This window comes from Hydra viridissima, unplaced genomic scaffold, assembly GCF_058129835.1.
Source record: "Hydra viridissima isolate aposymbiotic clone 2 unplaced genomic scaffold, HvirCarnegie_v1 scaffold_10, whole genome shotgun sequence".
NCBI lineage: Eukaryota > Metazoa > Cnidaria > Hydrozoa > Anthoathecata > Hydridae > Hydra > Hydra viridissima.
This window is the reverse complement of record NW_028324309.1, coordinates 3,180,809-3,233,293: the sequence shown is the minus strand read 5'-3', so window position 1 is coordinate 3,233,293 and position 52,485 is coordinate 3,180,809. Positions and strand designations below refer to the sequence as shown.

At 30.2% G+C, this 52,485-nt stretch overlaps 4 protein-coding genes and 1 long non-coding RNA gene across 8 annotated transcripts; 2 read left to right on the top strand and 3 right to left on the bottom strand.

Annotated features, from left to right (window-relative positions):
* Positions 1–1,345: 1,345 nt before the first annotated feature.
* LOC149882645 (sodium/potassium-transporting ATPase subunit alpha-like) lies at positions 1,346–4,882 on the bottom strand. The gene is made up of 8 exons (XM_090101224.1): positions 4,383–4,882; positions 3,603–3,989; positions 3,047–3,220; positions 2,776–2,964; positions 2,297–2,688; positions 1,877–2,136; positions 1,564–1,757; positions 1,346–1,486 (listed from the first exon to the last, which is right to left on the bottom strand). Exons 2-8 carry the CDS (start codon positions 3,658–3,660, stop codon positions 1,458–1,460), a joined length of 1,296 nt encoding a protein of 431 aa, XP_089957350.1. The 5' UTR covers positions 3,661–3,989; positions 4,383–4,882; the 3' UTR covers positions 1,346–1,457.
* A 629-nt stretch (positions 4,883–5,511) lies between these two features.
* Positions 5,512–7,368, top strand: LOC149882644 (uncharacterized). Its single transcript, XR_016456641.1, has 2 exons — positions 5,512–6,352; positions 6,727–7,368. It is a non-coding gene; the product is annotated as an uncharacterized LOC149882644 (long non-coding RNA).
* A 3,825-nt stretch (positions 7,369–11,193) lies between these two features.
* On the top strand, positions 11,194–17,447 carry LOC145202366 (uncharacterized). 4 transcript variants are annotated; one of them, XM_090100864.1, is made up of 3 exons: positions 11,194–11,329; positions 14,848–14,934; positions 15,174–17,447. In XM_090100864.1, the coding sequence occupies exon 3, from the start codon at positions 15,423–15,425 to the stop codon at positions 16,533–16,535; it is 1,113 nt and encodes a 370-aa protein (XP_089956990.1). In that variant the 5' UTR covers positions 11,194–11,329; positions 14,848–14,934; positions 15,174–15,422; the 3' UTR covers positions 16,536–17,447. The 4 variants fall into 4 exon arrangements, with proteins under 4 accessions (XP_089956990.1, XP_089956988.1, XP_089956991.1 ...); XM_090100862.1 differs by lacking the exon at positions 11,194–11,329 and adding an exon at positions 14,381–14,649; XM_090100865.1 differs by lacking the exon at positions 11,194–11,329 and adding an exon at positions 14,440–14,649 and having other exon boundaries at positions 15,174–15,411.
* LOC149882643 (uncharacterized) lies at positions 13,470–14,482 on the bottom strand. The gene is made up of 3 exons (XM_090100935.1): positions 14,464–14,482; positions 14,212–14,266; positions 13,470–14,168 (listed from the first exon to the last, which is right to left on the bottom strand). The coding sequence occupies exons 1-3, from the start codon at positions 14,480–14,482 to the stop codon at positions 13,646–13,648; spliced, it is 597 nt and encodes a 198-aa protein (XP_089957061.1). The 3' UTR covers positions 13,470–13,645.
* A 2,155-nt stretch (positions 17,448–19,602) lies between the features above and the next one.
* Positions 19,603–20,763, bottom strand: LOC145190642 (zinc finger BED domain-containing protein 4-like). Its single transcript, XM_080067526.2, has one exon. The coding sequence runs from the start codon at positions 20,761–20,763 to the stop codon at positions 19,603–19,605; it is 1,161 nt and encodes a 386-aa protein (XP_079923652.2).
* Between the last annotated feature and the right edge of the window lie 31,722 nt (positions 20,764–52,485).

Sequence of the window (52,485 nt, the reverse complement as noted above, 5' to 3'; positions counted from 1 at the left end):
GTGTTATTTAAAATCAAACAAGTCATCATACCGTATAAAACGAAAAAAGTAACGGTGCTTTTCAGCTATAGATATGTACAAAATGGCCTTTTCATATCTGCAATGAAGGCAATTAGCTTTGAACGAAAACGTAATAACACTCCAAATAATGAAGCTGAAACAGACGTTGCAGAAAATAAGCACTCATCTGGAAATATATTTAGCATCCAACAGAATAAAAGTTCTGGATAATCAAAACTCTTATAAACTTTATTTCAAATAAACTCCGTGGGCTCCATGTTTAACGAATTTTTATTATAAACAGTTGAGTGCGAGTAAAAATGACCGCTCTTGATCAAAGTGCGAATAGTAAAATTTATAAAACAAAGTCAGTTACAAAGATTGTATGCTTTCGCCTCCTTATAAAACAAGAAGCGGTTGCAAGAAACGCATCCTTCAAAAACATTAAAAATAGCTCCTTGAATTTATAAGTAATACAACAGGTTGAAAAGCAGTGAGTGAAGCAAAAAAGTGGCAGATAATAGGCATGAAGGCTGGTTTTAGAATCAGCAACAGAGAAATAGCAGGTTGCATCAAACATCATTCCGGATTCGGAAAGTCAAAAGTGAAACAACGAGACGCAAGAACCATAAATAAAAATTATGAACAACTCGCTTTTAAAAATATGTTGGTATTTATGCAGCCATTGGTAAACCAATAATTATGGCCATAGATAAGATAATGAAATTTAGGTATCAAAACGCAATTATTTCGGCTACTAAAAAAATAAAAAATCTTTAGTTTTTTCTAGTGCTGAAATAGCTCCATAGATTTCTTTACAACTATTAGTTTGCTTTATTTGAAACGGAAAAATTTTTGATTTTGCCGTATGTGAGCACAAAAACGTTGATGGGTATCTGTTGTAGACTCAATAAAATATACTGCAAATAAAGTTAGAGACTATATTTTCAAATAAAAATTGAGTGAAAAGTATATTAAAGTCACTTTTGATGTCAAAAACGTACAGGAGTATTTTTCAGTCGGATAGTTTACTCATTTCATTGCAATAAAATTAGGTTTCCATAAGCAAAATTAAAATGGTTGGGTCAACCTTGTCCTAAAGGTCTATTCGCGAATCCCTTCAAACCTTTTGGATTATTAATCAAAAAAAGATAATTTTTACATGCATCTTATTTATTTTTTTCTATTTTATCATTTAACAAACAACTCCTAGAAGTTGGTCACGCAAAATTCAAATCTATTTACTATTAGGTGTTTACATAGGGCAAGTTTAAGTATCACAATATTGATCGGCTGCGCATGTTTTAAACAAAAAAAAAAGAAGGGTAAAACCATGATGTAGAACTAAGAGTTGACAAAAGCTTTTCGAAAAAAAAAATACAAATTACAGAATAAAAGCAGCACGAAAAACTTCTTTTTACGTCTTCACCAGTCGTTACACAACGATGTTTAGGCGCCTAATAAAAAGTTTCTTTCTCCACCCAACCTGTAACAGAATTAGTATTACTTACTAGACTGCAACTTTTAAACACAAGCTTACTTGCAGATTAAAAAATGACAAACCTCGTGGGTTTCTCCTTAAAATGTATCTTCTGATTTCATCCAGAACAAGAATCAACAAACTGAATGGAAGCCCAGGTAGCCACCATGTAAAGTTCATTGGACGTAGACGAAGTCCTATATTTACTCCAGGAGTATACTGGAGAAAAGCTGCAAGAGCAGTCTCAAAGAATAATCCAAAATTTAGAAACCAATTGCTAAATAGAATGTTACATAAATTGATAAAATAACCTGTTAAGACAGAAAGCTCATTTTCATTAAAACACTAATAGAAATAACCTACAGGATTTTTGCTTTTAAAAATTGTTTAGCATACCTCATCCCTTGATGAAAAAGAGAGAGCCTTCTAGTTTTACTGATAATAAGATCTGCCCATTGCACAACCACAATGGTTACAAAGAAAGCTGTTTGGCATGTTAGCTCTTTACGCTGTGAATAAGTCCATTCACTTCCATAGGAGTCAGCAAGGTTGTTAAGTTTCGGATCATCCCATCTAGTTCGAATTCCAAACAAGTATGACGGCAAAAAGCCGTTTTCACCCATGATTACAAAGTATGTAAAGAAACCAGCAGTGGCCTGTAATATACGAAAACGTAAAAAAACTGATGTTAGAAAGTGAGTTCTATATTCATCATGCTAATAAGTAGCCATAAATAAAAAAAAACCTGTGCAAAAACAGTGAACAATACAAGTTCTTAAAAACAAGATATTCCAGTACACTATAAAAAAAACTAACCTGCAGCATGCCAACCATGCCATATGCGAAACTGATAAGGCGCTCGTTGACAAGTTTATCTTGCAAGGGATCCCGTGGTTTACGCTTCATAATGTCACTTTCAGCCTTTTCATAAGCCAACGAGATGGCAGGAACCATATCAGTACCAAGATCGATGCAAAGTATAGTCACAGTTCCCAATGGCAATGGAATCCCAAATAAAATATACAAGAGAAAAGGGGATATTTGAGGAATATTACTAGTCAAAGTGTAGGCGATTGACTTTTTTAAGTTATCAAATATAAGGCGCCCTTCTTCAACACCAGTTACAATCGAAGCAAAATTATCATCTAACAAGATCATATCAGCAGCTTGTTTAGAAACATCTGATCCTGCGATTCCCATAGCAACACCTACAAGAAGTACAAGTAAATTAAGCTTTTCAAGCTAAACTAAAAATACATAAGAAAAGAGCATCATATGCATCACAGAAAACTTACCAATATCAGTTTTTTTTAATGCAGGTGAGTCATTAACACCATCACCAGTGACAGCAACAATAGCACCAAGGCGTTGACAACCTTCAACAATGATCAACTTTTGTTGTGGTGAAGTCCGTGCAAACACTATTTCAGTGTGGTGTCTTAAAATATCATCCAAATCGTTTTGGGATATGTCTTTTAATTGAGCTTCGGATAAAGAAAGTTTTTGATTTTAAAAACTGCAGTAAAAAATAATTTTAGATCATTTTAAATACATTTAGTTACATACATCCATGAACAACACAGGCTCTAGCTTCACGTTTATTGACTTCATCTATTGGTATGTTCAGACGCTGTGCTATATCTTCTACAGTTTCATTCCCATCTGAGATGATTCCAACGCCTTTTGCAATTGCTTTAGCTGTAATTGGATAATCACCAGTCACCATGATAACTTTAATACCTATAACAAAATAAAATAGAGGTTGCACAAATAAAATAGAGCTTGCAGAAATTAAATTTTCTGTAATCTAATACTTTAAATTTTTTTCTATTTAATTTTATAAATTAAAAAATACTAAAATAAAGAAAAGTTGATGGTTCTAGAAAAAATGATCAGCCATTTTATGCTTTTTTGAACACCTCTCTTTTACATAGAAGTATGATTTAAATATATACCAGATACTGGTACAGTGTGTGAGGATACTGATATTTCAGCATCCTAATTGCCTTCAGTGTTATGCACTAATTACACTAAACCTAAATGAAACTTAGTGGTTAAATAAAAGCATAGAAAAAATCTAAAAACAGATCACTAATAATAGAATATTTATTTGAAAATATACCAGCACTCCTGCACTTGCTAACTGCATCAGACACAGCAGCTTGAGGAGGGTCAATCATACTTAGTAGACCAACAAAACTAATTCATCATAAGCGTGGTTGTAAGGTTTCTTAAAATCATCACCCAAAGCATGTTCAGCACCATTAATAAGAATTGTTGAACATCTTTCCAATATTCTTTTAGGTGCACCTTACATTACAAGAAGATATCTTGAATCATCAGGTTGCTAATGAATAGAGATTTGATATTTATTTGTTGAATTCAATGGAATTTCTGCTACTTTTTTGTATTTGGCTCTTATATCCACATCATTACCTACTGAAAGTTGGTAATGTTATGGATATAAGAGCAAAACAAACTTTAAGATGTATCACCATTGCACTCTTTTCTGTAAAACAAAAAGACAGCTAATAAAAAACTATTACTATTATAAATTTGTAAATTCTTAAAAATAAACTTTTTAAAAATTGACAAATTTATAACAGTAAGTCTTAAGTAACCATAATACTTAAGGAATAATTTTTATGTTAAATTTAAATACTTTTACAAAACACACCATTTTAATTTAATGAATGTTAAGTGAGCATATAATGATTTTTAGAGAAATTTATTTGGTATTTCAATGAAATTAAACACAAATTAATGATCTTTGTATAACATCTATATCTATCTTTTTCTTTTTTTTTAATTCAAACTTAGCTTGGAAGATAACCTAACTTCTATTCAAAAAAACTTTGTTAATGTTCAACAAAAAAGTAACACTAATTTTAAAAAGACTCACCGTTTTTCTTTCTAAATCAACAGGGTCAGCCATTTAGACAAATGGCTAAGTGTTTAGTATTAATCCTGAATATGTATGAACGAAATAGTAAATGATACGAGAGTGCTACCCAACTCAACAAAATATAACTTGATATCTGAAGCAAATAGGCGTGACTAAGTAATATTGTCATTGGAACAGCATTCTTGAAGAAAACTGTGGTAACAAGATGAACAAGTTACAAAACTTGTTAAACACTTCCAGTTCAGTAAAAACGTGCCAACATAATTCGTTTAAACACGTGCAAAATGTATGATAAACCTCCATGATGGTTTAACATGAAAATCCAAAAGAAACCAGTTACTTTTGAGAAACAGGAAATTATTTTGTCGAATGTTTAATTTTTATAAAATAACGCCTTTTTTTTCGGAAGAATTAAGTTGATGCGTTCCATAAAAACGTTCTTTTAAAGAATTATTTTAAGGTTCATTTGAGTTTGGTTGTTTTTCGTTTCGCCTTTTCTAGAAGTGGGTGATAAATAAAAAAAAAAACATAATTTATCAATTAATAATTAATAAACATTTTATTTCATTCTACATTTAATGCATGTAAAAACTTTGTGAGAAGATAAATTGAAATGTGATAATTTGCCTTCAAATGTTCATGATAAATAAGCGATTTCATATCTTCTGAGTATTCCCTTTAAATTTTTCCTTTAAGGGTTGTATGTCATTGTAACACTGAATATATATATATATATATATATATATATATATATATATATATATATATATATATATATATATATATATATATATATATATATATATATATATATATATATATATTCAGTGTTACAAGTTAATGGTGGCAAATTAGTGGTGAAACGCAAGAACCGAACTTCAAATTAGAAGATGAGCTTCAAAATTGAAGTACGATTTGAGCTGCTTAAGGCGAACTTAAGTCCCAAGAAGCGGACTTGAACTGAAGTCAAACTGGAAAAACGAGAGTTTTTGGAAGTTCAAGTCATTTTTTTTTAGTCTGGTTCAGACCAGACTTAAAATTCATCTTGAGAAAAAGAAAAAAAAAAAAGCAAGCAAACAAACCGCCATGATCGTTTTATAGATGCGTTCAAAACTTTACTATAACCAGTTCTTACCGAGTAAAAGAAGTTACTAATGAATACCTACGTAATTAGTTTAGAAGGTTATATTGTGAAAACATATTTTTAGATGAATTCATTACAGAACACTGGTTATTATCAGTTTCAAAACGTGTGTTTTTTAAAACATCTTGTAGGTCGTTCGTTATGATCCAATGTGTCATATTTATTATGCCGTTATCATTGCTTATTTCCATTTTGAAATGTCGAACATCTAAGTATTTTAAGTTGCTAACAACAAATTAAGATCTTTCACTTTTAAGATAATAAACAGCCTTTTTGCTTAATTGTATTCAAATGTCCCATTTCCACAAGGCTTTTGATTTAGTCACGTTTATTAAAAATAGCATTAATAAAAATTCTATTTACTAATAAAATGTTCCCTTTATGCAAAGAAGTGATACGTGTTAAAGGTAGTAAAAGAGAGTTCATAAGAAGAGTTAGTTTAATTATAACAATTATAAAAAAAATGACATTTATTTTAAAACATTCAAAAATGAATTGGTATAAGCTGCATTTTAGAGGTAGAAGAAGAAGATGATGATGGTGATGGTAAAGAAGAATAAGAAATATGCCAAATCACATAACAACCTTTATTGACAGAGCCAATCCTTTAGAAGTCTTTAACAATACTGAATTTAAAGGTGATACACATTTTCAAAAGAAATCTTGTAAATGTTAGCTAATGACATTATTAAAAAAATTGTAAACAATCAAGTGTGCCTTCTTTTATCTGTACAACAACTGGCTATTGCATTTTGGTTTTATGCTACTGATTCAAGGGAGTAGATATTCAAGAAATGGAATCAGACAAATGGACCTTGTAATGGTAGGTTTTATATTATGTTTTTAAATAAAATTATTTTACAACAACAAGTAACAATATAATCAAGTAACAATAAACAGTACTTTATATTTAAAATTGTATGGTTTGATTCAATTCAGTAAACTCTTTTAGAGAGTAAAAGGAGATTGGGAGGAGTTGAAAGTTAACCATTCAACTGTTTGTTGAGCAGATAAAAAAATTTCCATTGAAATTGCTAACAATAGATATCAGCACATAGTTTCCTGCAGAAGCTGATACTTTGATAATTCAGCAAAGGCGATCATAAGTTTTCATGGATATTTGCATTTTGCTATTTCTTAAAAATATTAAATTTTCTTTAAGAAAGAAAGTATTTATACTTATCAACTATTATTTAGGTTTTTCCAAATTTAAGGGTTCCTATGATGAATTGGAGGGAATAACGGAATAAATTATCAAAATAGCAATGAAGAAGATGTCGCTGAAGCATTCACAAGAGATATTTTAGGAGAAACAAAGAGAAATTTGTAGACTACTTTTCTTTTTTAAATTTTTGTTTGTGTGTCTATTTATTGATAAAAGTTTAATAACAAAAACAATATTTGCAAATGTTTATACCGCTGTTTACTTCAAAAGAATCACATTTTATATTTCAGATTATTATTATATATCAAAAACTAATTTCTCTTTAAAACAAAGTATGAATAAGAACATTCCAAAAAAAAATTTGATCTGATGTTGTGTAAAAATAGTTATCCTCAAATACAGTAAGTTTGTTGTGTTGTTATTTCAAAAACATAACTGACATTTTTTTGGGCAGTTTTCCATTTTTACTTCATGATCTTTTTGTTTGTATTTTTGCTATTGCTGGAGTGAGTTTATTTTTATACTGGTTGATTCTATTTGTTTTTGCTTTAGTTCTTTATCAAGATCATGAATTTTATTTTGTTTTTTTGCATTTTTAGAGGTATTTTGTTTAACTTAAAAGTTTGCTCTTTTTCATGTGTTAAGGATCAAGGTGCTATCAATGGCTTCGTTAATGTTTTCTTTTCTGTTTCTATTAGTGGACCAATAGTTATAGAATCGTTCTCCCAATATATTGCGCATATACATAAGTGGGTGTATATATATATATATATATATATATATATATATATATATATATATATATATATATATATATATATATATATATATATATATATATATATATATATATATACCTACAAATGTATATACCTACATATATATATACCTACATATATATATACCTATATATGACACTATATATTGTCACGTTTTTCCAGTAATAAAACTACTTCCTGAATTAAGTTTGTGAGTTTGTAATAATTTATTAAAGATATCACTATTTTTTTTATTTCATGAATAGTAAAACTACTAAGATATTTAAATATACAAAAGTACATATGAAACAGTATAATCGTGCTCATATCATGCAAATGCTCTCTTTTGATCCAAAGATTTTTCTTTAAAAAAAATTATACGACCCTTTATCTAGAAATTTGTTTATATCTTTTGTTTTTTTAATCGATATTATTTTGAATAAATTAGTTTTTACTTTAATGTATTTCAGAAGTTCTGCAAACGCTGAATGGACTTCATAATAATAGACTTGATAAAAATTCAATGTCTTTAAATATCTGATTCAACATTTTAAATTTATTTAGATAATATTTAAAATGTAAAATTTTTTGATGTTATGAAATGATGACGTTTAAGATGATCATTGAATGTTTTAAGGATGAGTAGAAGTAGAAAAAGAGAGTTGTTTAAACAAAAATTAACTAAGGATGTCCTCTAATTAAATCTCTTTGCTTCAAAAATATTGTGCTCATTTTAGCCTAGTGGTTGGCGTTATTAGTGGTGTAGGTCATATGACTTAGAAGTTCTGTAGTCTGTTTGAAACACCACGGTAACTCGGTCATACCCCGGAAGATAGTGTCACCTAAAACAAAACCTGATATTTGTGTTGCAATCTTCGATTCTAGTGTATATTTATTAATTGCGCAAAAACTTTTTCATCTGCGTGAGACATTAACTTTCTTAGGACATTTTCCCTAAAACATTTTTACTACTCCAAAACTTAAAGCTACTGCTATATCTTCCTTGAAACATCAAGATTGTAAACAAAAACGTAATAAATGACAATTTTGGTATTCTGAATTGATAATGAGAATTAGATAATGACAACGAGAAGAAGAGGAGAAAGAAAACGATTTTCTACAAAAATGATAAAACTGTAAATAAAATTTTTCAAGGAGAGTTTTCTCAAAACTACGGTTTTGTTAATAAAGAAAAAGTATGGAATTACCTTTAGCATATAAATTTGCAACCTGTATTTTTATAACACAAAAACAATTTTATAAACCACAAATCATACTGTTTTAGAAGGTAATATGGTATGATATATGTTTTCTAAAGATAATGGTATAAATCTGATATATGGTTTAAAACTTTAACACGTTGACGGCCAATAGGATTTTCGTAAAACGTCTAAAAATTATTTTCACGTTTTAGGTTTAATTTAAATAGAATAGGTCAAAATAAAAGTATTTCATTTGTTTTGAGATATTTTTGAAGTGATTTTTGTGTTTTTTTATGTCCCCCACCGGTGGGCAGAATGACAAGCTAAAGTTAATATGTTGTGTCGGCCACCGGTGGCGGACGCGGCTCAATTGGAATACCCCGGTGTCGGCCACCGGTGACTGACACGGCGGTCAACGTGTTAAATAACGTTTTCCAAATTTGATCAAGTCACGGAAGATCACCAAGTGACGGAATAAGAGCTACTATCAAAAGGTTAATAGAGAGAATTTTCCGCAATAGAATGAGAGCAGAATTCCCTTCTTTTTTTTTAAAGTTTTTTTGAAACGTGAAGAAAACTAATTACTTTCCCAAATCCATTGAAGAAAAAGATTAGAATCTTTTTGCAAATCATTATTTTTACATAACAAAATCATTTTGCATATTTATAAGGGTATGTAACTCTTAATTTAGTAAATACTTCAAAGAGATGATAGAAATATTTTTTTTTATAAATAAGTAACTTAAAAAGTCTGAAATCTTGGAACTTAGAAGCTAAATGTAAAAGGCAAAGGTGGGCAATTTTCGATAAAGTTCTGATTTTCCGATAATCCGCTAGTATCGGACTAAGAAAAAGTATCGGACTATCGGACTAACATTTGTATCGGACTTAGACTATTGGACTGGTGGAATAAAATTTCCGGTACTTTTTATATTAAAAAAATCAATTCAATTTATGGCTAATTTTTTTTTGTACTGTATTTGTTAAACAATGTACGTAAGTTAGTGCACTCATTACAAATCTAAATCTATTTTTTCAATTTTGAAAAACTTAGCAAAAAGTGTACTTTTATTAAAATGAGTAAAAAAAAAAATAAAAAAAAGCTTTTACATTTTTAGAGCTATCGGGCTATCGGACTGTCGATAATCGGACCGACAAATCAAAAAAATATCGGTCTATTGATATCGGATTAGAAACTCGAGTGTCGGACAATTGGATATCGACTTCAAAAAAAATGAGCGGCTCCCAGCTCTGGTAAAAAGTAAAAAAGTTATAATTAAGCAGAGCACCTAATTCCACCAAAACAAATTTTAATAACTAATTTTCTTATTACAACAGGCTTTGCTAAGCTAGCACAGAATAAAAAAATTTTAGTAGCGAGTCTAACGTTTGAATGTCTGTTAAAAAAGAAAAAAATACTAGTTAAAAGTAGCACTTTTTTAAGAGTATGTTGACTTAAGTTGCACTTTTATAATTTTTCTTCCTATTTGATGCTTTTATTGGAAGTGTTGTTTTCCTTCCAAACTCCGTCTTATTATTTCTATTTTAGTCGCTTTTTTCTGTTTTTCCTCTTAAATCTGTGAGACCTCTTAAATGGCTCTTACCGACAAACTTACTTACGTAAAACTAGCAGAGCCATTTTCTATTACAAAATGAGCTAACCGTCGTTTTGTAATAGAAAAAAAATTAAATTTTATTGAAAAATTAATAGCAAACAAAATTTTAAAACTATTTGTTTAAAATTAAGTAAAAAAATTTAATTTCAAACCGGTAAATTATGAAAGTAAATTTCAAAGAGAACTGGAAATCAAGTATTAAAGTTGAAAATGCGATAATACTAATATAACTATAATACTAACAATAATTAAAAATTGATAATAATTAAAAAATAGTAATAATAATAATAATGAAAAAACATAAATGGGTATAATCAATATACTTATAATATTAATAATAGTAATAATATTTATTATTACATTATAATGATAATAATTAAGAAAATGATTATAGCACTAATATTAATAAAAGCAATAACAACAATATTATTAAGGGGTAAAACGCCATAATCTATAGAGTTTTTTCCAAAAATATTCTATTGATTTAGAATGTGATTGGAATATTATTTAAAATATCTTTTTTGAAATCGGGAAGAGACAATTGAAGATATTTAAAGAGCTTTCGTCCTCCTATTCACATCATAATGTTGAATTAAAAATAAATTTAAATACTAATATTAAACTTTTTACAGCTTCAAATGAAATAAAATTCTTTGCTAAACACATCTTAATGTTCGGTGATTTTATATGATTTTTAATTTGTTGCTTTGCAAAACTTTGCGATAATTTGCAAAGTAGAGAATATAATTCTCGGTTTCCTCAATGGTTTTTCAACCTTCATTCCTTATCTTGATTTCCTTATGCATTTGTTTAAAATTTTTTCACAAACTTTGACCAATAAAAGACTGCCAGGTTCAACATTAGCAGCAGTTTTTTTAAAAGCTTAGATGCGCTAAAACATTTCATTTGTGCACTTGTTGTGATTTTAAGTAAAGAACGCTTCACAAAAAAACCAGTTGAAACTTGTTGAAAATATGGATAAAAACACCGTCCCATTTTCGGTCGATTTAATGGAGACTAATTAATTCAATGAATATTTACGGGATTTTGGCAAATAAGGTTTGTTTTTTGACAATATTTTATAGATGGTTCATTTTAATCTTAAGCCTCTGTATCAATAACTTTATTATAAGTTTATAAAATTCTTAAGCCTCTGTATCAATAACTTGATTATAAGTTTCAAAGTTTGCGATGATGTATTAACGAATCATTAAACAATTCAAATATAGTTGTAACATGGTCTATTACAACGAGTTTAAAAAGATGCAGATGGTCATGTTTTTAAGAAAATAAGTTTCTGTCACAGCTATTTAATATGAATAAATGCAGTTTGAAGACATCGAATTAAAAACACCTGGGTGTGACTTGAGTTTACTGTTACATAATGTTAAGAAGAAGTTTTCTTAATCAAACCTAAATAAAGAGGAGTAAAGCGATATTTCGTCGATTGAGAATTATAGGGTTCTAACTGACTTTTTGGAAAAAAATGAGTTGTAAACATAATCATGATGGTGTAGACAATATCTATCATCTGTTAAAACCCTTTATAAAAATCTCCAGATTTGAACAAGTTTTTGATAAAAGTTCCAATTGCAACGCAGGGTTTTGTAGCAATCGTTCAGAATAGACCTTTTCATAAATAAACGTCCGCGTTTCAAATCGAGGCTTAGGTTGTACCGTTAGTAAACAAACAAAATATTTCATTGCTTAGGCTATCTGTTTCTTTTAATCTTGAGCTTTATTTGTTATTTTAACAAGATAATGTTATCATCTTTAAACACAAATGAAATTTCTTCAAAAGAAATAGGTTAATTAATAGGTAAATTGATTACAGAAGGAATCGATTCACTGCATCTTTATGTAATAAGGTAGAGAACAAATCTCCAAAAGGATTTAAAAGTTTGGCACACAAACTTGTCCATGGTGAAAACAAAACTAAGCTAAACAATATTATTTCATATAAACTTTCCTATGGTAAATATTATGAACCTATAGCGTTAAAGTATTATGAAAACTTTATGAAATCCTCTGACTATAAACTAGATGTAGAACCATGTGGTTTGGTACTTGATGAAAAAAATTTTGTTTTGGGTGCATCACCTGATAGGAAAGTAAAGTGTGATAATGATTGTGGAATAATAGAAATTAAGTGCAGCGAAGAATACAGTAACCTGGACCCAAAAGATATATGTTTTGTAGCGAAAAATCCATATATAATTTTTGATATATCTAATAATAAAATTTTAATAAACAAAAACTATAGTTATTATGATCAAATCCAAATGCAACTTGGATTAACAACACAAACATGGTGTGATTTTGTGTTTATTAGACTTTTACTTCAACTATATGTTGGACAAAATAATTGAAAAAATAAACAACAATACTTTAATTTGAAGACAAATATTTTATTGAAATTTGCAGAATCTATTTTACAGTATATGCATTTATAAATTTATGACAAAAAATTATATATATATATATATATATATATATATATATATATATATATATATATATATATATATATATATATATAAAAGGAATGTATTTGTAGTTATTTATGATATATATAATAGTTAAATTCAATGTCAAATTTTTTTTATTGTCTCAACACATTTTTATCAATTAGTTTCTATGCGTTTTTTATAATAGGCTCATGAAAGTTAGTTAAAATTCCACAAACTGTAACTATTTGATTGAGAGAACCAATCATGTTTAGAGGAATAACTCTATTGAATATATGAAAACATTTTAGTCTTTGAATCAATCTCTCAACATGAATATGTTCACTTGCAATTTGCTGACTTTGTATCACCTCTGTTTCAGTGAATTGTTCGCGATTTTGAAGAAATGATGGAATGATTAATTTAACTCCAAATGGACTTAAATAATCTTGGATAGTAAAACCTCTATCTGCCATAACTTCTTCACCATGATTCCATAAATTTGGATTTAAAAGTCCACTCTTAATGGTTATTTCTTTATCTGATATACTCCCGGGGTAAGCAGCAGATATAAAAGTAAAACCACCTCCTGGGTCAATGCCAACTAAAATCTTTATAGATGTGTGACTTTTATAGTCAGAATAGAACAATTTATGTACAGTCAATGATTAAGGCACAGCTACTTTTATTTCAAGACAATTAATGATGCATTTAACATTGGGAAATTTATCCTTCATTTACTGAGGCATATTTTGTTTTATTTGAGTTAACAAATGCCATATGCTAAGGCTACCCAGCTTTATGTACATAAAGTTCAACCATGTTATAACAGTGTTACTTACAGTTCCTTCACATACTGAAAAAAGAAATGTTAAATGTCTAATATCATAATTTTTTCTTAATCGCACTAATGTTAATAAAGATGCTTCTAAAGGTAATATAATTTGATTTCTCCTTCTATTTTCATTTTCTTTTGAATGCTTACTATTGAATAAGATAAAGTTTCTCCATTTTCTCTGGAGTCAAGATATATAAAAACTGCATCTAATGTTTTTCGATTCGGAAATCCTGTGTAATGTTTTAATTCTTTATCACATGAGAGAACATGCTCAACAAATTTATTTCCTTCATTAGCTATTGTTTCTTTTATTTTCTTATTTTCATTTTGCAACTGCTTCATGCTTAATTTTCTATAAAGGAGTGAATCTCTATTTGAGCTACTGCTTGTTTTGTTAAGAACATCATTGTCAGGCAAAACTATACTTTTTTGGGGAGATTGTCTATAACCTGGTGATTTTCTTTCTTTTTCACTAGCTTTAAAATTATTCCAGCTATGAAGTGATGGTTTAGCACCTTTTCTTAAAGTGCATCTAGTACCTCCAGCAGCTTTTAAAATGTCCTGCAATTTAAAACGAGAGCAGCATAAATATGATGAGCTAGTAACACTAAATCTAAACCATTTTTACGCTTTATCAAGTTGCACCAAAGAAAAACGTTATTTTTATCTTTCGGAAAATGAAAGAATTTAATGCCAGAAGCCTTTTATTCTCTAAATTCGATAATATAGCTTCGATTAAAGCAATTATAGGCAGCACATTGCTTGCCAGATGATTTTCTTATAGGTTTTTTTTATTAGAAGACATTTGATTTGTTTACAAACGGTACAATCTAAGCCTCGTTTTGGAATTATAAGGACGTTTATTTATGACAAGGTCAATTGTTAAGTTCCTCAGAAATTGTTTGTGCTAGAAGGTTCTATCGGCATAAACAACCAATTTATTTCAAGTTTTAAATAAAAGATGGCTGCTCGCAAAAATAAGAAATTATCTTTCGCAAGATGTTTTAAATGCAATTAATGAAGACTTTAATCAGAATTTTTCATCCAATATCAATGATGATTCAATTGATGAAAATTGCAATAGAGTCAAATGAGTAAAGTTTTTATAAATTTAATTTAATTACAACGTTTACTTATAAACAAAAAGAGATCGAATTTAGACCACAAATGCTTAAATTTGAATAACCTTATAATTTTTTACCGAATAAAGTACAAATTTATTTTTTTTTGTACTGTTTTTAAGTTTTACTTTTTTTCTATAGTCATTAACTGAATGTCATTCTGTTTTATAGTAGAGGTATTTCGTTCAACACCGTTGTTTGTTCTCTGGAATCTTCTTTGTCTCCGCAGCATCCAGATAATCAAACGGAAAAAGCAAGGTAAGTTAAAATAAAAAGAATCATTAAGAGTACACCTTTCCCATAACAATTTTATCTGATGTATTACTATATTGGTATTTTTATATTGTGTTTTTGTCATTTATGTGTAATTTATAACTTAATACTCAAGATTATTGTCAAAATTATGTTTTCTTGATTGCAAAGGTTACTTTTTATAATCTCAATGTTTAGTTAATTTTCAAAATTTTGTCTTTTCTACATTATAATATCTTTTATAGATTTGGTAAAGATGGTCTTCTCGTAACAAGTAGTAAAAAAACAAATAAAAAGAGATCTAGACAACCAGAAAAATGGAAAATGAATAAACGTAAGAAATTATGCCAGTCTGGAGAGTCTTATGTTAGCAGTACTAAAAGATAATTTCATCAAAAAAGATTTTAAAAACATATAAAGAAAACTGCAAGTATAAATGCAACGCTAAACTTACCTTTGAGCAGAGAATTTTTATTAAACAGTCATACTACAATATGGACAAAGATAGGCAAAACTTTTTCATTTTAAGTTCTACAAGACGTAATATAACAGCTCGTCAGACTAAAGAAGGTTTTTCAAAAAGACATTATTCCTTTCAATATTTTTTTGTTGTAGCAAATGAAGAAATCAGAGTTTGCAAAACTTTTTGGATACAAACACTATGTATTAGTCAAAAAATTATTTACAATGTGCATGAAAAGAAGGATCCGTTGAATGGTACGCCAAAAGCAGATATGAGGGGTAAGCATACTAAAAGAGTGGTTACAGATGAAATAAAAAATAAAGTAATTCACTTCATAAGTTCATTTCCAACAGTTGATAGTCACTATTGCAGGTCTTCAAGCACCCGACAGTACTTACCCTCAAATTTGAATTTAAAAAAGATGTATCAGCTGTACATCGAAACGAATAGTGAGGAAGAAGTAAAAAAAGTTAAAGAGTCTTACTTTAGATTTATATTTAATACTCAGTTTAATTTAAGTTTCCATAAACCAAAAAAGGACAGGTGTGATGCTTGTGAAGCCTATAAAGTAGCAAAAGAAAATAATAAACTTGATAACACTATGGAAGAGGTACAGCAAGTTCATTTGCAGGAAAAAATAGCAATGCGTGAAGAAAAAACATATGACCATAACAATGAGCTGGTTGATTTAGTAGTAATTAGTTTTGATCTTCAAAATGTTGTTCAGTGTCCGAAAGCTGAAATAAGTAGCTTTTTCTACAAAAGAAAACTAAATGTTTACAATCTGACAGCACATGTTAAATCTAACAAAACTATTAAGAAGTACTGTGTTGTTTGGCCAGAAGTAACTTCAGGAAGAACAGGTAATTATCTTGCAAGCAGACTTATTAAAATTTTTGATGATGTTGCAAAAACATTTCCTGAAGCTAAACATTACATTACTTGGAGTGATAGTTGTGTTCCTCAAAACCACAACTCAATTATGACAACTGCCATGATTTATTTTCTGACTCAGCACCAACTAGTTGAAGATATTACAATGAAGTACAGTGTACCAGGGCATTCTGCAGTTCAGGATGTTGATAACATGCACAGTCAAATTGAAAAAACACTGCAGTCTTCTGAATTTTACTCACTAATTTGATTAATGAGACTTTTACTTACAGTAAACAGGAAAAAACCATTCACAATTATTTAAATGCAGTCAGAGGATTTTAAAGATTTCCAAAATGTTGCAAACAAATTTTTATTTAAAAAAGTGCCACTTTCAAATATAACATCACTCCAAATTAAATGTGCACCTCTTGTTGGGTATAAAGTTTCTTATTCAAATAAAATGTTTCATACAATCAATGTAAAGCCACCTGAAAAATATACTAGAAAAAAAGATAAAGAAGTTAAAAAGAATGTTATGTTTACTTTGCCTAAACCAGGTATTCTTTTCAAGTTTAATCAAAGTGCTATTACAGAAAAAAAAAAAGAATGATCTGAAAGACATGCTAAAATTTATGCCTTTACAAGATAAGGAATATTATGAAAATGTTATAAAAATTTGTTAAAATATTTAGATACTTAAACTTTATTTTTTCAGATGTTCTTATTTTTTCTTATTATTAACAAAATATTCAATGTTTTAGTTTTTTAATGTTGTCTCTTGCTTTATTTTTTTTCTTAAATATGGCCTATATCCCACAAATATTTCTTGTAGAACCTTTTAATTCTAACAAAAAATACGTTACTATTGTAGAAAACGTTCTAACTGAAATCAAAAGTATTGCTCAGTTTACAAAATATTTCATCTAATTCCTTTTTAACTTAGTTATAGCATTAGAGAAAGTATACAATCATTTTGGACAAAAATTTGTCCGAAATTCTATTAACGTTTCCATAGGAAGAAGATACAAAAGTTTAAAGTCGATTTTCTCTAAACTAAAAAAACATCACATAGAACCCTATAATTCTCAATCGACGAAAATTTGTTCATTGCGTATATTTTTCAATATACGTATTAACATATGCGCGCAATTCACTGTAGGTCTTTCTAATAATTGAAAAAGTTTAAAATATTTTCAGATATAAAAGAGTTTGTAATAAAAAGTAAACGCAACAATAGATTTTAGTTGAACATTGAAGCCAAAGCGTCAAAAACGATGTTTAATTATTTTTTTAAAATTCTTTTCATTTTTCATTAAAGTATAGTTCAATTTTTACTTTAGCTTCTGTTATGTGCAACTTTGCAAACAGAAATTGATTTCATATGAATGGCATTTGCAACATGCTTCAAATTAACAAGATCTGTCACCTGTTTTCACGTAGTTTACTAAGTTACAAAAATAAAAACAAACAAAAAAAATAATTTTTTTTTGGATCACTTAGCCTTGTTCATATATTCAGTGGCAAATTCCCTAATTATCTCAGCATAATTGTTGTTACGCCACTAAATTACAACTGTATTTCTGAATGTGATTATAGCTGATTAAAAATCAACTTTTTTGAAAAAAAAAAACAGTTTCAAAACAAGTCAAATCCGGCATATCTAGTCAAAAATAGTTTCAACGCAGCATTAAAGATATTGAAAACTTTCTCCGTTATTCTGTCACACCAACAGACTTTGATTATTGAATTATGCGTCATTCCTTTAGGATTATGCTTTTGATTGTTTTAAATAATCTGAAACATAATCCTTAGTATAAAAAGTTATTAAAAAGCATTATTTTAAAATCATAGTTCTATCTAAAGTTTCTGACTAAATTAATTTGCAACTATATATTTATATATAATTTTAGATAAACTTCCTATGCACTTTGTGAATAAAAGATATATAACAATGAAATGAGATATTTAAAGGCATTTATTGCCAATTACATCATGAAAAAAATAGGACTTATAACACTTTTTTTGCAGTTGATTGAGCTAGCAGTAAAGATTAGTGATGTGCCGGAACCAGTTTATGCCGAGTCTCCGATTCCGGGTACCCGCCTGAAAAACCGGGTCAGATTCCGGGTACCCGGCACCGAGTCCATTTTTTTAAAAGTTGGAATACAAACCTGTGAAATCTCTAGCGATGAACTATTCACACAAAATACGCTTTTTACGCTAACTAACCAAAAGTTATGTGGCGGAACTACCATTTAGCAAAACCTCGCAATGCAGGGTGAGGGGCCTGAGTTGTAGGGGCCTAAATTTTTTTAAAAGTTGTGCAACAGTTTTTTAATAACTATACTTAGTTTAAAATCATTTTTCTCTCCTGTTGGTTCGGGCCTAAATAATATTTTGTATGGAAGGGGGCAAAATTTGAAGTTCCGCCACTGAAAGTTTTATTAGGGAAATTAAAAGATTAAGAGAGACAAAGAATTGCAAAAAAAGGTAGACTTTCTCAACTGTAGTGTGATTAAAATAAAACAAATTTAAACAAATAAAAAAAACTTAAACAACACTTATTTGCTGTATCTTATTTTAATTGTTTTATTAACTTTAGATTGTAATGAACAAACATTAGGTATTCTCCGTTATCTGCTTTTAGTCTGCTCCTTGTTGCTTCGTATATGTCCCCACCAGCACTAAATAACCTTTCACTTTCTATTGATGACGGAGGTGCTGTAAGATATTTTAATGCCATCTTTTTAAGTTTTTCAAATTGCATTCCACATTTACTCCACCACAAAAACGAACAACCTGTATTTTCTAAAAGAGGCAGAGATAAATAGTTGTCTATTTCTTGAGTAATTGCAGACCTTAATATTGTTTGCTTCTTAATTATGTCAGCAACTTCAATATCTATTAGTTCTCTTTCTGCCTCGGAACGTTTTTCACTCTGCTTTCTTCCAGTTCTCATAAAAGCTACATCTTTAAAACAATCATCAATGCTAATGAATCCAGTAGAGGCTGGAGCTTTTACTATTGCAACATCGTCGAAGTCAGAGTCAACAACATCTTGCGCTCCTTGCATTTCTTTCCATGCTTCTTCAACCCACTCTATAATAACATTTTCATCTGCATGTTGATAAAGTAATTTATATCGTGGATCCAAAAATGTTGATACACATAACATTTTATTAAGCAAAAATTTATCAAGTCTTTTGGTAACAGATTTTATTAGTTCATCAATCATCGTCATAATCCCAGCGTATTTATCACTTGATGAAGCTTTTTGTAATAAAACTTTTAATGCAAGAACAGATGGTATAATTATTGCGCAAGTTTCGTCCCTCCTACCACATTTTTTTGTTAAGTTTTGGAGCAAGAATGTAAACAAGTTTTTCGACTATTCCCCATTGATAATTAGTAGGAAGTTTAATTTCATCAAACTCTGCTGCATAAGTGGCCAAAGGAACTTTTTGTTCAAACGTTCTTTGTAGCATTTCAAATGAACTGTTCCAGCGGGTTGGAACATCTTGTTTCATTTTGTGAGGTTCAGTACTTAATTGCTGCTGAATTGATTTTAATTTTGCACATGCTATTGGTGAATGATTAAAATGGGTCGTTATTCCTCTGCATAAAGTTAAAATTTCCTTGATGGTTGTTTGGCTAAATGTTGAGTCATGAATACATAGCTGCAAAGTATGGATAAAGCATGGAATTGATGTCATTCCAATGTTTTTTACTGCAGCCTTCATATTGCTTGCATTATCGGTAACAATAAGATGAATTTTGCTTAGCGGGATTTTAAAAGATTCTAAACCTTTTTGTAAATACTCTTTTATATGAACACCTGTGTGATTTTCCGGAAAATGAATTACTCGAAGAACAGCAGTTTCTTGGGAAAATTTAGTTGGATCTATCCAATGTCCAGTAATGCTTAAGAATGCGATTTTCGCAGTATCCGCTGTCCAGATATCTGTCGTCAAAGACAAATAGTTTGTCGCGGAGATTTTTATTTTTATATCTTCAAATAGTTCATCATACATGCTAGGGATTACGTTTTGGCTGAAATATGTTCTACATGGTAATTTGTAATTGGGGTAAGCATCTTTAATCAGTTCATTAAATCCCGTATCTTCAACAATAGAAAATGGCTGAATATCCAATGTGATAAGTTTGCCTATTATTTTATGGATTCGAATAGATCTGTGGTCATCAATATTCCATAATTTTTTTTTGTTTAAAGCATGAATAATGTTACTTTGTACTGTATTGGTGGTAGAAGCAACTGAGGTTTCAGAAATAGACGGAAATGATTGAGCCTTTTTTTTTCCCGCAAGTTCAAACTCTTTGGAGTGCTTTAAACGCAAATGTTTTACCATTGCTGTAGTTCCATAAGACTTTAAAGATTTTCCTCCTCTCGTAACTAAACTATCACATAGTTTGCACTTGCTCATATGAGGAGTCGTGCTTATATCAAAAAACTTCCATGCTATACTATTTTTATTCATAATTTTTCTTTCAAATAAAATTTCTATAAAGATAATGAAAGTACGTTAGATATCGTACGTTTTCGATTATTTTATATAAAACGATAATTTTTTTAACAATACGCTCGAAATGCGCTTCAAATGAAAAGCGCTATCGGCATTCGAAAGAAGAAAAACTATCTTGTGTTCTAACAGAATAAAAAGAAGCTATTAAATATTTTTTAACCCCATTCATTTTATTCGTATTCTCAAATTGTTTTATTTAGCGTTACAGTTTTTGTATTCGTATAAATTTTTTTGCAAAAATATATTAAAAAATATTTTAAGTGAGATTGCTTTAAGTTAATAGAACTTTGTGGTTATCAACTACATAACGCTCTTAGAATTATATCAAGAAGTTTATTGGTTGAAGTTTATTGTTAGAAACTAAAAGAAAAATCATTTTAAGATAAAAAAGAAGATACCCGGTGCCGGGTACTGCAACAAGTGGCCGATACCGGGTACCCGGTAAAACAGCCGATTTGCCGGGTCCCCGGGTCCGAACCGGGTACCCGGCACATCTCTAGTAAAGATATCTTATTTCTATATTTTACTTTAGGTAAAAGAGATTTGTTTGATTTCTTGAAAGAGCATTATGGGGAAAGTTCATGTGTTCAACCTAACTTGATAACGAACTGATGAAAATTTTAACTAAAAAGTACGACTGTTTAAAACATTAGCATTTTATCTTCTTATATTTATATTTTAGCTTTAGTTCTAAAAAATAAAAATAAATAAATTATTGCAATTTTAAATTGAGTTTATTTGTACCAAATACCCTTCAAGTATGAACAAAAAGATTACTAATTATAGAAAGGTTTTAGCTAATTATTATTCTTGTTGTTCACATTCGAGAATAAATTGAGTTATTTACTTATATTTTAGTTTAGCCTTCTCGATATGCATCAATACTTAACATTTATCGAAACGATGCTTTATATTGCAACGCTATTGCTAATTATAACCAGACTTGCAAACCCTACGCATTAACTTGAACTGCTATTAAACGCGCGTCAAAGAAAATCGCATGGGAATAATTTCTGTCCTTCTTAAGCAGTTAAATTCAAATAAAACTTTTGAAAATTCCTTGCTTCTAATTTAACGGTAGCTGAAAGTTTCTAACCCTTGCGAATAGAGATCTCATTTTCAGGTATTAGCGAAAGTCATACAAAGCGTTAGGGCGAGGAAAAGCCATACGTTTTTTCAAGAACTAATCGTATAATGTTATTAAATTAAATTTTTGATATAATTGAACATTATTTAACAAGAAAAACAATGATCAAGGGCCAGCATAGAGAGCCGAGAGAGGGTTTTTTTATGGAAAAGAACACATTAACCTTCATAGAAATATGGTTGTTTTATAAAGAAATGCACCGTTTTTTTCTGAAGTTTTCTTCTCAAACTTTATCAAGAGAGGTTTCTTTGACGCTTTAGAAAGTGTAAAATTTCAAAAAAAAAAAAAGATTTCAACATTCGAAAATCGAATTTGCCCGCATTTATATATAATACTTAATTTCCACCTCTCTTTGAAATTAACGTTCTTAAATTACCAGTTTGAAATTAAGTTTTTTTTACTTAATTTCAAACTGATAGTTTTAAAATTTTGTTTGCTATTAAATTTTTTATTACAAAATGACCGTTAATTCATTTTGTAATAGAAAATGGCTCTGTTAGTTTTATGTTAGTCAGTTTGTCGATAAGAGTCATTTAAGAGGTCTCACAGATTTAAGAGGAAAAACAGAAAAAAGCGACTAAAATAGAAATAATAAGACGGAGTTTGGAAGGAAAACAACACTTGCTATAAAAGCATCAAATAGGAAGAAAAATTATAAAAGAGCAACTCAAGTCAACATACTCTAAAAAAAGTGCTACTTTTAAAGAGTATTTTTTCTTTTTTAACAGACATTCAAACGTAAGACTCTCGATATTTAAATCTTTTTATTGTGTGCTTGCTTTAATAAAAACCGTTAAAAATAGAAAATCAGATATTAAAATTCGTTTTGATGGAGTAAGGTACTCTACTTCACAATTATGAATTTACTTTTTACATTTGATTTCTAAGTTACAAAATTTCCAACTTTTCAAGCTACTTTAGAAAAAAGAATTTCTATCATCTCTTTGAAGTATATAGTTGATTAAGAATTGCATACACTTACAAATGTGCATAACGATATTATAATTTAATATGTATTTGCATTAATTTGTGAAGACCGAGCAGTGAATGGCTCAAGGAAAAATATTTTCGGACAGATGTCCAGAATAAATGAAACAATCACATAGATGAAAACAAATTTTTTTCTTTTCATAAAACGAATGACATAGATGAAAAACTTTTTTTACGCAAGTGACACGCATGCACCAGATTGCCAAACAGCTTATCATCATGCAATATAAGTTTACCTACCTATAGTGCCAATATCTCTTAAAAGACACTGAGGTTAGCCATTTAGAGAATTAAAATTCAATTATCATTAAAAAGAGTAGCATGCGGCACTAACCCTGCATCAAACCCTGATCGATTGATTGTTTATGTTTGCTTATTACTTTTCCACTATGCCACGAAGATTGGATTTATGTGCATGTTCATTAGATAAAAGTAAACGTAATTGAGTTATAAATTTAATTTACTTATGAATTACATTTGACTATATGCTCTGGCTGAATTTAAATCATAATCATAATCTCTACAAAAAAAACAATTTTCTCATATACCAGGTTCAACAATTTTATATTTATAATATGATATTAATAATAAAAAAAGTTTCTGCTGCGTGCATTATTTCAAGCTTAATGTTCCAACTTCTTCCCTTGTGTAAGTAATCATTTTAAAGTTTCTAGCCCAGTGTTCCTGTTCATTTAAGAGTAAACTTACCTGATTCGGTGTTAATTCAACGTCATTCTTCAAGTTCTAACCTTCTCGGTGTCAATATTCGTTTAAAAGTTGACATGGATTCAGTATTTGCCTTGCATAATTCTAACCTGTTTTTCTCAGTCTTACCTTAGGTTTTTGCTCGGTGTGATTTTGGTCTAATTCTCCAACTTCTTGAGTGATATCAATATTTTTTTTTAGAGGGACAAGTTTCTACTCTGTGTGTTTATAGTGCAGTTCTTCAATTTCTAGTCTCATTGTCCGCTTTACAGTTCTAGTCCCGTCTCAATATTCGTCTTTCAATTTTTTTATTTCAACTCGGATTAAGTTTCTGCTTAGTGTACTTCTAACTTAATTCTCTTAGTTCTAGCCTAGTGTCCATATTTTTTTTTCTTTTTTTAAAAAACACGACATTTCTGATTGAATTATATTTCTACTCGGTGCATTTCTAGCCTAATTTTCTTAGCTCTAGTCAAGTGCCAATATTCGTTTTTTAAGAATTGACATTTCTCATTGGAATAAGTTATCGACGTGATTCTGATCTAATTCTTCAATTTCTAGCTTAATCTTAGTATTCTTTTAAACGTTCTAGCTTAGTGTCACTATTCGTTTTAAAATTTGACCTTTCTTATTGGGTTCGGTTCCTTCTCGCTGTATATCTAGCCTCACTCTTAAAGTTCTAGCCTAGTATCAGTATTTGTTTTACAATATGAATAAGTCTCTTCTTGATGTTACTCTGGTCAAATTTTCCAGTTTCTAGCCTAGTCTCAATATTCGTTTCGAAGTTGGCAGTTCTTACTGGATAAAATAATGCTCCTTACTCACGAAAGTTTTCAATTGTTTCAGAGTAGTTCTAGCCTCATTCTTAACGGCAGTATGCATAAAATTAATAATGATAAGAATTATAACTAAAATAATGATAATTAAAATAATGTTCATTGTTTGATATATTTCGTGTGGACTGGTAAACCTCTAATTGATTTGGTGTTCTGGTAGGTTGCTATAGTTGGAGATAGCCTTAGTTTTCTTAGATTATTGTCTTCTATTAAATGTCACTGCTTTCAAGGCCTATTTTTTTACAGAGTTGAATTGCACAAATTATGTCGGATGCTCAATTAGCTATGCTGATTGAAATGGATGCCGTTAAAGTTATGGATAAGGTTAGAGATTTAGATATTTTAAAAAGTTATAATGGCTGTCAAAGGAAAACCAGCGATGTCTCTGGGTTTGCAAATTTTGGATTAGCTATTTCATTTGATATATATGCTTATTAAACTTTATAGCGTTTCTTCTGAATCCAAGGATCAGAAAAGAAAAGATAAGAAAAGTTTATTACTTAGGAAAAAGAGAGTGAATTTGAAGGTCTCTACATCTGTGACTTCTTTATTCCAGAAAATGAGTTGCGTTAGTAAGGGCCATGAGTGCGTCCGATAGAAACAGCCTCCATTAATTTGGGTGCACAAGCGGTGATGCTCAAAATCAATCTGGTTGATTGATATAGAGTTTGCAAACTCTATAGCTTTCTGGAGCTGTTTTTCGATTAATGGTGTATATTAAAAGATTCATAAGACAATTAGTTTCATCATTCTTGATGTTCTGTTCAATTCAACGCTATTAATTAAAATTTGTCTCCTAATTCTAACTAATGTCTCTAGTCTAAGTCATAATGGTCATGTTATTTTGATTTATCCGCGCCGTATGTGCCACATGTACTAAAAAATCATTGATCGATTTTTTTTCCCGATGTTTTGTCACCGGTGGAGATTGCCAATTATTCCTTAAGTGGGTATCATGTTTAATTATGTCCGAATGCTTCATTATGATTTGATTTATGGCTTTGCCTATGTTATTTTGTCTTTCTTAGGTTTTCTCGTTTTGTTAATAAGATCATGTTGTGCCCAACGTTACGCTTTGTTGATATACCTATTGATGGCATGAAGTGGGTAACCTCTGAATATTAAAGTCTTACACAGCATCTCTAACTCTTTGACTTAGCTTTCTTTATCCGATATGATTCTGTTATATCTTAAAGTTTGGCTGTAATTTATGCTATGTTTTAAATGATTAGAGTTTAAGTCATAATACAAGAGGCAACTTATCTGTTGGTTTTCTATGAATATTTGATTTCGCTAAATGATGCCACTATTTTTATCTTTTCACACTTTACATCCATATATTGAAGAATTAGACTGATTAAAAGTAAACTAAATGGTTGGGTACAGGTTGTTTATGAAAAAGAAGACTAATTCATTCATTGACCCATTAATTATAAAGAATATATCGTCAATAAATCTCTTATATAATATGGATTGAGGAAATATTTTAGTAATTTTAGACTAATCTAAACTTCCCATAAACAGATTGACGTTGGGTGGCGCTATCCGTGTGCACACCGATGTCCTTGTCATTTGGTGGAAGAATTTATTGGAGAATTGGAATGTGCTGAGGTTGAGGAAGTGATTAGTATCTTTGTAATAGGAGGCAAGCAATTTGGCCAGTGGTTGGATAATGTATGTTATGAACTTAGATAGATTATTGGTCGGTCCATCACATCCTTATGCTATAGGTCTTAAAGGTATATGGGTTTTATGAGTCTTCGGTAAAATATAGAATAAGGGTGAGCGATGAGGTCTTTTAGAGCGCAGAAAGTCTGTAGTTTTTTCATCGACTATGTGGTGGCATTTCATATAGTCGATCACGTTATACAAATAACGAATTACACTTTTGTAGGATTGTTTGTTTAGAGTTTTTATGTGTTCCTATCTATCAATAATTCACTCATTCTTTGTTCATAGGTATCTTTATCTAGAACACATATACCCCCTCATTCGTCAGCTTTTTTAATGATAATGTTTGGATTTGGTTTCAAAGATTTTAAAGCTCTTCTTAATTTAGACGAGAGGTTGCTTCTATCTTTTTCAACTATTTTATTACTAAGAAAAGAATTTGCATCACCGTCTACTTTCTTTAGGTATGCTAATATCGTTGCATTCTTCGTGTTCGGAGGTCACCAACAAGATTTTTTACAGAATGTTTGCTTCTGCGTATCAAGCCATTCTCCAATTGTAGTTGTCTAAGCAAAAGTTTTTTGAACTTTTTTACATGCGAAGTGTAGATTTCATAAGTATATATGTTGTAAAGGGTACGAAGTTCAATTCTCTACTTAGAACCTCCGTTTTTGGGTACTATTTAGTTTTAGCCAATAGGTGGGTCATCTTTATTTTTCAGCTCGTATTTGGCGTTTGTATTGCCTGTTGTACAACATACGGATAAAAGGTAAAAACAACCTTTTCATAGTAAATATTAGATAGTTTCGCTAAATGGAAGATGGAGAAAACATTCCTTGATTCTGTTTTTAAAGTAGTTCAAATAATCTCATGGTGAGGTTCTCGCCTATATCAATATTAGTTAAGAACTTTAGAATTTTAGTGAATAAATTAATTCCTTTAAATTAGCTATCTCACTCCAGCTTAATTCTCCCATATCTAGCCTTGTGTCATTATTTGGTTTAAAGTTGTAGCTTAGTTTCGATATTCATTTTGAAGTTGACTATTCTAATAAGTTTTTTGCTAGTTGTGTTTTCCAATTTCTCGCCCTGTGTCACTATTCGTTTTTGAAATTTTTTGTTTTTCTAAATGCATTTAATCTCTGCTCGGTGTGCATCTAGCTTAATTCTTCTAGTTCTAGCTCGGACTGTTTCTTGCCTTTATAAGACATTTCTTTAGAAAAAACCTTTTTGCTCGGAGTTATTTTCGTCAAATTATTGTGAGGCGGGGCCTTTTTTCTAAAATTTCTTATGCGTATTAAAAGGGAAAGGGGATGGGGTTTTAGTGTTTCGTATAGGTTAGGAGGTTTGTATTAAAGGTGTATGGGGAGGCCTCTTGGTTCTGTGTAATGGTAGCACTCTGACTTATTCTTGATAACACGCGTACTTTTCTTTACGCACAAATTTTTGTTTAAACTCTAATAATAACAATCCTTTTTCTTTAATATACCGTAATCGTTAATAAAAATCTCTCCACTTTAAAATTATATAAATACTATTTCTTCTAAACTCCTTTTATAAAATCAAACCTCCGGTCTTCTGTAGAACCTAAAACTCTTTATCAACTTTTCTCTCCGTAATTCTTGAAGGTCTGTCTTGTATTCCCTTCTTTCGTATCTCTTAGCTTACTCCTGACTGACCACTGATTGACTCTCATTCACCAACCAACCAACTCTTCTCTGATTCCCCCTTCTTATATTCTGCCTCCCCCTTTTCTTCCATTTCTGACTGACTCCTTCCTTTTTATATTGGTTATAATGCTTTGGGCGTCGGCGTCTTTTCATTTTATTCATTGCTGTGTAAAATATTAATTAATGGTTTTAGGTGGTTATATTGTTATAAACGGCATCTAGTTTCACTTAGAATCAGCTTCCTCATATTATTCAATATCTATTCCAGTCTCAATATTCTATTTAAAGTTCTGACTTATTGTCGCTTTAGGATTTAAGATTGACATTTCTGATTGGATTAAGTTTTTCCTCGGTGTTTTTTCAAACATATTTCTCCAAATTACAGCCTACGTCAATATCCGTTCTAAAATTAGTATTTCTTAATGGTTTAAGTAGTCGAACAATTTATATCTAGCTTATTTTTCAAATTTCCAACCTCTGACAATAATTTTTTAAAGTTGGCATTTCTTATTCGATTAAATCATATTTTTATGTAGCTCTTGCCTTTATCATTATTCTTTTAAATCTTTAGCAGCTCTGATTGGATGAGTTAATTAATCTAAATCGGCTACTTTACTCTTGCCAAATTCTCCTAATTTGGTTGAGTCTCTGCTCGGTGCATTTCTAGTATAGTTTTCTAAATTCTGGCCTAGCATCAATATATGTTTTAAGGTTGATATTCCTGATTAGATCAAGATTCTGTTTAGTGCATTTTGTATTTGCATAAATTGGTCAAGACCGAGTGGTGCATACTTCAAGGAAGAAATAGCATTGGTCTTAAGATGAAGGGTGGAAAGAATTTTTTCGTACAGATGTCTCGGGTCGATTAAAAATTGACCTGGATGAAAAAAAGTTCTCCTTCATGAAGAAATGATTAGTACATACTAAATTGTTATATAGCTTACCCCTAATTAATGTTATCTAATACATCTAAGCTTGTGTGCCTATCGTAAACGCTGAAGTCAACGATGAAGAGAACAAAAACTCAATTGCTCGCAAAAAAAAAGAAATGAAATTACGGAGAGAAGAGCAACCCTCACATTGAACCTTCGACAAATGTCGAACTTATTAATAAACTCCCACTACGCCAGGCAGGCGTAAGGCTAAGACGTTTTAAACAAATACTTACATGCATATTAATTTATGCATTTACTGTTTTTGTAAATTATGTTAGACTACATACTTAAGTAATTCCACACAGACCATATATATAGGTAAAAAATTACATATCAGGCGCGGATCTAAGGGGTGGCCATTGTGGCAATGGTCACATAGTTTAAATTTAACGGCAGCCACGTTAGTTTCGGATTTTTTCGCTTAAGGAATGTTCCTAAAAATTTTAATTTGTCTGCCGTAATTTACGGATTTTGGCTATAGAGGTTCCTGCCATAGCCACAACGGTTCTTATTATACGTTACCGAGGCTTTATTCAATCAATAACTGGATGGGGAGAAAGGAAGAAAGAAAAGAATTTGTGCTTTGCTCCAATTACTAGTGTAGTGGTTAAGGAGATCTTCTCGTCAGAGTCATATTTGTCACCATAGTGTTTCGAAGAGACTATACCGTTAAGTCCAACGCCCTGCAAGACCAATTAGGTCCACTACAATGCTAAAACGACCAATGAGCTCAATATTTCTGAAGCAAAGAGATTTGATTAGAAGACCTTCTTAGCTATTTTTTTGTTTAAATAGTTTTCTTTTTCTACTTCTACTCGTCGTCAAAACATTCATATTTTGTAACATGAGAAAATTTTATGTTTTGAATATTATCTAAATAAATTAAAAAACATTGATTAAGATACTTTAAAGATGTTGAACTTTGATAGAGAATAAACAGAAAACATTCAGAATAATTTTCAAAGAGGCAAAATATTTTTATGGAACGCTAAAGACCCAATCAATATTATTTTTAAAAAAGCTGTTTACGGCGCTGCGTTTATGAAGTCCATTCACTGTTAATAGAAATTCTGAAGAGCTTTAAACTAAAAATTAATTTATTTAAACAATTTCGATAAAAATTACAAAATTTGTAAACAAGATTTGTAAATAATGGGTCGTGTAGCTTATTTTTTATGGCAAAATCTTTTAATTAAAAGACGAAATTGACATGATTGGAGGGTGATATTACTACAGCTATTCACGAAAGTTTAAACGATTGCAGAATTTTCAAATCTAATCTTCGGTTTTTCTTGAATAAAAATCTAACGGAAATAGATATCAAAATAATTCTTTTTCCAATTTTGTAAATACGTTATTTGTTAATAGAATAAAAAAAAAGTAGGTTTCAACTCATCACTGTTCACTCAGAAATTTCATTAAAAGGTAGGTGATACAAATTAAGAGGTTTCACAAAAGTTTAAACGATTTTATTTAGGATCAATTATTTGCTAATTAATTAATAAATCCGCTGCGAAATTTTTTTCGCAGCGAATTTATCAATTAATTAGAAAGTAATTGAGTAGTTTTTCAATCAAAAAATTCATCACAACATTATCAGGCAGCTTTTAATTCGTTAAAAATCAACTTAAAATGTTGTGAATTTCAAATTAATTTCAATTGCGTGTAAATGGGTCGAAAATCAGTTTTTAGTGACATCAAATGGCAAGTTATTCGTATGGCGCGGACAAAAAATCACACAAACGTTCAAATAGGCAAAATACTTAACATTTCTGAATATTGCGTTAGAAAAACCATCAAAACTTGGGAACTTACCAAGGACGTCTCCGACATGCCGCGTACTGGGAGACCACCCAAACTCAGCAACTGTGACAAAAATGGTATATTCAGAATGAGCAGAGAAAACCCCAGACTCAGCTACAAAAAGCTAGCACAAATCTTCAATCAGTCAAAAAATAATCCAAAAGTTAGCAGAGAGCTCGTGAGACGCACATTGTCGGAAAAAGGTATTGGAAAGTACATAGCTGCTAATAAACCTATTCTTTCAATCACGGATAAACATAAACGACGAGTGTGGTCCAAAGAAAGGCTGGACTGATCTGTAGAACAGTGGGCAAAAGTTATTTGGAGTGATGAAGCTAGCTTTCAAGTTGTAAACCGCAAGGGAAGAATCTATGTCACAAGGATTGCCACTGAGAAATCCTTGTGACATAGATTGGAGACAAGGCGGTGGAGGCTCGGTTGGCATCTGGGGATGTTTTTCTCACAAAGGTATAGGCTTCTGTGAGCTGTATGAAGGCCCAATTAATCAATACACCTACAAGAACACATTGGAAACGTGTTTAGTTCCATCAATCAGACACTTGTATGGCAGAAGCAAGCAATTCATCTTTCAACAAGACGGGGGTTCAGCTCATACAGCACACTCAATCAAAGAACATTTTTTGAAAAAAAAGTTCAATGTGATGCCCTGGTGCCCTAGATCACCAGATCTCAACCCAATCGAAAATATTTGGTCTTGGATCGACAATCAACTGACATACCATGAAATTCAATCAACTCAGCATTTAAAGCAACTTTTGAATGAGTACTGGCTGAAGGTACCTCACGTGATGTGCATGAAATTAGTTGAATCAATGCATAAACGAGTTTATCTTTGCTATAAAAACAAAGGAGGACACTTCAAATATTAATTAAGCTTTTTTTTTCATTTTTTGTTCGAATGTTGCAATTCGTTTAAACTTTTGTGCTTCTTATTTTTCCTATAAGATTTTTTGTAATAGCTTTTTTCTAACTAAATATTAAAATTTTTATAACATGTTCATATTCATTTTAAAGCTAATTACTTTTTCTTTAATAAATAAAAAAAATTAAGTCGATATCATTTTACAGTTTTTCTTTATTAAACAAAAACCAAACATACTTGATAAAAATCCTGCAATCGTTTAAACTTTCGTGAATAGCTGTATTACATAAATGTTTATGTACATATTTTTTAACTTTAGTAGTGTTACATTTTATGAAAAAATAGCAAAAATAGAACAACATTTTTGATAAATTACTGTAAAGTCACAAACTCAATAAGGGAAGTAGTTTTACAATCGGAAAAGCGCGACAAAACTAAACAAACTTTTAAATATGTGAAGTCCGTTACTTTTTATTACGGCTTTCACAAAAAAGTTTGAAGTATTAAGAGCTGCACGACTTTTTAAAAATTTACTAAAGAAAACTTTTTATTATGTTAACATTACATAGAAGTTAAAAAAAAGTGAAATGCGGAAATTAAAAAAAAAATTCATATTTCAGCTGAAAAACGCGATTTTTTTTTATCATGTAGACCTAATAGCGCTCTTAGAAGTATACATATATATATGCGGGTATATATATATATACATACATACATATATATATATATATATATATATATATATATATATATATATATATATATATATATATATATATATATATATATATATATATATATATATATATATATATATATAGACAGGCATTCTGAAATTATTGGTCCTCTTTATAGAAAAAAAAGAAAGCTTTTACAAAACCAAAACCTATTGAAACCTATCTTTTTAAGAAATATTTTTTTTAAGAGAAAAATAACATTTTGTTCCTTAACACATGAAAAAGAATAAACTTTTAAGTTAAACAAAATACCTCTAAATAAAAAAGATGCAAAAAGCAAAACAATAAGATTCATGATCTTGATAAAGAACAAATGCAAAAACAAATAGAATCAACCAATATAAAAATAAACTCACTCTAGCAATAGCAAAAATACAAACAAAAAGATCATGAAGTAAAAATGGAAAACTGTCCAAAAAAATGTCAGTTATGTTTTTGAAATAACAACACAACAGAATTACTCTATTTAAGGATTATTATTTTTAAACAATATCAGATCAAGTTTTTTTTTTGGAATGTTCTTATTCATACTTTGTTTTAAAGAGAAATTAGTTTTTGATATATAATAATAATCTAAAATATAAAATGTGATTCTTTTAAAGTAAAAAGCAGTATAAACATTTGCAAATATTGTTTTTGTTATTAAACTTTTATCAATAAATAGACACACAAACAAAAATTTAAAAAAGAAAATCAGTCTACAAATTTCTCTTTGTTTCTCCTAAAATATCTCTTGTGAATGCTTCAGCACCATCTTCATTGCTATTTTGTATTCTATAGCCTTCCCAATGATCATTTTGTAGAAGGGCAATGTTGTGAAGCACAAAACAGATATTTTTGCAGCTATGGAATTTTGCAGTTTTGTTCTTAAGGGAATGTTAAACAAGGAAATCGTTTTTTAATAAACAAATACAACATTCAACTGACATGGGGTTCTTCACAAGCTGTAATTGTATCAAATTTCACTTTTATTTTTGGGTTACAAAGTGTTGCCATTAAATACTGTTTACAAGGATAGCCAGAATAACCAATAAAATGAACATGTTAAAGAGCTTCTAAAACTTGTTTAATAGCTTGTTTAATAATAATTGAAAACAAGCATACAAAAATTTCTTTCGAAGGACTTGCAATGACCAGGCAATTCAAAAAAAAAAAAGAAATCCCTTTCTGTTTCAATACATTTTTGTGCTTTCTCCACCAGGATTAATAAAAGGATAATATGTTCCATCATTCCCTCCAATACATAGTCGGAACCCTTAAAGTTGGCAAAATCTAAATAATAGTTGATAAATATAAATACCTTCTTTCTTAAAGAATTTTTAGAAAATAGCAAAATGTAAATATCCATGAAAACTTATAATCACCTTTGCTGAACTATCAAAGAACCAGCTTTGCAGTAAATTATATCATCATCATCATCCTCCTCTTTTTCTTTTAAAATATGGATTCAATTTTGAATGTTTTTAATGAAGTTTTTTTAATATTTGATATCATTATAACTACTTCCTTTACTACTTTTACACATTTCACTTCTTTGTTTATTTGGAACTGTTTAATACTAGATAAAATTTGAATTAATGTTATGTAACATAAACGTGTCTTAATGAACAGGCTTTTGGAATTGGGATATTAGAATACAATTAGGCAAAAAGGCTGCTTATTATCTTAAAAATTAAAGATCTTGATTAGTTGTTAGGGATTTAAAATGCTAATAAGCATTTATAACGGCATCATAAATCTGACATATTATGTCATAAGGAACAACTCACAGGATGGTTTTACAAACAAACGTTTTGACAATTATGTTAAGCAGTGTTCTGCAATCAATTCATTGACAAATATATTTTTACAATATAAACTTCTAAATTAATTACTTCAGTAAACCGAACTAAAAACTCGTTTTAATATTTGCAAAGTTTTTATAAGTTTTATGGTTATTGTAAAGTTGGCGCTACTCGACTTTCTCCCCCCCCCCCTAATTTTATGATTGATTCTGATAGAGAATTTTATGCTGATTAAGAATCGTATAAAAACATGGGTCTCAAAATCAATGGAAAGTGCTCTAATTCGAAGTCAAAGTTGTAAAAAATCCCACTAAAAACCCTAATACTCGCCATTTTGAAAATACAAAGTTAATGATCTTTTAGCTGACAAAAGCAATACATTAATAGCATGGTTTTTACGTTAAAAAAGTCGTTAAAGTATGTTTATCTTGCGCAATTTTTTGTGGCAATGAAAATAGCCGTTTTTTGATTTATTAGAGAATAAACTATATTGCAAGTAGTGTACTTTTGTAATAAATTAAAAAAAAAAATTCAACAGTTTTGTTTCCTAAAAGAAGAACTTATGAAACTTAGTACATAGTTGTTCTATCACATTAAAAATTTAGAAAATGTAACCTTCAAACCGTTTTTTTAATAAAAAAAACCAGCGTAGGATACAATAATAATTATTCATCAATTTTTCTACATTCTCACATTCTACGTTCAACCTTTATTTGAAATCTTCCATTAATTTCATTTCGTTATAACACTTTCGTTACAATACTTTAAAATAATAATGCTAAGGCTAATGGAAACCAGGTCTGTTTATTGCGCAATGTAACGGTAATTAATTTTCGTTAAAAATGAAAGCGTTTTGAAAAAAAATGGCGAATATTAGGGTTTTTAGTGGGATTTTTTACAACTTTGACTTCGAATTAGAGCACTTTCCATTGATTTTGAGACCCATGTTTTTATACGATTCTTAATCAGCATAAAATTCTCTATCAGAATCAATCATAAAATTAGGGGGGGGGGGGGAGAAAGTCGAGTAGCGCCGTAAAGTTTTGCAGGCATTTTTTAATGATAATGGCGGCTTGTGTTTTTTTTTTTTTTTTTTTTTTTTTTTTTTTTTTTTTTTTTAAGAGGAATTTTAAAATGGGTCTGAACCAGATTGATAAAAAAAAATGATTTCAACAACTCTGGCTTTTCCAGTTTGACTTCAGTTCTAGTCCGTCTATAAGAACTAAGGTTCGCTTTATGCAGCTCAAAACGCACTCAGTTTTTAAGATTATCTTTAAGTTTGAAATTTGGTTCTTGCGCTTCACCACTAGGGATTGCAATCCCGCATTGAGGGATCCCGCATTAATTTAGCGCATGCGAGATCCCGCAAAAACTACTGCGGGATCCGCGGGATTTGCAGGATTTTGAAACAATTGCTTTTAAACAAAAAAGGTCAATTCTTTTAAACAAAATAGACAAAAAAGATATCAAATTAAAAGTGTTTAATGTATTTGTGAAACAAATCAATTTAAAAATTTATCTTCAGCTATTAAAAGATTTTTCTTAGCTATAAATATAAAAAAATCATTCAAAAATAAGCAATTATTTAGCAAAACATTAGTCGAACTCGTTCAAATTATTTTTTTGTTTAACTGATGATTATGTTGAAATTTTCGCTAATGAGTATGTTGAATTTTTTGTTAATGGGTATGTTGAAAACGTGAAATTGAAAACGTGCGTGTATAATTGTAAAAAATATACTTTTAAAAACTACTTTTTAAAAAGTCTTTAAAAATTATTTACATCAAGATTTTAAAACAAAAGTACTAAGCATGTCGCAAATTAAAACTATATGGAATTATTTTAAAAAAAGTGATAATGAAGAAAATGCGAAGTGCATGTTATGTTCGGCTATTTTAAAAATTAATCAAAGATCAACTAAAGGGTTATTAATCCATTTAAAAACTAAACGTGGCAACGATTTAAAATCAAACGTTTTACAACAAGACGGAGCTTCAACTTCAAAACAGCATGAATCAGTTGAACTAGAGCCTAAAATATACATCGACTGCGAAGACGAAGAAATAATTCCATCGAAAAAAGTCAGAACAATTGACACGTTTTTCGTAAAGGAAATTTCTATGGAAAAAAATGGTATCGCGCATGGTTGCAAAAGATGGCTTTACATTTAATAGTTTTTGCACATCTTCAGATTTACGGTACTTGTTTTCAAAGAGTGGTTTCCGGCTCCCTACTTCACCTAATACTATAAGATCGATGGTAGTTAAATTCTCAGATTCTGTAAAAACCGATGTAATGCAAAATTTCACATCACTAAAAAAGCAAAATCAAAAGTTTTCAATAACGTTTGACGAATGGACATCACAAAATAGTCAGAGATACTTAAACTTAAATTTACATATGGAGGCGAAACACTTTAATCTTGGATTGATTCGAATCCATGGATCGTGTAATGCAGAATATTGCGTCAAGTTAGTTTCAGAAAGGCTAAATAGCTTCGATATTGACCTCCAAGAAGACATTATTGCCATGACCACTGATAGAGCAAGTGTGATGGTAAAAGTCGGTAAAATGATGTCTTGCTATCAACAGCTATGTTATGCTCATGGAATACAACTTGCAGTTATTGATATCTTATACAAGAAAAACAGCGGAGAAGTCGAAGAATCGTTTATTCCATATGAAAATTGTGAAGAAGAAGATGAATGTGGTAAAACTGAGGATGATGAAGTTATAAATAAAGAAAATGGTTTGACAATGATTTTGGACCGACCATCTGCTGAATTGGTTAGCAATTACAAAGATCTCATAAAAAAAGTGAGAAAGGTTGTAAAAATATTTAAAAACTCTCCTGTAAAAAATGATACATATTTACAGAAATATATCCTACAAGAACGCGGGAAAAAGCTTCAGTTGATTCTTGATTGTAAAACTAGGTGGGACAGTATGTTCGATATGTTAGAAAGATTTCATAGACTAAAAGTGTGTATTGAAAAAGCCTTAATTAATGTTGGGTCAGAAATTCGTTTCACCCAAGAAGAGTGGTCCCAAATCAATGACTTAATTATTTGCCTGGCACCACTAAAACTTGGTCTCGAACTTTAATGCAGAAGAGAATCGAACCTTGTCACGGTGGAAACAACTTTTCAATTTATGCTAGATAAATTGCGAAAGCAATCATCACTTTTGAGCATAGATTTAGCCGCGGCACTTCGTGAGAGGTTTACACAACGTCGTAATAAGAATTTAAATGGACTTAAATAGTTTACTTAAAAAATCCGACGAAGAAAATGAACTCGAAGAAAAAGAAGCTGTAGATTTTATTAACAATTCCCAAATACTCATTCCTACAATTCTATCGCTGAAAAAAGAATTGGAAAATCAAACACAGAAAGACAAGAACAGCTGGACAGAAAATGTAAAGGAGAGACCAAATTTAGATTCTTTAGACTTTGATAAATTATTGAAGCCGGAAATGTCTGCCTATGAAAGCAATGGAGTAAGAGGCAAGTTTCTAGATATAGCGCATAGTTACTTGATGACCATACCACCAATAAGCGTAGAGGCCGAGCAAGCTTTTTCATCTGCTGGTTACATATGCAGTCCTTTGAGGAGTAGATTAAGTGATGATACTTTAAGTAGGGTCTGTTTCTTAAGAGCCCATTTCTTACAATCATTTTCTCAATTTGATATTTTAAAAAACAAATAATAGTTCTACGTAAAGCTAAAAGATGTTCAATGTACTTTGGCTTATCTTTTTGTTCATTAAATGTTAAGAATTATATTGATTTACAAATGAATTGCTTTTTTTGGCTTTATTTACCTTATCTTATCAATTTAATAAGTTGAGTATATTTTTTCTAAAATACTTGAAAGAAAAATACAATTGTCATTTTGCCTTTTATAATGTGCATAAGAAACCTACTAATCCCGCGCGGGATCCGCACAAAAATTAAAAAAATCCGCGCGGATCCCGCGGGATAGAAAATTGTGCGGGATTGCAATCCCTAGGCTCAGGAATATACTTACATATGCTTATTTTTTTTTCCAAATCTGAGCCTCTATATGGTTGTAAGCGTTATGCTTATAAAAAAAAAAAACATGTAATAGATACTGGACAACACGAAATTTTGATACCCGGAACAAAAACACGGATAATAAATACCCTTAACCCGATTCGAATAACCAAAATCGGAGGTCTACTACCTCAAATAATCCACAACAAAGTTATAAAGATAATTAGTTCAGATCAAGTAAAAACTGGAATAACGCGCAAAATTCACGAACAGGCACCAATGAATATCACAGGAATGATATGCCTGCTCGTATACTGGGCGTAGACAGTTTAGCCAAATATCAAGAGAATTATTGCGAATATAATGACAGCACGTCTTTGGAGTATGATGATGTAGAAGATTACCGTTGGGATGACTCCTACGATTACAGACAAAACCCCCACACAAACAATCAGGCATCAACTTTTGATTAAAGATACTCATATAAAACTGACACTGATTATTAAGATAATGCATCAGCCAGAGATTATAAGTCTTTAGGATGGATTATCCACATATCAATACCCCAAATGAAGATGAAGATAAACTTATGCAACAGGATATTGGAGACCTACGTAAACAGATCACCCATGAGATAAATTGCCTGCAAGATCAGTTTCGATATTTGTTACAACACATTATCGAGCAAAGTCCTCAGCAACAAGAAAACAAGGAAATGAAAAATAAAGTTTTTGATCAACCTAACGCAACAATTCGTGAACCCCAAAGTTTGAAAGGCCTCAAATGTGAAGATGCAGAAGTTATCAAAAATGAAACAAGTTCCATCCCGCACACTTTTCAATCCCGCAATCCCGCACACTTTTCAATCCCGCGGGATCCGCGCGGATTTTTTTAATTTTTGTGCGGATCCCGCGCGGGATTAGTAGGTTTCTTATGCACATTATAAAAGGCAAAATGACAATTGTATTTTTCTTTCAAGTATTTTAGAAAAAATATACTCAACTTATTAAATTGATAAGATAAGGTAAATAAAGCCAAAAAAAGCAATTCATTTGTAAATCAATATAATTCTTAACATTTAATGAACAAAAAGATAAGCCAAAGTACATTGAACATCTTTTAGCTTTACGTAGAACTATTATTTGTTTTTTAAAATATCAAATTGAGAAAATGATTGTAAGAAATGGGCTCTTAAGAAACAGACCCTACTTAAAGTATCATCACTTAATCTACTCCTCAAAGGACTGCATATGTAACCAGCAGATGAAAAAGCTTGCTCGGCCTCTACGCTTATTGGTGGTTTGGTCATCAAGTAACTATGCGCTATATCTAGAAACTTGCCTCTTACTCCATTGCTTTCATAGGCAGACATTTCCGGCTTCAATAATTTATCAAAGTCTAAAGAATCTAAATTTGGTCTCTCCTTTACATTTTCTGTCCAGCTGTTCTTGTCTTTCTGTGTTTGATTTTCCAATTCTTTTTTCAGCGATAGAATTGTAGGAATGAGTATTTGGGAATTGTTAATAAAATCTACAGCTTCTTTTTCTTCGAGTTCATTTTCTTCGTCGGATTTTTTAAGTAAACTATTTAAGTCCATTTAAATTCTTATTACGACGTTGTGTAAACCTCTCACGAAGTGCCGCGGCTAAATCTATGCTCAAAAGTGATGATTGCTTTCGCAATTTATCTAGCATAAATTGAAAAGTTGTTTCCACCGTGACAAGGTTCGATTCTCTTCTGCATTAAAGTTCGAGACCAAGTTTTAGTGGTGCCAGGCAAATAATTAAGTCATTGATTTGGGACCACTCTTCTTGGGTGAAACGAATTTCTGACCCAACATTAATTAAGGCTTTTTCAATACACACTTTTAGTCTATGAAATCTTTCTAACATATCGAACATACTGTCCCACCTAGTTTTACAATCAAGAATCAACTGAAGCTTTTTCCCGCGTTCTTGTAGGATATATTTCTGTAAATATGTATCATTTTTTACAGGAGAGTTTTTAAATATTTTTACAACCTTTCTCACTTTTTTTATGAGATCTTTGTAATTGCTAACCAATTCAGCAGATGGTCGGTCCAAAATCATTGTCAAACCATTTTCTTTATTTATAACTTCATCATCCTCAGTTTTACCACATTCATCTTCTTCTTCACAATTTTCATATGGAATAAACGATTCTTCGACTTCTCCGCTGTTTTTCTTGTATAAGATATCAATAACTGCAAGTTGTATTCCATGAGCATAACATAGCTGTTGATAGCAAGACATCATTTTACCGACTTTTACCATCACACTTGCTCTATCAGTGGTCATGGCAATAATGTCTTCTTGGAGGTCAATATCGAAGCTATTTAGCCTTTCTGAAACTAACTTGACGCAATATTCTGCATTACACGATCCATGGATTCGAATCAATCCAAGATTAAAGTGTTTCGCCTCCATATGTAAATTTAAGTTTAAGTATCTCTGACTATTTTGTGATGTCCATTCGTCAAACGTTATTGAAAACTTTTGATTTTGCTTTTTTAGTGATGTGAAATTTTGCATTACATCGGTTTTTACAGAATCTGAGAATTTAACTACCATCGATCTTATAGTATTAGGTGAAGTAGGGAGCCGGAAACCACTCTTTGAAAACAAGTACCGTAAATCTGAAGATGTGCAAAAACTATTAAATGTAAAGCCATCTTTTGCAACCATGCGCGATACCATTTTTTTCCATAGAAATTTCCTTTACGAAAAACGTGTCAATTGTTCTGACTTTTTTCGATGGAATTATTTCTTCGTCTTCGCAGTCGATGTATATTTTAGGCTCTAGTTCAACTGATTCATGCTGTTTTGAAGTTGAAGCTCCGTCTTGTTGTAAAACGTTTGATTTTAAATCGTTGCCACGTTTAGTTTTTAAATGGATTAATAACCCTTTAGTTGATCTTTGATTAATTTTTAAAATAGCCGAACATAACATGCACTTCGCATTTTCTTCATTATCACTTTTTTTAAAATAATTCCATATAGTTTTAATTTGCGACATGCTTAGTACTTTTGTTTTAAAATCTTGATGTAAATAATTTTTAAAGACTTTTTAAAAAGTAGTTTTTAAAAGTATATTTTTTACAATTATACACGCACGTTTTCAATTTCACGTTTTCAACATACCCATTAACAAAAAATTCAACATACTCATTAGCGAAAATTTCAACATAATCATCAGTTAAACAAAAAAAAATTTGAACGAGTTCGACTAATGTTTTGCTAAATAATTGCTTATTTTTGAATGATTTTTTTATATTTATAGCTAAGAAAAATCTTTTAATAGCTGAAGATAAATTTTTAAATTGATTTGTTTCACAAATACATTAAACACTTTTAATTTGATATCTTTTTTGTCTGTTTTGTTTTAGGGGGAGTCCAAAATTAACTTTTTTTAGATTTTTTGTAGTTTAACCACTTTTTCTTAATTAATTTTTTATGCTGCTTTCGAATTTCACAATTTTTTTACTTCATTATCAATATTTAGCCTTCTACTTCAATTTTTTAAAAAAGTGATCTTTTTCACAAAAGAATTTACTGTTAAATTAAATGAAATCATTATTATTTTCAAATATAAGCGATGTAAAACACAGTAAATTTTTTTTCATTTTATTAATAAAATATGTAATCATTATGCCTATTTATAAATAACACAAAAAAATAGACATTGCACATCATTAAGATAGTCTAATATTAATAATAATTTGTTTCGATCTCTATTGAAAGTGCAAAATAACTTTGTGGAAGTCATCGTAGGTGATTGTGGATTTCTGTGATGACTTTCCAAGTAGAACCTTCAAATTAGTAGCATATTCTTCTAAAGACATAAGACGGCGCTTTTTTGTATTTTTATCAAAAATCGTGATTTTAAATAGAGTTGATTTCCGCGGCAATGACCTACTTGTATCTCTAAAATAAATTACTTCATTCTTCAATCGTTTTTGGCATTTTATCAGATCTTTCTCTTTTTCAATATATTCACTTACATCTGATCCACAAGTAAATGGGCCGCCTTGTAGTTTTAAACAAGTTAAAATAGAATTTCTCCTGGACGCCTGATGTAAAGCTTGTTGTTCTTTTTTAGTTAAGCTGCTTTGTCTCAGCTGAATCTGTCGCTGGTTGCAAATATATTCTATACTTTCAATTTTTCTAACAATAGGACCCATTTTCCGAAATAGCTTTAAATTACTTGAATCTTCATTTTTTAAATTATTTGAATATTTAAGAACATTACCACGTGAAACTGTTGAAAGTGACGGTTTTTTTCGAAGTCGATTGCTATGAGTTCCACACTGACGCTCAAGTTCAATATTATTTGTAATTGCTTTATCAACTCCAACGACTTGATTAAAAACGTAATACTCATCAGGTAACCGTTCATTGTTTCTTTCTCCAAACCCATAATGCTTTCCTCTTTGGTGTTGAAGAACTATAGCTAAACTTTTCCGAACTATATTTGCTAGAATAATGCAATCATCAAAGTTCTTTGATGAGTATTTTCGAACTACATCAACAACTTCTAAGCCATAATCTTCTTTAATGAGATTTTCAAATAGTCTCTTTGATACTCCTTGAACACATGGCTCTTTAAATTCAAAGAATTGTTGATTTATGACATCATTAGATAAGCTTGAATGCATCTTGCTAAAGAATATTTGCAGTTTAGAATGCGTGGCTTTACCTTTAGTTTTACAGAAAAATGGTGAAATGACTTGCATTCCAAAAGCTGCTACCACGACTAAAGTAACTATAATGTAATCAAAATTCATAGAATCTCGGACTAAACAAGCAAGTTTATTTGTAATATATTCATGTTGGTCCAAAAACTCCTTAAAGTCATCCCAGTGAAAGCAAACTATAGAAGAACATTTCGAAAGACATTCAAATCGAACATCTTTAAATTCAAAAAGAAAAATATCTTTGTTTTTACGCTGCATAAAAGTTTTAAATTCTTTATAATAATTCCATGGTTTTTGAATAAAACTCGGACCAAACAAGTTTAGTACCCATGAGAGAAAGGTTAAGGACAACGTTTCCGTACTTTTGTTAATAGATATATCTAACAGAAAGCCTTTGAAAAGGTTATCCATATTCATTTCATTTTCAATTTGATTTAGAACTTTTTCAATAGCTCTGTCAAAACCTAAAGCTGTATGTGAAGTGCAAAACAGTTGACCAGCAGGAATTTCTCTATTGAGTATATCAGCTGTGACTTTAGATAATCCTATATTATGAACAGTACTGTCAGTCATATGAACGTCTACCTTCTGGTATAGTTCTTCTGAGGTGTATTTTGAGACTTCCTGTAACATTTCGAATGTTGTTTTTATTCCATCTGCAATATTTGCTGTAGTTTCTGAAGCAATTGCTAATGTAGGCAAAGGAAAATAATATTCTCGGTTAATATGTAAACCAGAAGGTGCAAAGGTCCCAACATGTTTTCGAGTGGTAGAGTCAGTTGCGTGAGTTATTATATCGCCACTATTTTTAGCTTGAACAACTCTGTCTGCAATCAAGCCAAGAGAATACGCGTGCATCTGTTTTAGTTTTTTACGAATGGCACTGCGTGTTGGGAGTGTGTTAGAATCAATAAATGTGTTCTCAATAGCTTCACAATTATTTTTATCGTACTTTGTACGGTCAGTTTCATCTGGAATTTTCCATTTTGTTTTAAAAATTCGATTGCCGATTACTTTCAGTGCAACTTGCATTTCCCTCATCGAGAATCCTTCTCCATCTAACTCTGCACATGCATGGTAGATATCACTTAAGACTAAGTTTTTTGATTGTCGCACATTAGGTGGAACATAAGTATTGTGAGAACTATCTTCAAACATTAATTTTGATTTTGATCTCGTCATGTATGGCTGTTTTGGTTCACTTACATCAACAAACATCACTCTCTTTTTTTTAATTGGTTCAGTGTCTTTTTCAAAGAACTGATATTCATTTTTTGTTAATTCTTTTTCAAGAAATTCATCTTCATCTTCAAATTCACTTAACTCACTATCATCATTATCAACGTACATTGTCTGATAAACTGCTGTTTCATTTCTAATCTTTTTCTCCATTTTTCTCTTTTCATTAACAACTTTTTGATGGAAAGTTTTATCAACATTTTGACAAGTAAAATTTCTGTTACCACGCATGTTTTCTAGATACAAGTAGTCTTCAGCATTCATTGAAATACCGAAAAACTTCTCTAGCTTTTCACGACGTTCTGGATTAAAGCAGAAAACGTCAAAAAGTTTTTTAAGGGATTTGTTCATAGAAATACATCTACTTAAAAAACTATCACCTTGCTTGTTTTTGTCAACACCTTTTAAGTAGCGATATTCATTGATTTCACATTGCAGACGTTTTAAAATGGCCTGATATGATATTGTGTAGATATTACGCTCTGTCCAATGACTTTCTACTAACTTTGCAACTCTTCGACAAGCACTTTCAAAAGATACTTTATTGTTGACTTCGTTAAAGACAAGTGCAAGAACATCTCTGAGTAAAGGCAACTTTGTATGATAAAATTTATCAACTACAGGGAGACTTTCTAAAGGAGTTTGTTTATTTTGATTTAAAACTAGTTTATTATTACGTCTTGTTACAATTTTTTTCATTTTAATTGATATCTAAATTTAGTTAACAATAATAAGCTATTTTTTAAGTATATAAAAGTTTTACGTTTTAACAAAAAAAGTTTTATTACATTTTTTTTTAAGACGCAACTATTATTCATTTTAATTCAAATTTATCCAATCAAAATTTAAATTGCATAAATTTTAAAATAAAGTTGCGTAACTTTATACGCAAAAAAACCGCTGCAAAGATATTTCTTTTATATGTTTTTTTTTTTTTTTTTATGTATCTTTAACAATGTTTAAATAGAAGTAGAAGGCCAACCACAAAAAAATAGAAAAAACTGAATTGTTTTTAAAACTTTTCTACAAAAATTAATTAAGAATAACTGGTTAAACAAAATATATAGAAATTTGGACCCCCCCCCCCCCTATTTGTTTAAAAGAATTGACCTTTTTTGTTTAAAAGCAATTGTTTCAAAATCCCGCAAATCCCGCGGATCCCGCAGTAGTTTTTGCGGGATCTCGCATGCGCTAAATTAATGCGGGATCCCGCGGGATTGCGGGATCCCGCAATGCGGGATTGCAATCCCTAGTTTAAACTAGTAACTATTATTTTATAAGATCAAAGATAAGTTTTTTTATAAGTCTTATAATTGTAATTTATCAAAGGTAATTTAATAATATCTTAGTTATATTATATCGCATTACATTTTCATTTACCTTTGAAAAAATAGTTTAAATAAAAAAAGTTGTAATATGTAGCATTATTTGTTTTTAGGTCGAATATCTACGTTCTATCGGCGGTAAAGTTGAACGTCCAAAATACATATGATGTGTGTTGGGAGCCATGTTTTCCAAAAATTTTAGCGTTTTATGTAATCTAAACGGATCTTAAAGTAAGATGATAGCTACTGGAATGGGCAAGGTTAAGTTGCGATGTTATCATTTTGTGTTAAAGTGCTTACTATGTAAGTATTACTAGTTATGTAAATTTTTAGTCTATTAAAGTCAACCGTATTTTTATATTTACAAAAATATGTTTACAACACTAAGAAAGAATATAATATGTTAGTACTTATGACAATTACCAGTGTTGTCATTAGTTGTGAATTTGTAAGATATTATATTCTCCCTTGGTGACTTGAACTTATTATCATATGCACATATTTTTAAAACTGCTAACCAGTTAATGTAATTCTTGATTTGCAAAGTATACATATAAGAACTTAAAAATAACTTAAAAATAATTTATATTTAAACAAAAAATAAATTGAGTTTTTAAATTTATCTTCATTTATTCTTTTAGCAACAGTAAGAATTCAGTATCTTAATTCCAAGGATAAAGATATTTACCCGATGGTTTCAAGATGTTTTCAGGGCGCAATTGATCAAGGAGATGGGTGAATAAATAGACAGACGAAAGCAAGGTTATAAAAAATCGTTGCAGTTAATCAATGTAATGAATATTTAGTTATTATTTTCTTTTGCAAATTTATAAAAGCTTATTTATCTTGATTTTATTTATAGTTCTAATTTTTCTTAACTATTATTAATAATTATCTAATAAATCGCCACGTTTTTAAATACTAGCGTTTTAAAATATTGTTTTTAATTAAAGCTGCCAATATTAATTTCAAACCTTTAATAATATTAACTACAATAATAGAATATTTTTAGTTTTTTATTTGTAAATATTTCTCTTTAATAGTCTGGAAATAAAAGTGTAATGATAAAAAATTTGTTCATTTTGTGTATTCAACTAAGTTATCTATAAATAATACAATATTTTGTGTGGACAGTAGTACTGTTTGGTAAAATCTGATATACAAACAATCAGTATTAAATAGAAAATTAAATATTAAAAAGCAAAGTTATACTTTGTTATTAAGCAATATTCAAAACATGATTTATAACTTTTGCACTTTCAATTTAAGCGCTAAAGCGAATTGAAAAAATCGCGAAAAAAAATCATATAGTTGGGCCGGTAATGGTACTAACTGTTAGCCAACTGTTTTATTACTGTTGGGCCGTTAATGGCAACCAATAGCTTAAAAACAGTTGGCTAAGTGTTGGTAAAAGCGTTACGTTTTTTTTCACGGTACCAACTAAATAGCCGACTGTTGGCCCAACTGTAGCTAATAGTTGGTTATTAGGATCGGGCCAACTACTTACCAACTGTTCGATGTTTACTGGGGAGTTATCGAAAAAATTCTTAACAGTAGCATTTTAAATCAATCAACTGATGAAGAATATTGTACGACAATGAAAGAACATAGAGAAAGTAGTATCTCAAACTAAATGAATTTAAGCTCTCTAAACGACTTAGGTACATGTTTAGAAAACCAAAGCAAATCTCAGTTAAAGCTAAGTGAAATTCAAGAAATCAAATTCCTCAAAGATACATATGTATTTCCTACAAAATGGAGACTCTACAAAGAACTAGAGTATACTTCTAAATCAGTGAAAATTTTACATTCTCTAACTCTAAAGAAAGGTTGTTCAGATCAGTTATCTCAATTTCCATCCAAAAGCATACTACTCAATTGTACATTACATTTTTCTGAGCCGGATAGGGAAAGTAGAAGCCTCACTATGACTGTTCTACTTTTGCAACTTGTTTTGTTCATTCCAATATTTCTTCTTTTTGCGAAAATCACCGATCATGAACCAATTTACGATTAAAATATAACTAAACTACAGGTCAATGAACACGTAAACAAAATAGGAAATCATTTTCAAACTTAATCTTCTTTTCTTTTTCTGTTCTTCCAAATAGACGACGGTACTCATCAGTCGCTCTAATTCCTCCTAAACCGTCTAACTTTATTTTTTTGAGTTTTTATAGTTTTTGGTTGTTTTTCGGTTGCGATACCTATTCATTTTTTATTTTTGTGACAGGTTGATGAGTCTTCGCGTTTACGTCTTTTCCCAATTGTATTTAACTTTTCTTCTTACGCTTTATCGTTTGTATCTCCGTGTATACGTTTTCTCCCAGTTGTATTTAACATTTCTTCTTACGCTTTATCGTTTATGCGTCTCCGTGTTTTCGTCTGTTCACAGTTGTATTTAATTTTTGTTCTAATGCTTTATCACTTATACGAATGAAGAGTTGATTATTCATCTTGTGTACTTTTTTCTTCTGTTGTTGCTTTTATTTTAGTTCTCCCTCCTCACATTTATAATCAACATGTTGATCTTGACTTTCACATGAAAGCAAGTCTAATTAGAAATTTTGATAATATAAGAATATCTTGTTTTATAAGGTTTAATAAAAGAGATATGGCACCACGAAATCAGACGTGAAAAAAAGTCTGCTCGTATTATCCATGCTTAATTTTATTTTTAAGTTATTTAAGAGGTTGCTCCAAAAATTATATCTTGCTCCAAACCTTCAATATAGTTGATGATAATAAATAACAGTTCAAGTGAAAGCTAATAACAGTTCTGTACAAAAATTCATTACATTTTATTATAATAACTAAAATATGAACGCTGCATTTATTCTATCCAATCGCCTTCAAGATAAATAACTTCTTTTTAATTAATGCCAATGATTTCAAATAGTCTTATTTTTTAAACTCAGTTATGCTCGTTGAAAATTTAGTTAACTACTTGTTATTACCTGTAAGCATTCATGTGTATTTCTAGGCATATTTTCAATCAGTTATGACTTGCAGTGATGCACTATTGCAACTTTCATCATGTGTATGCTATATGATAGTTTTGGTATAGCTTTTGAAATCTTGTTAATTTACGACTTGTAATTAGAGATGGGAATCGAACCCTTTTTTTAAAGTTCGGGTCCGGTTCGGTTCGGTTATATCTAATGTTCGAGTTCGGTTCAGTTCGGTCTTAAGCAATCGAACCCTTTTTTTAAAGTTCGGGTTCGGTTCGGTTCGGTATCAACACAACTGTTTTTTTATTAGTTACAAAGCTTTACATCCACAATGATAAAACACAAATAAATTCAAGTAATATTAAGTTGTTAAAGCATTGCAAATAACTTGAAATAATATGCAATGCTTTTATACTGCAACTTCAAAAGTTCAAAAAACAATGCAGTTGCTAATAGCTGCAGTTAAAGTGCACAAAACATTAAAGCAGTAACTTTCTGAACACAGATAACGGTAGCATAAGTAGCCTTCTGTCAGTCTAGTAATCAGGGCTGCATGTTTTATTTGAGAAATATCAGCGTTTCCAATGTTTCTGGGTTTAGGCGAGCCCTGCGCTCACTCATCGTCACCCCACACACTGTAAACACTCTTTCACTGGCAGTACTTGTAGCTGGAATACCCAACAACTTTCTACCAATCAATGCCATTGTCGGAAGCTTATGTTCACGGTTATTGTCTTTCCAGAATTGCGATGCATCACACGCTGTCACGAGCAGTGCCAAGTATTTGTCAAGTTCATGTCTTGTGTCATTAATGTCGGCGTTAGACAATGGAGTGGCAGCTGATTTTAAGTCTGCCAGCAAATCATACGATTCAGGGTCAGCTTTATTCTTCTTTGAAGGAGGCAGCTGATCTGAATGACTGCATTCACTAAAGCTGTCTTTATCTGTATTGCCTTAGTCCTTTCGTATCACCTGATTTGGTGAAGAAGAAATAATTTTGTCCACCATACTACGCATTTCTGAATAAACAAAATTGCGATCTTCTGTGTTGACAAAAGACAAGTATTGTAAGAAGGAACAATAAGTGTTGATAGCTTGTGCAAAGGATGAGTAACATACTTTTCATTTCAGCTAGACAGAAAAACTGCCTTCAAATCACGCATACTGTCGCTGTCTGAACCATTGATCAGGGGAGGTCGGCACATTGTCATGTGAAAATTGTACAGTAGCCTTGTGAAAGGGATGCAAAAACTCTACCACGTCATTTTTCATTAACGTTGTTCAGTTGCTCAAGTTTGTCAAACTGCTTTGAATCAGCAGGAATTGACTTGACATGATCTAACTGGCATAACAATCATTGCAAAAGAAAAAATTGACTGTTCCAACGAGTCAAACATCCTGCTTTAGAGTGTGATTTAGTTCCTGGTTTTTCCCACTATGTTTAAAGTAGCCCACCATTTAATTTGAAGTTTTGATTATTTCATGAACTAAATTAGCACCAGGGGATTTCAAAGCCTTTTCAACAGCTAAATTTAGGTTATGACCTGCACAGCTAAGTCTAACATCGTTGCGATAAGCCAACTTTATATTACTCCCATTAACAGTCACAAATATCAAATTGTCACTTTTTATTGTCTGAGGGAAAATTTTTTTAAGTATTTCAGTTGTCTTTGTTTTTACGGCAATGCCATTCTTAGACTCACTAAACTCAAACATTCCAACACACTTACTTATAAGGCAATAACTGCTGTTAATGTAATGTGCTGTAAAAGTTTGATGAGAGTATTTTAGAATGTCATCGGTCCAGTGATCAGTTGTTATTCGATATAAGTAACGCCTGCAATTTTGTCTTTCAGCTTTCGAACACATTCGTTGTAGAACTTTGGTAGTAGTGTCTTAGACAGCGTTGTTCAATCACACATAATATCCTCAAGTTTCACTGATCCATTCTTCGATCCAATATCATAAAATTGTTTGAGCAAAGTGACGGAACCCATCATCCTGAACACATGAGAATGGCTGAATGTCTTTTGCAATCATGTACAGGGCTGCACGTTGAGCAAATTCACAAATGTGTTTAAAAACCTGTAAAGCATAAAGCAATAAACAATAGACATTAAATACATAGCAATACATAATGGCCTTTTTTTTTGTACTACAAAAAAGGATTGTATTTCCAAAATATTGCTAACAACTTGTAACAAATATATATTGCTATCAATGGCAGCAAGTAGCAAGTGAAAAGTTAAAACAGTAAATAGAAAAAAGCAAGATCTGCTAACTATATTTACTAACCTCTGCCTTTTTAGGTAAAAAGCTTGTCATTTTTAATTGTCCAGGTTCTGAATTGATCTTATTGATGTGTGATGTATTATGTCTTTGTAAAGTTGTAGTATGACCAATTGGCACTGACAACCATAATCCACACTGCTTACAAACTGCAAACTTCTTGACAACCTGTTCATCATATCATGATTACTCACAGTTATACAAAAATCAAATAAAATGTATTGTAACTAAGGTCAAGTGACTCTATTTACCATTTGATATTCAATTAATTATCAAACCTGAATCTCAGTTTGGCATTATGTGCAATATGCAATACCTGAGAGATGCAGGTGATTATTGGTTTATTGAAATATCTATAAAACCAAATTGTATATGAAGTAAGTATAGCGACAAACCTCATCCCCAACTTCAACGCAACGGAAGCGTGTCCATGATGCAGGTACTTAGTGAGCCGCTCCGTCTGTTATCAATTTCTCCAACACTTTTTTAGTCCATTTACGAGTTAATTTACTGTTCCTCATTATTACTAATATATTATGTAAATATTGCAATCATTTATTACTAAGTTATGAATAAAAACTCAGAACATTAAAAACACCTCAATATTGCAAATGTTTAGAAATAACTTTTCCATTTTGGTTAGTAATGTTATGAATTGTAGACTTATCGCGAGGTTAGAACTATTTTGTTCTATTTCCCATTTTAAACGTTGGGAGAAAATTTTTCATTTTTTTCTAAAAGTAAAAGTTATTTAAAATTTAAGCTTAGTTTTTAAAGAAATAATAACTTATGCTTTAAATATTTTTGATTTAAACAAATTATTTAGAAAAAAATTTAAAAAATAAAATACGTTTTAAAAGTAATTATTAACTACTAAAATTACTAACTCATTTTCTTCCAACACTTAAAATGAGAGACAGAATAAAATAGTTCTAAACTCGTGTTATGTTATGCATTAGGTTATGAATTATGTTATGTATCATATTATGTATTTTAGTGATGTGCGAATTGCAAAACCTTCACTTTTTCAAGCCTCTATTTAGCTTGGTTAGGGTAAGAACAGTTGGGTTGATTCGGTTGGTTCCAAACAGTTTTAAAGTTCGGGTTCGGTTTGGTAACAACTAAAGTTCGGGTTCGGTTCGGTTCTGTCGTAGATAAGGTTCTAGTTTGGTTTGTTCGGTTCAGGTTCGGTTCAATTCCCATCTCTACTTATAATTGCTTTTTTTTTTAAATAGACTCTTTCATATAGTTAACCGCTTCTCAGTTTTAGCAATTATTTTTGGCAGTGTTAATTAAATAATTATTATAATTATGATTATTACTTTTATTATTAATATTTATTGCTATTATTATTATTATCATCATTATAATTATTATTATTACTATTATTACTATTATTATTATTATTATTATTATTATTATTATTATTATTATTATTATTATTATTATTATTATTATTATTATTATTATTATTATTATTATTATTATTATTATTATTATTGTTATTATTATTACTATTACTATTATTATTAGTAATATTATCATTATTATTATTGTTATTCTCATTATTACTATTATTTTTATTATTATGTTTATTATTATTTTTATTATTATTTTTATTATTATGTTTATTATTATTTTTATTATTATTTTTATTATTATTTTTATTATTATTTTTATTATTATTTTTATTATTAATATTAGTATTATTTTTGTTAATTATATTAGTATTATTATTATTATACCTTTCTCAACAGTCAAACTCAGCATCTCCGAGCTTAACCACAACTCTTGACCGGGCAAGCGCAGTCAAGCACGGTTCAGAAGTTAATGAAGCAATTATCACAGCAGTCAACGAAAATGCCAAAATTGTAGAAATGAAATCAAAAAGAAATATTACTGCCGGTCTTCCAAAATCCTTTGACAATAATCAGAGGGTACTTTCAGTTCAAAGTATGCTCAAAAAACTTAACTATAATGTTG

What these genes read in the sequence shown, in the direction of transcription:
- LOC149882645 (XM_090101224.1), bottom strand. Translation starts at nt 3,660, where the DNA reads ATGATTGACCCTCCTCAAGCTGCTGTGTCTGATGCAGTTAGCAAGTGC. An exon ending in ATTAAAAAAAACTGATATTG is followed by an intron (nt 2,689 to 2,775) that starts GTAAGTTTTCTG and finishes TACTTCTTGTAG; the next exon opens with GTGTTGCTATGGGAATCGCA. An exon ending in GCATGGTTGGCATGCTGCAG is followed by an intron (nt 2,137 to 2,296) that starts GTTAGTTTTTTT and finishes CGTATATTACAG; the next exon opens with GCCACTGCTGGTTTCTTTAC.
- LOC145202366 (XM_090100864.1), top strand. Translation starts at nt 15,423, where the DNA reads ATGGACAAAGATAGGCAAAACTTTTTCATTTTAAGTTCTACAAGACGT.
- LOC149882643 (XM_090100935.1), bottom strand. An exon ending in TTCCGAAAGATAAAAATAAC is followed by an intron (nt 14,169 to 14,211) that starts GTTTTTCTTTGG and finishes AAAATGGTTTAG; the next exon opens with ATTTAGTGTTACTAGCTCAT.
- LOC145190642 (XM_080067526.2), bottom strand. Translation starts at nt 20,763, where the DNA reads ATGAATAAAAATAGTATAGCATGGAAGTTTTTTGATATAAGCACGACT.